General features: G+C 50.1%; 1 non-coding gene across 1 annotated transcript; it reads left to right on the top strand.

Moving 5' to 3' along the window:
• The first annotated feature begins 35,463 nt into the window (after positions 1-35,463).
• Positions 35,464-35,551, top strand: trnay-gua (transfer RNA tyrosine (anticodon GUA)). Its single transcript is given in 2 exon segments — positions 35,464-35,500; positions 35,516-35,551. It is a non-coding gene; the product is annotated as a tRNA-Tyr (tRNA).
• Positions 35,552-72,089: the final 36,538 nt, after the last annotated feature.

The raw sequence follows: 72,089 nt of genomic DNA, 5'->3' as shown, positions 1-72,089 counted from the left end.
GCTCTGCAAACGCTTTTGCGTTTTGCTGTGCTCTGCATAGGTGTGACTTTCCATTTTATTGTTTTGCAGCCCCCCGAGCACCTTTCAACTGATGCGAGTCTACTGCTGGGAGCTGCGTAAGGGAGAGAGAGCGCTGGGTTGATTCGGATGCCGATGACTTGATAGTACTATTGACTGATTCATGTTTAAAGTGTGGTTGGTTTTCTTTGCATAATTATACTGCTGTTGTTTTGTCTTTGTACTGATATTCTGTCTGAAAAGGTGCTTGTGTATGTGCAGCATGGTACCTGTTCCTTATCTGTTGATGGTTAATGTGATATATGGAATGTGGCAGAGTTGAATTTCAAATCTTTGCTAATGTTGGCCATTTTTGCCAATAAAATATTACTCAAGTTGCTTCTTGTGGGTACACATGCTCTGTCTCAGACAATGATTACTGCATTGCTTTTCAATCAAACTTTGAAGCCTGAACAGATTACCTGACCTCTAGAGCTATCAGCACCATGCAGGCAGCAACCAACAATCAAACACGCAAGAGCTGGGCTTCAGCACTCGGGTTATCCTTGTGACCAATGGGTGAGTGAATGGACCATGGAGGGCACCTGAGCACGGTCTCCCTAATGTTCCCAGCAAGGGGCTGGGGTCTGGGGTCTAGGGGCTCCTAATGTGGCCGGGAGTGAGTGTGCAGAGCGGGGTTCTCGGCGCAACTGGTTCACTGGTTGACACTCTGAGAGAGAGTGGGACATGTAAGGATGGAGGAGGCTTGGCGATTTGAGGGTCCCAGGGTGGAAGCCCATACAGATACCAAAATGAATGGTGGTGTCGGTCCTGTAGGGATGCCCTTGTGATGCTGGTGGCAGCCCAGGCAGCCATATGTTGGAGAAAGCAGCAGCTTCAATGTAGGCTGGAGGCGGCACCCCATGTGCAGGGGGTCACTGCACACCCTGAAGTACCGGCCGCCCATTAGGCCAAGGAGGAACTCAGAGGGGGACGCCAGTGACGGCACAAGGTGGACAGGCATCTTTGGACTTTTGAGGACGTGACGGACAGCATATGCCCCAGGAAACTCCATCTCAACAAAGAGACAGTGTGGCACCTGTGCCATGCACTCGTGGACTTGGCACCCCGTGGAGGACGAGGATACCCACTCCCGATGCCTGAGAATGTCACCGCAGTCTTGAAATTGCAATAGGTTCATTCTGGGGCTCCAGTGGTGACCTGTGCAGCATTTCACAAGTTAATTCACAGATGCCCTTTATACCCCAGTAGCATGACAGCAACATCTTGGGACAATTGGAGATCCCCGTCGTCTTCGAGGATCATCCCAGGATGACAGGTTGGCTCTTGAGGGATAAGGGTTATCCGCTGATGACGCCAGTGTGGAGGCCAGAGACAGATATAACAAGACTCATGGTGCCAGTCGCACTTTCATTGAGTGGCGCACCAGACTGCTGAAAATGCAGTTACGATGCTTGGACCGACCTGGTGGAAAAATGCCCAGAGGACCAGGGAGTCCCCCATCTTCACCTGCTTCTCATAAGATGAGGCTTTGACCATCAGTTCGCCTTCCAGGGTCTGGGTAACATCACCCCAGGGTGATGGCCCTGTGTTGGCACTGTCAGCGGGTCAATAACCAGGGCAGGAGAGTGTGAGGTATGCTCCGGTGCTCCTCAGTCTATGGCAAAGTCTGACTCCTGTCTTTCTGCTGATAGTGCACTCACAACCATCCTCTGAAAGGGACCTGCTTCTGGGACGTTTGATCTTGGACCACAGACCACTGTGCCTGGGGGGGTTGGCGGGGGACAGTGGAGGACAACAGGGGGTGGGGGTGGGGGTGTAGGCAGGCTCACTGTGAAGATTAAAGTAACAGAGGCTTCACATGTATCAGGTGTAACATGTTTTAATAATGTACAGTAAGAAGTCTCACACCAGGTTAAAGTCCAACAGATTTGGTTCGAATCACTAGGTTTCGGAGCACTGCTCCTTCCTCAGGTGACTGAAGAGGTGGGTTCCAGAAATATATATATAGCCAAAGTCAAAGATGCAAGATGATACATTGAATGCGAGTCTTTGTAGGTAATTAAGTCTTTACAGGTCCAGACGGAGCAACTGGAGTGAGGGATAATTACAGGTTAAAGAGGTGTGAATTAGAACATAGAACATAGAACATTACAGTGCAGTACAGGCCCTTCGGCCTTCAATGTTGCGCCGACCTGTGAAACCACTCTAAAGCCCATCTACACTATTCCCTTATCGTCCATATGTCTATCCAATGACCATTTGAATGCCCTTAGTGTTGGCGAGTCCACTACTGTTGCAGGCAGGGCATCCCACGTCCTTACTACTCTCTGAGTAAAGAACCTACCTCTGACATCTGTCCTATATCTATCTCCCCTCAATTTAAAGTTATGTCCCCTCGTGCTAGACATCACCATCCGAGGAAAAAGACTCTCACTGTCCACCCTATCCAATCCTCTGATCATCTTGTATGCCTCAATTAAGTCACCTCTTAACCTTCTTCTCTCGAACGAAAACAGCCTCAAGTCCCTCAGCCTTTCCTCATAAGATCTTCCCTCCATACCAGGCAACATTCTGGTAAATCTCCTCTGCACCCTTTCCAATGCTTCCACATCCTTCCTGTAATGCGGCGACCAGAATTGCACGCAATACTCCAAATGCGGCCGCACCAGAGTTTTGTACAGATGTAACATGACCTCATGGTTCCGAAACTCAATCCCTCTACCAATAAAAGCTAACACACCGTATGCCTTCTTAACAACCCTCTCAACCTGGGTGGCAACTTTCAGGGATCTATGTAAATGGACACCGAGATCTCTCTGCTCATCCACACTGCCAACAATCTTTCCATTAGCCCAGTACTCTGACTTCCTGTTATTCCTTCCAAAATGAATCACCTCACACTTTTCTGCATTAAACTCCATTTGCCACCTCTCAGCCCAGCGCTGCAGCTTATCTATGTCCCTCTGTAACTTGTAACATCCTTCCGCACTGTCCACAGCTCCACCGACTTTAGTGTCATCTGCAAATTTACTCACCCATCCTTCTACGCCCTCCTCCAGGTTATTTATGAAAATGACAAACAGCAGCGGCCCCAAAATAGGTCCTTGTGGTACACCACTAGTAACTGGACTCCAGTCTGAACATTTCCCATGTAGGATTTCGCAAGCCCAGGCCAGATGGTGGGGGGTGAATGTAATGCGACATGAGTTCAAGGTCCCGGTTGAGGCCATACTCATGTGAGCAGAACTTGGCGGGTCAACTCCTGATCCACCACATTATCCCTCTCTCCAGTTGCTCCGTCTGGACCTGTAGACTTAATTACCTGCAAAGACTCGCATTCAAAGTATCATATTGCATCTTTGACTTTGTCTTCACAAATGTTGCCAGAACCCATCTCTTCATTCACCTGAGGAAGGAGCAGTGCTCCGAAAGTGAGTGATTCGAAACAAACCTGTTGGACTTTAACCTGGTGTTGTAAAACTTCTTACTGTGCTCACCCCAGTCCAACGGCGGCATCTCCACATCATGTTTTAATAATGAACATTGGACCATTCCCCCTAGATACAGATTGTGAACCCTCCCCCACCCCTGTGCCCACTCAGTGACCCTCAATATTATTGATCTTATGTGGTGTACATCTAGGTCTATGTGTGTCTCCTGGATGCACATCAGAGGTGGGGGCGGCCTGCTGCTTTTTGCACTCTTTGGCCTTTGATGCCAGTGATGGATGCCCTCTGGAGGGTCTGGAGCTGGAGAGCCCGGCCGACTTACTGGTGTCACTGGCATCACCATGCCACCCTATTCTGCCCGCTGCCCTTAAAATGCACTGGTGTCAGGAGTGTAAGAGCTGGAGACCACCATTGTTTCCTTGGTGACAGGGCCCATCTGGGCCTCCAGCGCTTCCTCCTCTCTGACAGTGCCTGTGGGGCCTGGGGGTCACCCTGGGTTGGAAGAGCAGCTAGAGCGTCATCATGGTGTCGATGCCCTCAGTGATGCTTCTCTGTGACTGGGCCACGGTCTGCAGTGCCCCGGCATTGGCAACGTGCCTGGGACACGTCCCTCTGCAGCTGTGACATGCCCTGGAGTGTCTTGGCAATGGTCAACTGCGTCTGGAACACATCACTCAGTGACTGGGACATGATGTCGAGGCCCTCAGCCATGATCATCACAGCCTGACCCATGCCTTAGATACCATCAAGCTGCTGGCAATGTGCTCCAGACTTTCAACTGCAGACACCACCCTAACAATGTTGCCCTGATGTCACACATTGCCGGCATCATCGCCTGTGTCCGTAGCTTTTGGCGTTCCTCTAATCAGCTATGCACTCGCTGGAATGTCGCTGACATCCCCTCCGGAATCTGACGGCCGTGTCCGAGTATCTGCACCAGCTCTGGGATAACCTTGTCCAGACACTTAGCATCTGACTGGGACTCAACTGAGTCCTGGGATCCAGCTGACCTCCGACTGCTGACTCCCTTGGTTGTTCCTGCCTCCACCTGATGTGCATCAGCAATGAGGGGTGACCAGGGGATGGGCTGTGGGACCGGGGTGATCGCCCCCCCCCCTCCCCCCCCCCCCCCATGGGACCAGGCTGTCCAGGTATGGATGGCCATTACTGCGGCCTGCAAGGCAGGCATCTTGCTGCGCACCCCACTGACCACCCACCATGGTTCCTGGTCATGCAGAGTGACACCGGCCATATGAGTGCCCCTACCCAACACCCCCTGCACCCCCGCCCCCACCCCTCCAAACCATCACCCCCCCCATTCCATACCCCACCCACTACCCCACTACCCCTGTGCCCAGCCTTCACCGTACCATCCTCCCCCAAACATTGCCCACCCAAGGGCAACACTCACAGTAGCCCCTGCGGGTGGGGCTGGATGGGGGCCACAGAGAGTACATGGGTAGCACCAGTCCATGGTACCCCTGGCAGCAGGGAAGAGCACCAAGGCCAGAGGCCTCCACGATGCCGGGCACCGACGGGCCAGGCGTGCGGCGATGGGGGAGGGGGGGCGGAGGGGGACATTGTGGGGCAGAGTCCACAGTGCCAATTGGGGCCACCATGTAGTCCTTTGAACCTGGTTGGGCACAGGGGTATGCGCCATGCTAACATGTCGGCCTTTCACCCCTGCAGACGATGGATATTGGAATTCAACCAGTGATGGCGGCCTTCCTCCTGGTTGCCGCAGCCCCGGGAGGATACACTGAGATTAAAAAATAAAGTTTCAAAACATTTATCTTTCTGAGGCTGCACATTGTCCATATTCTGCAGCAGTGAACTCAATACTAATTATATCGGGATTTGGAAATTTTGTGTTGAGCTTTCCCACTTCCTGGAACTCCATTGTAACTCTCAAAATTGATTTTGCAATACATAGAATCTTCAGGGTGTAGGTCTTCTGACACTATCGTGGTATCCCTATCTCTGGGGCAGATCCTACGGGTTCAAGTCCCACTGCAGGGCTTGATGGCCGTGGATAGTTTCCACATAATGTGGCCAAACATGTTGATTATTGCTGATTATTATTAACCTGTAAATTCTTCCCTAATGCCTGGCGACAGAGAGAGTTTATCTGGTCAGCCATGCCACAGGATGTAGTGGCAAACCACTTCAGTACTTCATCAAACATAATCATGGACAAATCCAGTGGATGTTCATGGTTGCTAAGCCCTTAGTGCATGGTACCTGAAGGAGGAGGAAGAGGAGGATCCTGAAGAGGGTGTCGTGTTGGGTGTTCCGATGCACAAACGAACCAACACGGTTGTAGATGGTACAACTCTGGTTTATTATTCTGTACAATAATAACTATTAACTTCTTACTGTGGTTCTTACTTCACCAGCTAACCTGTGGACCCAGCCCTAGCACTATCTTAGTGAGGCACTCAGCACATGGTGTTGTCTGAGTGGCACGCTGTGAGCTCTGTGCTCTGAGCTATATCCTGGTAGAATGAGCGGGAACTGTGGTGTTCCCTGTTTTATAGTGCGTGTGCTCTCACTGGTGATTGGCTGTGATGTTGTGTGCATGTTGGTTGGTCCATCTACCTGTCCATCAGTGTGTGTGTGTGATTGCACCATGATATGTTAATGTGGATATCATGACATCCCCCCTTTTCAGAAGGATATGTGCCTACATGCTAATAAATATTGGTGGGTACTGAGTGCATCTGAGTATGTGTGTGCAATATTTACAACATGTTCATGAGGCTAAACTATATACATAGGAAGGTGTCAGATGCAACAGAGCAACGAGGTTGTACCATAAACAAAACAAGTGCAATCATCAAATATCGAAAGAGAACTCCTGGAACGACAAGAAAGAAACACGTTAACATTATTGCACAACAATTCAGTGAGTCCAATGTGCAAACAGGTTCATAAGTCCAGTCTATTAGGTGGGCGACGAATTCGGGTTGACCATTAGGGTGGCACACCATTCATCGCCCTGATTAATGCTGTGCACTGGTATCGGCTGGTGGGTCGTACTTGCGGATATCCGGTTCCTGTCTATTACCGCAATGCGGAATGGTTCCCGGTCATCGGTATCACCGGTCTGCAAGTCGTCAGGGTATGACTCGGTGTATGGGGGCTGAATGGCCCGCACGTCCCTGCGAGGCTGGCGGAATTGCGGAGAGTTGGCAGGTTGAGCTGCTCGACAGCAGGCAGCATAGTGGCCCATCCTGCCACAGCGGAGGCATTGTCATGTTTTGGCTGGACATTGCCGCTTTAAGTGTGCGGATCCACAGTTGCCGTACGTCATGACGTCATGGCGTTCGTTGCACCACCGCGCATGCGCGGTGCGGTCCTGCGTGGAGCGCACCTGCGCATCACGTCCCTCTGCATCGACGTCCCCTCTTTTGGCGCGTACAAGCGCGGGAAGCCTCGGAAAGCGCGCAAAATGGCCGCCCTCGTCTGGGCCGCGGGCCGGGAGGCACTCGATCGACTGGACCCGCTCGGCCTCGTAGGACCCCTGCCGTGTCGATACGGCCGCCTGGAATTGGGAGTACCGGCTGGTCGCATTTTCGTGGAGGACACAGGTTTCGATGGCGGTGGTTAGGGTGAGGTGCTTTATTTTGAGGAGCTGCTGGGGTAGGGTGTCCGAGGTGACCCCAAAAACTATCTGATCCCGAATCATGGTGTCGGAGGTGGCCTCATAGCCACAGGACTGCGTGAGGATACGGAGGTGTGTGAAATAAGATTGAAAAGGCTCATCCTTACCCTGCAGGCGCTGCTGGAAGAGGCACCTCTCGAAGCTCTCGTTCACCTCGACGCTGAAGTGTTCCTTAAATTTTAGAAGGACCGTCTTGTACTTCGTCTTGTCCTCGCCTTCCGCGAATGTCAGGGAGTTGTAGATGTGGATGGAGTGTTGCCCACCGTGGAGAGGAGGAGGGCGATCTTCCTGGTGTCCGATGCATTCTCCCTGTCTGTGGCTTCTAGGAAGAGCTGGAAGCGCTGTTTAAACAGCTTCCAGTTGACGCCAAGATTTCCAGTGATTTGGAGCGGCTGCGGCGGGCTGATGGTGCCCATGGCGCAGGATGGCGGATCTCTGAAGATCTGCAGGTCGGTCTCACAGTCGCTGGCGAGTTTCCAGGCCTGGTATCATGTCGTGTTGGGTGTTCCAATACACAAACGAACCAACACGGTTGTAGATGGTACAACTCTGTTTTATTATTCTGTACAAGAATAACTATTAACTTCTGGCTGTGGTTCGTACTTCACCAGCTAACCTGTGGACCCAGCCCGAGCACTATCTTGGTGAGGCACTCAGCACATGGTCTATGTCTGAGTGGCACGCTGTGAGCTCTGTGCTCTGAGCTATCTCCTGGTGGAATAAGCGGGAACTGTGGTGTTCCCTGTTTTATAGTGCGTGTGCTCTCACTGGTGATTGGCTGTGATGTTGTGTGTGTGTTGGTTGGTCCAACTACCTGTCCATCAGTGTGTGTGTGTGATTGCACCATGATATGTTAATGTGGATATCATGACAGAGGGGTCTCTGATTCTGGGCTGGGTATGAATCTAGTCATTGGTGGCAAATGGAAAGATTTTGATTGTTCATTTTCACATATCCTAGTTTTATTATGTTGTCCCCAAGCCATATGGGACAACAGAGCACAGCTGGCTCCTTTCAGTGGAATTCAACCCAATTTAAAAGAAAATAAGTGTCATCAGTTTTCTCATATACACAATTTATGTTTTTTTTTGTCTTCTCAACCACATGCTGCTGCATTGTGGAAAAAATAAGAGCTTATAACAATGCACTGGACTCCTCTGCTTCTATTTTTCCTAATACTCTGGTTAATGAGTAATGTTATCATTCTAAGTCGCTGATAATTTTGTTTCTTTCGTTTGTCACAAAATTTCAGCATGTGTCAAAATACATATCAAACCAACTGAGCATCTCTTCCCTCAAAATTGCAACTGAACAGTCCACTCTTTCTCACTGTGCAAATAAGCTGATGCCTCGTTTCAGTGATCCATTTTTATTTTGAAATACAGCATTCTGCACACGCCATGGGCTGGATTTTAGCAGACCTCAAGACGTAGGTTTGAAGGTAGGGACGGGGTGGTCCTGTGAAATGGTGAGGAAGCTGGCGTGCTTATTGTCTTCCCACCACGTGGCATTTTATTAAAGGTGGTAAAGGCGGAGTGCAGCCTTCCTCTCCAAAGGCAAATTGAGCCTCACACATGGTTCATTAAGTGCTTTATCACCCGCCCATGGCATTTTACCCCTGGCAGGTGGACCCTCCATCACGAGGAATGATTGAACACTCTGTGGCAATGACCGCCACTGTGCCAGCACTCTGTCCTTCCTAACTGGCTGTGATTGGCCGGCAGCTGTCTGGCTTCTTGACCTTGGATGTCGTTGATCCAGCGGAAGAGCTGCAGCTATCCGGTTTAGTATCTGAACAGCATTTAATTCAGCGAGCCTTCCCAAAAAGAAGCAACGTGGGGTTTAGCCGGCCTCCATTAGAACCATAGGACAATTAAAAAGTTACAGCACAGAAGGAGGCCATTCGGCCCATCTTGTCGATGCCAGCCCGTGATCAGCCAGGTGCCCTTTGTAATCCCACCTTCCTTCACCCGATCAGCCTTCTTTGTTCCAAGGAAAATTACCCCAACCTACCCAATGTCTCCTCGCAGCTACACTTTCCTAGCCCTGGCAACATTCTTGTAAACCTCTTCTGCACTCTCTCCAGAGCAGTTACATCCTTCCTGTAACGTGGTGACCAGAATTGCTCCAGCTGTGCCCTCACCAGTGTTTTATATAATTCCAACAATATATCCTTACTTTTGTATTCTATTCCTCTGTCGATAAAGTGGAGCATCCCATATACTTTCTTTACAACCTTCTCTACTGCTGCCTTTAGGGACCTGTGTACCTGTATGCCAAGATCTCTCATTTCATCTATTCCTCTTATTATATTCCCATTTATTCTATACTCCCTTTAACTGTTTGACCTCCCTAAATGCATGACCTCACATGTCTCGGTGTTAAATTCCATCTGCCACTTTATTGCCCACTCCACCACCCCATCTGTATCATTTTGGAGATTATAACTATCTTCAACACTGTCCACCACTCGTCAATCTTTGTATCATCTGCAAATTTCGAAATCGTGCCCCCCCCCCCCCCCCACAACGTTTATGTCCAAATCATTAATATATAACACAAACAGTAAGAGTCCCAATATGGAGCCCGGTGGAACACCACCCATTGCGTTTAATCGATTGGAATAGAACTAAACAGATCACCAAAGCAGGCAAGAATAAAAACTCAAAGAGGACCATTCACATTCACAATGGCTCACTTGCTCTGGCCACAGGGAAACCTTGAAAGCACTTCACACATGTTTTAAGACTGGATGTTGTCGTATCCATAAAGATATAACCAAAACATTTATTAGAAAATCAAGGAGGGTTCATGCAACATTCCAAAATGCACACTTGGCAGAAAAAGCACCAGATCACAAGTGGGAAAATTAGCAAAATTATGAGGATTGTTTTAACCTACTCAAAACTCACAGAGCTAAAATTGCATGCGTAATCTCTAATGTTCAAGGAAAAAGTTTGGAGTTTGATAAATCGGAGTAAACATTTCTATGGTGGAACACAAATCAAGGACCATGAGGATCAACTCTTTGAACTTCAGGAAAATAGTCATGTGAAGGAAAATTCACAAATAATAGGTAGAATTAAAATATATTTTGGACATGATACTGGAGAATTGAGAAAATGGACACAGATTCATGGACAGCCATCTTTACCCAGAAACTTTCAAAATCGGCAGTGCTTACGAGACAGCTCTGGTTCCATCAGATGGTAGACAGACCTCATCCACACCATGCAAAAGGTATTATCAGGGCATCTCTCTTAATTGCCTTATTCACTGAGAAGACGTTCCGAGAACTTAACTCAGCAAATCACAATTGGACATAATCATAAGAATGTACCTTTATTACAAATTAGAAAAACATACGAAAGAAGTCCCTCTACTAAAAGTTTAAAAACACATTTAGGAAAAAATAGAAACAATTGGAGGTAAACAACAAAGGTATTAAGTATATGATGACCGGATGCCAGGCTCACAGTGTAAGACATAAAACCATTTTAACAATTAAATAATAGTGAATAATAAAGAGGAGGTAATCTGGTTTAGAAGGCTGTAAATGTTTCACTTTCCTTTCAGCAAATTACAGGTATTGTAGAAGGGTGCTGAGAACCCAATATTTCTTCTGCTGTTGAGGGGTTGGATATGCAAAAGCAGTTGCTTTTGTAAGCAACTGCTCAACAACTAATTCAATCAGGGATTCAGGTAACACAACTTTAAATATTGATGGATGTCCATAGCTGATGTTAGCTGTCGCCTTGAATTTTGAAGTCTTTTATTCAGATTCGATATTAGAGGTAAGACTATGTGCGGGATTCTCCCTCGGCCGATGCCGAAATCGGGAAACGCGATTGGGTGGAGAATCAGCTCCGATGCCAAAATCGTGGCAGGTGCCGATTTGACACCAAATCGCAATTCTCCGTCGCCTCGACAGCGGCGCCAATGCGTTCAAAAACACACGTACAGCAAAAACTAATTGCGTATTATTAGCGGACCTGACCCGGTATTCTCCAGGGCTGCGGTCATTTTCCGCCTCCGATAAGCTGAATTTCTGACAGCGACGTTTACTTGTAATTTAAAAATCGTCAAACTGGGAGAGGAGGTGGGAAACAGAGAGGAACAACTGCGGGCTGCTGGGCTGGACAGTGACCGGAGTGGCTGGGGTGAGGTGGGGAGGTGTGAGGCCTGTCAGGGGTGGAGGGGGGGTGATTGGGGAATGGGTCAAGTGGTCGGTATGACCCCCCCATGGGACTGAGGTGGTGTCAAGGCACTGACCGCTATTGCTGTGGCCTATAAGGCAGCCATCTTGCTGCGCACCCCACTGACCACCCACCTTGGACTCTGGTTCTGCAGAGTGACACCTGCCATATAGGTGCCCCAGCCCCAACACACCAGCTCCCACCCCCGCACCCTACCCTCCGTCACAACCCCCACCACCAAACCGGCCGCCATACGTTGTCGGGGCATCATGCGGCCCACTCTAGGGCAACGCCTATTATAGTCCCTATGGGGGTGCTGGGCATGGCAGCAGAGCGTACCATCGGCAACGGCAGCAGCAGCCGACAGTACCCCGGCATCAGGGATGGCCGCCAGGGCCGGAGTCCCCCATAGTGCCGAGCCCCGATGGAGTCAGGGGTGTGGAGCTGTGGGGGGGATGAATGTGGGGGCAGAGGTGGAGTGCCAACTGGGGCCACCATGTAGTCTATTGGACCTGGTTGGGTCAAGGGGTTTGCACCATGCTAACATGTCGGTCTTTCACCCCCTGCAGACAATGGGTATTGGAACTCAACCAGCAAAAGTGGCCTTCCTGCTAGTTGCCTCAGCCCTGTGGGATGCTGTGCAGCTGTACGTGCTGGCGGTGCTGAGGAGGAGGAGGAAGTTGAAGAACGTGCCCCAGAGGAACAGGAGGCATCCGCCCAGCATGGAGAGCCATCTGCCCAACAGGCCGAGGAGGAGGAGCTACAAATGAGGCGCTGCGTGAGACCTCGTGTGTGCCGGTAGCACCTGTCTTTTGAGGACCTGCCGGACCGTGTATGCCACCGAAGAGCAGATCGACAGTGCAACATATCTGCCAGATCATGGCGCACCTGGCACCGTGGGGGAATGTGGGGGGGGGGGACCCGCTCCCGGTGGCCTTTACGCAAAGGGGGTCTTCCAAGCACAACGTGCGGACCTGTCTGGGATCTCATAGACCTTGGTGCATAGGTGCATCTGCGCCGTCACAGAGGTCCTATATGCCCGGTCGGCACAATACATCCACTTTAATGTGGCCCATTCCCACCAGGATGCCCGGCAGTGGGTTTCCACACCACGGCAACTTGCCCCGGGTCCATCGACAGGATGCATGTCCCCCCTACGAACACCTGCAAATGGCAGGCTGCTCGACACAAATCGAAAGGGGTTCCACTGGATTACCGTGCAGCTGATATGTGACCATCAGATGCGCATCATATTTGTCTGTGCCTAATACCTGGGCAGTGTGCACAATGCCTTCATCCTGACATGTTCGAGACCCCCGCACCCCCCTGCTGGGGGGATGGCATCTGGGTGGCCACTGTGGTCATAGCTGATGATGCCTATCTGGATGCCGAAACCCGCTATGCAGCGACCAGGGTGATCGAGTGGTGCTTCGGTCTCCCGAAGATGCGGTTCAGGTGTGTAGACCACTCTGGAAAGGCCCTTCAGTATGACGCTGAGAGGGCCTTGTGGCGGCCTGTTGCATCCTCCACAACATCGCACAGCAGAGTGGCGATGTGCTGGAGGAGGAAGAGGAATGCCAGGCCTTGTCTGACGAGGAGGATGCGGGGGAGAGCAAAGATGGGCAGGGCATGGAGCAGGGCAGGTATGGGAGGTCGCATGACGTGTGCGCCAGGGCCAATATGCACGGGACACTCTGATCGCCTCCAGGTTCACTGACTGGGTGGGGGGGGGGGAAACTAGGCAGGGGGCATGAACAAGGCATCCCACGCCCACACCCCCACACCCTCATGGATACCTGAGGCTCCCCTGCCACTTGGCGTTGCCAGTCCTGGAGGCCCGCTCTGGTCTAGACCAGGGCCTGCATTCTGGCGGTGATGGAGCACAGGGAGTGGACCATCGCCGTCTGGGACTGCTCCCCATCACACTGTGACTGTGCCACCACCTTCTGGGTCTGCGTCACATTATCCAGTGACAGCGGCATCTCCCTCTGTGACTGCGCCATGTTGGCCAGGGCCTGGGCAACGCTGCTGCATTTCTCGGCCATGGCGAACTGTGTCTGGCCCATGCTCCGAAGCATGGCTGCAATTTCTAGATGGGCCAGGCACATGGCTGTCTGTTGGGCAGAAACCCTGTCCTGGGCTTCAGCAAGCACCTGAACAGAATGCCCCAGGCCTTGACCGTGCTGATCTATAGCCGCAAAGCTTGCCCCCAATGTCTCCACCGCGGACGTGCGGTTTTGGCCTGGTTGGTACGCATTGTCGGCACCACCTCCTGCTCCTCCACACAGTTGGACTTCTCCTGCAGGTGCTGGATGCTCGCTGACAACCCCTCATGTAGTCCCTGGCTCTGCGACTGCGTCTCCACAATTGATGGGACCGTCCATTCCAGAAGCTCGAGAGCCGACAGGATGGCAGCTAGTTCCTGGGGTCAGCCTGCCCTCCGACCGTCCGCCCCCTCAGGAGTTCCTATCTCCACCTAACCCATCTCATGTACAGGATCAACTGTATGGTGAGCACCAGAGAGTGTCCCACAAGCCTCTTCACTGAGGTGTTGGAGAAAGCTGCGACGGAACATTCGTGTCATCCTTGGACCCGAGCGCCGGGGTGTTTTGAGTCTCAGGTCCAGCCCTGAGAATTGGCTCACATCCAGGCTGCTGGCCTCACTGCTCACCATCCGGGGCTCCGGCTGTGGCATTGGCTGGGTGCGGGGGAATCTAGATGGACCCACCCCATCAGCAGCAGGTCCTGGAAGACACAAGTCAAGGCACATGATTAGACCAAGGGGCGGGGTGGGGGTGGGGGGTGAGAGAGAGTTGATGGTGGTGTGGGGGTGGTGTTGGGGGTAGGGAGGTGACACATGTGTCATGGGGAACCGCAAATCGGCAGGGTCTCACTTCCTCGCCTGTGGCTGATCTCCACCCCAGCGGCCTCCCTTTCCTCTGGGCCGCCGACCACATCCAGGGCCATGGTGTCACTGTCTGTGTGGAGTTTGCACATTTTCGCCGTGTCTGTGTGAGTTTCAACCCCATAGCCCAAAGATCTGTAGGATAGGTGGATTGGCCACGCCAAATTGCCCCTTAAATGGAAACAAAATTGAATTGGGTACTTTAAATTAAAAAGAAGAACAAAGAAAAAAGATAATGGGCGGAATTTATTGGAAACATTTCTTAGTTCATTTGTGGTGGGTGTTTCAGGGAATTTCCAGCCAGTAAGTTCTCCACTGCTAACAAACGACACCTTGGGCATGATCCAACGCCCACACTGCGATCGAAAAGCAGATTACCGTGGCGCAGCGTGGCCGATAAAAGCCGGGAGACCCCGCTTCCGGGATATACTCGGCTCGCAAGATCTAATGCGATCTCGTGAGACAGCGAGTCTCACTTAAATGTGCAGATTCCTGAGTTATTGAGGCGTGGGATCAATCTCCTTCGCCTCAGAGACCTCAGGTGAGCGGCGTTCAGTAGTGGTCTCCACAAACGTGGACTAGACAGAACAGCACTCGTGAGGGTCTCCCAGGGGATTGGCGGCCCCCAGGTGCATCCCCTTTGGGAAGGGTGGTACCCTGGCACTGCTGCTGCTACCTGAGCACCCTCACAGTGCCACATGGGTGCCATCCTGGCACTGCCAAGCTGCCCAGGTGGCACTGCCAGCTGACAGGGGCACTGCCTGGGTGCCAGGTTGGCACTCACAAGGTGCCAAGCTGGCATTTTTTTGTGCATTGGTGATCGGGCTAGAGGTGCCATGCACGGGTGTAGGTGGAGTACGGGGAGACGGAGGTTGCCAGTTATCCCGATCTCTCGCAGCACTGAGGTGTTCCGGCGAGTGGAGCTCCTCAGTGCACAAAACGGGGCTATGTGCAGCCTCGGCTGTGTGTTTCCCGCTTAGGCCCCTTATCTAATGCAGGTGGCATTTCACAGCCACGTGTTTCTTGGCGCTGCGAGTACCAGGAAACACGTGGCTAAATGCTGTCGCTATGGGACTTTGTTGTCTTTTAGTTGAATCGCATCGGCATCCTGAGACACTTTTTTTGGGCCCTGGGAAGTTTCTCACCGGTTTTGCCCACACTTAGAATTTTTTTCAGCATTGGGGAGCTCAACTCAGAGGCTGGGCAGCCATTTTAAAGAGTGCCCCTATCCCTAAGTGAGATTGTGGGTCCCCCACACCCCAATCCATGGGCAATGTTACGTCCCACACAAATGGGCACTACCCCACACCCCCCATGATGGACAACCCGCTACAGGGCTCCTGGCGGCCATCCCTCTTCAGGCCCCCCACACCGCCTTACAGGCCCCTCTCCACGACCCCCACTTGTCACCATCCCCAACGTCTCAGAGGCCCATACTTACCTGCCCTGCAACCCCTACCCAACTCTTCAAACTCCTCCCCTCCCACCCCTGTTATATTACTCTTTGATAATATATTATTACTCTTTGCTGTATATATCCAGAATGGTCTGATGGTGTGATTCTCAAGGAACCACTAATCTTCAACTTAAAGCAAAACAGATTTAATGTATAACAAATTGATTAATATTGAGTTTGCACACTCGACAGAACTAAACCTAGTAATCAAGTAATTCAGAATAAAGTATTAACTAATTTAAACTACACTTGCTAACTATGCTGTGATCTATCTATTTAACACTCTGCTGTCTAGTCACTCTTGGTTCGAAGAGACATAAGATCCTTTGAGCTCTCATATTTCTAATGGAATCTAGTGTTGCCCTCTAGTGGTTGTGTTACACTAAGATGTAATCATTAACCCTTTATATGTCTCTATATATATATATATTTTTTTTTAAATATAAATTTAGAATACCCAATTCATTTTTTCCAATTATGGGGTAATTTAACGTGGCCAATTCGCCTACCATGCACATCTTTGGGTTGTGGGGGCGAAACCCACGCAAACACGGAGAGAATGTGCAAACTCCACACGGACAGTGACCCAGAGCTGGGATCAAACCTGGGACCTCAGCGCCGTGAGGCCGCAGCACTAACCACTGTGCCACTGTGCTGCCCTATATGTCTCTATATATACATATATATATATATATATATATATATATACACACATATTACTACACCCCCCACCCTCCTTTCATGGGCATGGCCCCCGTGGCTGCAGCCTCATTGGGTAGGCTGGCAGATCCCGGGAGGCCAGCAAACCCCGGGTAAGTTCGCCTAAGTAGGTTTAAACCATACTTAGGCATGCACTGTTTTGCCACGTACCTTTTGGGATGGATTCCGATTCTTGGGTATACTTGGATATATCCCTCGAGGAATAAAGGATGCCAGGAAGCCAGCGGGAGGCATTTCCAGGGGTCTGCCTGCTGTGCCATGCTCTCGTTCAAGCGCAACGCGGCCGGTAGATAGCCCCCAATGTTTCCTGTAGTCTTCTGCATGCAGTATAAGAACCCACCTCTCTTGTATTTTCTGAAAGAAGGAAGATAAAAATTTTGAAGAGAGCCCCTGGATCCTAATAATAACCGGGCAGTTATAACTTGGCCGATAAAATATTTAACAGGCTATCTGGAAAAAGGTAATATCCCTTATTAGTTGCCTTCCTTGTGGGAGACAAGGGGTGAAATTCCGGTATCGGCGCGATGTCCCCCGACTGGCGCCCAAAACGGCGCAAATCAGTCGGGCATCGCGCCGCCCCAAAGGTGCGGAATGCTGCGCATCTTTGGGGGCCGAGCCCCAACCTTAAGGGGCTAGGCCCGTGCCGGACGGATTTCCTCCGTGCCAGCTGGCGGAAAAGGCCTTTGGTGCCCCGCCAACTGGCGCGGAAATGACATCTCCGTGCGGCGCATGTGCGGGAGCGTTAGCGGCCGCAGACGGCATTCCCACGCCTGCGCAGTGGAGGGAGTCTCTTCCGCCTCCGCCATGGTGGAGACCGTGGTGAAGGCGGAAGGAAAAGAGTGCCCCCCACGGCACAGGCCCTCCCACGGATCGGTGGGTCCCAATCGCGGGCCAGGCCACCGTGGGGGCACCCCCCGGGGCCAGATCGCCCCGCGCCCCCCCCCAGGACCCCGGAGCCCGCCCGCGCCGCCTTGTCCCGCCGGTAAGGTAGGTGGTTTAATCTACGCCGGCGGGACAGGCATTTTAGCTGCGGGGCCTCGGCCCATCCGGGCCGGAGAATCGCGGGGGGGCCCGCCAACCGGCGCGGCACGATTCCCGCCCCCGCCAAATCTCCGGTGCCAGAGAATTCGGCAACCGGCGGGGGCGGGATTCACGCCAGCCCCCGGAGATGGGTCGGTGAATCTCGCCCATGATTCCCTTTCTCAGATCCAGAATAAATGTGTGTCGTGACCACCTTGAACTCGAGTGAGTGGGATTGTTGAAAGAGTGCTTCTGATCTGGGGTAGTCCCCATTGGAGCTAGACTTATAATCCACTTCAGTCAGACAGTACAGTCCTAATCATGTCATATTAGCATCTCTGAAAAAAATTGCACAGGCATTATGTCTATCTTGGGCTTCTTCAGCATGGAGCCAAAAATGAAGGAGAATTAATCTGCTTATGAATTGCCTACCCTATGGGCACCATAAATGCTTCATTTATCATCTTTTGTTTTCTATTTTCAAACCATTTGCCATTCCATCCTGATTTGTTTCCATTTTCTCTAATCACCTAGTTAATGTTGCAGGTCTATTAGGTTGTTATACTGTGCACTATTGTCAATGTTCCAGACAGGATATGTTAGCAAAAACACTTATCAGCCATATAATAGGGTACCAGAACAAAATGTTGCTATTCATCCGAAATTTGATTAATTCTTCCCACCTGAAGCCATTTCACTGGTACATGAGTACACTAATTGAGGACAAAGTTGTGCCCTGTAATGTTTATCTATCTAATCAAAGGCAAACTATTGAAATGCAATTATGAAATGGTCTGAAATTAGTAAAACAGATAATACAGAGCTATTTAGCTTGCTTAGCGTGTCCACATGGGAACTATAGACTAAAATCAGAAATAGTTTTCATTTGTGAAGTTTAAATGCTTATTCCTATAGTGATGAATATTAGAAATTGTCATATTTTATAGCTTTTACCGTAATGTTATTATAACCTGGGTTAAGATGCATACAGACATCATGACAGCCACAGTGGTGATTAAGGTGTAGTAAAAGATAGGAAATCATTGATTTGTAGGTGAAGTGTTCTTCTAATAGATCTTGAGGACCATTTTCTTGTTGACAGGTAGCCAGCTAATGGAATACTGTTTAAGTTTGAAAGGCGCCTGTGCTGTAGATTATTTATGAGGGGTATTGTGTTTGGTTCTGGTAAAACAAGACAGGGGACATCTTGTAATAAGAGACAAAAGAATGTCTTATTCTTTTGGTACTGATGATGCAGTTAACAGGAGGAGCCAGGTCTGTCTGAAGAGTCAGTCGGTCCTAGAACTCTAATCTGAACAACGCTGTTTCAGTTTGTCCTGAAAAGTTCTCTCTCCAAAGATTCTGCATGGAGAAAAGCAAGTAAAACCCTAGCTGTTAACATTCATGAATGGTGTTTAATATATATTGGTTTGCTTAATTGGAATATAGTGGCAGGTTTAGGAAGTAATTATGTTTTCTACTTAAGAACTGTTGTAACTGTTAACTGTGAAGGTATTTCTTTGTTGCTAATATGGTTACTTCTGTGATTAAATTAAAGGTTGTTTTCACATATAAGATGGTCATTGGTATCACCCCGGTGATGCAGTAACATTTCCTTCAAGTTTTACAAATTGAAAATAGTTGGGTTCTCGTTTGGGGTCCTAACACTTTTCATGAAAATATTTTATTTATATTTAAATGGCCCGACCTCCTCCCCAACACTAATTCCCACATGCTCATTATCCCCCCCTTCCCCCCCCCCCACCCCCCCTCACCTCTGGTTTACAATGGGTTCCTATTTCCCAAAATTTATACATCTTGTATTCCTCTTCAAATTATTATTCAATGTTGCCTCTATCCTATCTCTGCATTGTCCTCCAACACACTCCTGCATTTTCTATTCCACTGATTCTGGATCAGTGTAAAACCCTCCTTCATTTGCTACTCTATTGGAGGCAGAGCCTTAATTCTGCTCTCTGGACTTGACTAAATACCTATCCAAAGCCCAGATATTTGAACAAGCAGCTGGGAACCACTCTTAATCCCTCACAACTTGTTCTTGGGATGTAAAAATGAGTCAGTTGAATTAAGGCGGCGATGATGGACTTCAGCCTTAAATCACTGCAGCCTTTGCGATGCTGGTGCTCCCATAGCTTTAGAATTCCTATAGTCAATCCGAGAAATGGTGAAGAATTTCCAAGTGACGTTGAAAATGAAGTGCTGTTGAAGTGACCTTGGTGAGTCAATGCTGTGCATCCTACAATTTTTCAAAATGTTATTTATTTACTCAAAGGATGGCAAGAGCAGCCCTCGTTGTCCAACTGTAATTGCTGTTGAGAAGATAGTGGTGAGCCATCTTCTTGAACCTCTACAGCATATGCAGTGAAGATGCTGTTCAGTAGGTACTTCTGGGATTTTGACCCAGCAATGATGAAGGAACGGTAATATCTTTCAGAATGGTCTGTCACATGCAAGAACATTTGTACTTGTATACTCCCATGCTCTCACTGTCCCTGTCCTTCAAGGTGGTTGAGGTCATGAGTTTGGAAGACGCTGTGGAAGTAGCACTGAGGGACAGGGCTTGCACAGGGATGATGATGAGGAACGTCCAGATATTGGTTGATGTATGACAGGCTGTTGCTTGACCAATCTGTGGACAGATTTGGCACAGGTCTCCAGAAGTACGTGAGGAGGAATTTTGCAGGGCCAAGCAGGTTAGGTGTATCTTTCTGGTGTACAAATCAGACGCTTCCATTTCTATATTGGTTTGATTCAACTGAATGGTCTACTAGGCGGTTGCCATGAATCTGGAATCACACAGAGGGCACACTGGGTAAGGACAGCAGGTTTCCTTCCATTAGGGTATGAGTGGACTTTGCCGGGTTTTTAAAATGACAATCCAATAGCTTTATTATCATTATTACTTAAATAACTGAACTCAAATTCACAAACTATCATGGTGGGATTTGTATTTATAGCTCCAGATTATTAGCCCAGTCGCATAACCACTTTTCTCTTGTACCCTTGTATTTTACAGCAAGTGCGTTGGTGTAGAAGGAATGAATATTAAGTCCAGTGACATGGGCAACAATGAAAAAACGAACTGTTGTGGATAGTTCTGAGCTTCTTGAGTGTTGCTGTGGTTGCATCCATCGAGGCAATTAATGAGTATTTCAGCGCATTATTGATGTGAACAATACAGACCGTGGAGAATTTGTGATGTGTTAGCATAAGCCACTCAGAGTATCTTGTGTCAGAGAAGTTAATTACTCTTCATACAGATTCATAAAGGAATAAACAGAATGGTTTCGACATAACAGGCCACTTGTCCTGTCGTGTTTGTGCTGACTCCGAGCTGCACGTTCTGCCTTTTCAGATGATAATCCAATTCCCTCTGGAATGCCTCGATTGAACCTGCCTCCATCACACACTCAAGCAGTACATTCCAGATCCTAAACCATTCACGTGTGAAAATGTTTTACCTAGCTATCCTCTTCTCTTCGATCCTTCCACCAGTGCAACCAGTTTCTCCCTATCTATTCTGGCCAGACCTCTCATGATTTTGAATACCTCTGTCAAATCTCCTCTCAACCTCCTCTTCTCCAAGGAAAACGGTCAATTATTTTACAGGATTTAAGCCGTGAAGTCATAACCAAGGCAGAGTCTTTCCTTGCTGAGCGACTTCATTGACTCTGTCCAGTGTTCACACTCCTTACCCATATCCAGTGTCCCAGGTATACCATATTTATATGTAATAATAATAATAACCTTTTATTGTTGTTCAAATACCTGTCACCTGTTTCCCTTAACAATGTAATTCATGTTAACAAACCTTCACAAAGCAGTTGACACGACATTAACACCAATTTCCCTAATCTATCTAGGTTACTGAAATAACTGAATAGTCAGCAATATGTTTGATATTCACTTAATTTAGTATTGGAAAAATCTCAACAGTGGTCTTGTATCTAAGGATTATAAGGATCTATTTAGATCTATTTTCTCTAAGCTTCTTCACGCCTCTAGGTGCCAAACTAGCAACGGTCTCTTTCTTTATAAATAAGCACACGCATGCTATTTCTTCATAGCATTTTCTTTGGCGACCCTCTTCTTTTTGGATTCAAATTTATCTGTTGCTTGATCACCATCAAATTGATTGCCAAATAGAGATGGGAGGCCTCTTTACATTGATCTTCCCTGAACCATAGCTTTGTTGTGAATGATGTTGATACATTATTCAGAACAGAATGTTTCCTTTTCCACTGCAGCAATCTTAGCCGCAAATGCTGATCCCTGTTGTGAAACATGCATTTAAAAAGCCTGTTGTTAAGAAATTGGGATTGTTCATGCCTGTTTTTTGGATAATACTATTGCCGTTAGAATTCCAAAATGGCATCGGGAACATTGCACCGAATGCCTATCACACAGCTGAACGGGTATTCAGCAGCAGCAAGGATCCCCCAACAGCACAATTTAATAAGGATCATCAACGACTTACAGGTTAGCTGTTAGTTAATTACTTCTGGCTGTTGCTTCTATTCTATAATAATTTTGATAATTATTTCACGTTGCAAAAGTCTACACGCTGTGGCGAGTCAGGTGATGAAGAAACTTTTCCTGACTCCAATGCTACTTCACCAACCTATTGCTCCCGTTGGGAATACAGCATGACTTGGGGGAATGAACGGGGATCGTACTGAGCTGGAGTAGTTGAGTGACAGAGTTGGAAGATAGAGATGCTGGAGAGGGAGAAGGGCCCACAGCAGGAGGCCACATCCATCGGGATGTTTATGGAGCAATTCTCTTAACTGAAAATCAGCAGAAAACAATGGGAGAGATTTTCACCTCCCGCCCACTCCCCATGAAGTGTGTTATGATGGCAGAGGCGGCCTGCCATTGGGCCTCAGCTGGATCTTCCAGTCCCGCTGCTATCAATAAGTTTTCCGGTTGCTCGCATCTGTTGCCCCAGCGATCCCATGGAGGATTAGCAGCACAGAAAGTTCCCACTGCCGAGGACAGCGGGAAAATTGTAGCCTATGTGTGGAACAAATGTGCATCGTTACGGATGCCCTCCCTGAATTCTTGTTTAAAATAAATTTAGAGTACCCAATTCATTTTTTTCCAATTAAAGGGCAATTTAGCACGGCCAATCCACCGAGTCTGCACATCTTTGGTTGTGGGGGCGAAACCCATGCAAACACGGGGAGAATGTGCACACTCCACACAGATAGTGACCCAGAGCCGGGATCGAACTTGGGACCTCGGCGCCGTGAGGCAGCAATGCTAACCACTGCGCCATCATGCTGCCTACCCTCACTGAATTCTGATGGTTATGGCAACCACAGCTACAACCTCAGAGCGAGATAATGACAGGATTGCCAGTAGCTGTGGAGAAGACTGCAGCACTAAACGTGTACGCATCTGGGCCTGACCAGGCTGGAGCTGGAGATATTTGGAACATCTCACAGTTTGCTGCGCATCATTGCACAAGGGAGGTCACAGATCCTCTTTCTCAGTGAAAGCTAATCACAAATCATTCTCTCTCGCCATGGAAAGTGGGTGTACTGAGCAAGTGGCTTCCCCAGGGTGCCATAGATTGGACACATCAGTGCAGAATTTTAATTCTGCTTTATAACACAACCACTGGAATTCCACTCTATCCACTTTCATATGGTGTGTGACTCCACGCAGAGAATCATGCAGGTCAATACACAGCATCTGGGCATGATCATTTATCTGTGTGGCAGTCTTCTGTGCCAGCTGTATTTGAGTCACCACAGTAAATCAAAGGGTGGCTACTGAGCAGCGAGGACTCCCTGTGCCATGTGCCAGTGAGGCTAGAAATAGGAGGATAGTGCAGCTAAACACGTGGCTAAACCAGTGCTGTAGGAGGGAGGGCTTCAGATATCTGGTCCATTGGGATATCTTCCGGGGCAGGTGTGACCTGTACAAGAAGGACGGGTTGCATCTAAACTCGAAGGGCATCAATATCTTGGCTGGGAGGTTTGCTCGTGTCACTCGGGAGTATTTAAACTAATATGGCAGGGGGGTGGGAACCAGAGCATTAGCTTAGAAGGTGTCATAACTGAAGGGGACATGGAGAACAAAAATAATAGACTATCACCCTCAGGCAGAGCAAAAAAGGTGGCAAGTGTGAGAAAGTCAATGAAGGACTGAGGGTATTGTACTTTAATGCGTACAGTATATGAAACAAGGTAAATGAGTTTTTTGCGCACATTGAAATTGGCCGGTATGATGCTGTGGGCTTCACAGAGATGTGGCTGCAAGGGGATCAGGGCCAGGATCTAAATATCCAAGGAAATATGTCCTATCAAAAAGACAGGCAGATGGGCAAAGGGGGTGGGGTTAGTAATTGTTAGGAAGGAATGAAGTTAAATCAATAGCAAGGAGCAATATAGAATCAGAAGGCATAGAATCTCTGTGGATAGAGTTGAGGAATCGCAAAGGTAAAAAGATCCTGATGGGAGTTATGTACAAGCTCCCTAGCAGCAGTCCGGATGTGGGGCAGAAAATAAATCAGGAGATAGAAAATGCATGTAAACATGGCAATATTACAATAATCATGGGGGACTTCAATATGCACGTGGACTGGGAAAATCAGTTTCGTAGTGGATCCCAAGAAAAGGAATTTGTGAAATATTTAAGAGATTTTTTGGGGGAGCAGCTTGTGGAAGAGCCCACTAGGGAACAGGCAATTCTGGATTTGGTGATGTGTAATGTGGCAGACTTGATTATGGATCTTAAGGTGAAGGAACCCTTAGGGAGCAGTGACCACAATATGATAGAATTTACCCTGCAGTTTGAGAGGGAGAAGCTGGAGTCAGATGTAACGGTATTACAATTAAATAAGGGTAACTACAAAGACATGAGGGAGGAGTTGGCTAGAGTTGATTGCAAAAGGAGACTAGCAGGGAAGACAGTGAAACAGCAGTGGCAGGAGTTTTTGGGGGTTATTTGGGAGGCACAGCAGAAATTTATCCCAAGGAGGATAAACATGCTAAAAAGAAAGAAACATGCTAAGGGCAGGACAAGGCATCCATGGTTGACGAGCGAAGTCAAGGACAGCATAAAAGCAAAAGAAAAAGCATACAAAGTGGCAAGCATTAGTGGGAAACCAGAGGATTGGGAATCATTTAAAAGTGAGTAGAGGACAACTAAAAAAAAACAATAAGTGGAGAGAAGATGAAATATGAGTGCAAGTTAGCTAGTAAAATAAAAGAAGATAGGAAGAGTTTCTTTCAATATATAAAAGGTAAGAGGCAGAAATAGACATTGGACCACTGGAAAACGTGGCTGGAGAAGTAATAATAGGAAACAAAGAAATGGCGACAGACTGTAGAGTTATTTTGTATAAAGGCAAATTACTGCGGATGCTGGAATCTGAAACAAAAGAGAAAATGCTGGAAAATCTCAGCAGGTCTGGCAGCATCTGTAGGGAGAGAAAAGCGCTAATGTTTCGAGTCCAATGACTCTTTGTCAAAGCGAACTGAATAGTTACTTTGCATCAGTCTTCACGGTGGAAAACACCAATGGGATGCCAGAGCACCAGGAGAATCAGGGGGCAGAGGTGAGTGCAGTAGCCATCACTAAGGAGAAGCTTATGGGGAAACTGAAAGGTCTGAAGGTGGATAAGTCACCTGGACCGGATGATCTGCACCCCAGGGTCCTAAAAGAGATAGCTGAGGAAATTGTGGAGGCATAGGTGGTGGTCTTTCAGAAATCACTGGAGGCAGGATGGGCCCCAAAGGACTGGAAAGAGTCTAATGTAACACTGCTGTTTAAGAAGGGAGGGAGGCAGTAGACGGGAAATTATAGGCCGGTTAGCCTGACTTCGGTCATAGAATTTACAGTGCAGAAGGAGGCCATTCAGCCCATTGAGTCTGCACCGGCCCTTACAAAGAGCACCCTACTCAAGCCCACATATCTACCCTATCCCCGTAACCCAGTAACCCCCAATTAACCTTTTTGGACACTAAGGGCAATTTAGCATGGCCAATCCACCTAACCCGCACATTTTTGGACTGTGAGAGGAAACCGGACCACCCGGAGGAAACTCACACAGACATGTATGTGGAAAACATGCAGACTCTGCACAGACAGTGTGGGAATCGAACCTGGGACACTGGAGCTGTGAAGCAACTGTGCTAACCACTATGCTACCACACTGCCCACTATGCTATCGTGCTGCCCAGTCATTGGTAAGATTTTAGAGTCTGTTATTAAAGATGAGATCGCAAAGCACTTGGAAGTGCACGGTAAGTCAGCACGACTTTGTCAAAGGGAATTTATGTCTGACAAATCTATTAGAGGGCTTTGAGGAGGTAACAAGGAAGTTAGACAAAGGAGACCCAGTGGACATGATTTATTTAGATTTCCAGAAGGACTGGACTTTGACAAGGTTAGGAGACTGTTAAATACGTTAAGAGCTCATGATGTTAAGGGTAAGATCCTAGCATGGATAGAGGATTGGCTGACTGGCAGAAGGCAGAGTGTGGGGATAAAGGGGTCTTTTTCAGGATGGCAGCCAGTGGCTAGCAGTGTGACTCAGGGGTCTGTGCTGGGACCACAGCTTTTCACAATATGCATTAATGATCTGGAAGATGGAACTGAAGGCACGGTTGCTATGTTTGCAGATGATACAAAGATCTGCAGAGGGACAGGTAGTATTGAGGAAGCAAGGGGGCTGCAGAAGGATTAAGACAAGCTAGGAGAGTGGGCAATGAAGTGGCAAATGAAATACAATGTGGAAAAGTGTGAGGTTATGCACTTTGGAAGGAGGAATTTAGGCAGAAACTATTTTCTAAATGGGGAAATGCTCAGGATATCAGAAGCACAAAGGGACTTGGAAGTCCTTGTTCACGATTCTCTTAAGGTTAACGTGTAGGTTCAGTCGGCAGTGAAGAAGGCAAATGCAATGTTAGCATTCATGTCAAGAGGGCTAGAATACAAGACCAGGGATGTACTTCTGAGGCTGTATAAGGCTCTGGTCAGATCCAATTTGGAGTATTGTGAGCAGTTTTGGGCCCCGTATCTAAGGAAGGATGTGCTGGCCTTGGAAAGGATCCAGAGGAGGTTCACAAGAATGAACCCTGGAATGAAGAACTTGTTGTATGAAGAACGGTTGAGGACTCTGGGTCTGTAGTCGTTGGAGTTTAGAAGGACGAGGGGGGATCTTATTGAAACTTACAGGATACTGCGAGGCCTGGAGAGAGTGGATGTAGAGAGGATGTTTCCACTTGCAGGAAAAACTAGAACCAGAGGACACCATCTCAGACGAAAGGGACGATCCTTTAAAACAAAGATGAGGAGGAATTTCTTCAGCCAGAGGGTGGTGAATCTGTGGAAATCTTTGCCGCAGAACACTGTAGAGGCCAAATCACTGAGTGTCTTTAAGACAGAGATAGATAGGTTCTTGATTAATAAGGGGATCGGGGTTATGGGGAGAAGGCAGGAGAATGGGGATGAGAAAATATCAGCCATGATTGAATGGCGGAGCAGACTCGATGGGTCGAGTGGCTTAATTCTGCTCCTATGTCTTATGGTCTTATGGACTATCTACTGATTACATGTCTTATGAATCTGGTGTGCAACACCCGTATTTCATGAGTGAACACACAAACACATGTGTGCATGCAGCATGCATGCAGTGAAAACCATCCTGCCACACAAAATGCAGTGCTGCATACCCTTGGCATCAAATAATGCTTCTGGAACCCAGACAACTTTGCAGGAAGCCTGCAGTACTTGGCAGGCGTCAAGATGGGTCATGGGCTAAATGGCAAACAGCTCAGGAGCAGCAGAATGAGGACGTGGAGGAGGAAAAAGGAAAACAAACTAGGATCTCATATTGCATTAAGGAATCAGACAAGAGCAGGGAAATTTGACATTAGAAACATTTAAGGCTTTTGTCTGAATTCACGAAGCATTCAGGAAAAAAAATATTGAGTTCACAGCACAGAGACAAAGGACTGTGATTTGGTGGTGATTACTGAGAGATTGGTGACAAAGAGACCAGGGGCTGGATTCTCCGATTCTGGGGCTATGTCCCCACGTCCGCGTGGGAACGGTGGTGTTTTACGCCAGAGAAAATGGCCACCAATTCCCTGTTTTGCTGGGGCTAGCATGCCGGCAGCGTAGAGCACCGAGCTCCAGGATACGGCCTGGAGAATGGCCGGGTCCGTGGCCGCGTATACAGACGGCGGCAGCCTGCAGCAGCCGCGCTGTGCTTCATGGCACCGGCCGCACGTGGACACAGCCCGTGAAATAGTCCCCCCATTTGGCCAGCTTGCGTGCCCCGGACCACCCCCCACCCCCAACACACACACACACACACACACACACACACACACAGTGCTCCCAGCCCCTAATAAAGTCCCCTCCTGCCCGCGGATTGGCCCTCCCCCGACTGTGGCGGCACTGGACTCAGTCAGCAGCTGCCACGCCGAGTTCCCGACAGATGATGGCACACTCGACCGACGCTGTCAGGAACTCGGCCATTCAGGGGGCGGAGCTTTGGGGGGCTGGCCTCAGGCAATGTCGATATGTGGCACTCTCCGGGTTCGCCGCTTTGGAGGGGGCGAAGCATTGCGAAAGCGGCGCGCCCCTGATTTGGTCGGGAACTTTGATTCTCCAGCCAATCTCCGAATGTGATTTCGGCGTCGGTGACTGGAGAAACCAGTCCCAAATCTGGGAGTTGAATATCCAAGGGTACATAGTATTTTGGAAGGGCTGATAGAAAGGAATAGGAGGCAGTGTAGTTTTGCTCATAAAAGAAGGAATCAGTACTAGTGAGAAATGCTGTAGGTACTGGAGATCAAAATGTGGAATCCGTCTGGGTAGAAATAAGAAATAGCAAAGGAAAGATGTCCCTGGTGGGAGAAATCTATAGATCCCCAAACAGTAGGTCTACAGTCCGGCACAGTATAAACCAGGAAATACTGGTCAGAAAGGTACGACAATAACCAGGATGACTTTAATATGCTGGTAGACTGGATTGATCAAATTGGCAAGGCTACATTCATTGAATGTATTCGAGATTGTTTCTTGGAGCAATATGTTGTGAAACCAACCAGGGAGCAGGCTATTCTGGATTTGGTATTGTGTAATGAGGACCGATTAATTAATGACCTTATAGTTAAGGATCCTCCAGGAAATACTGATTAGAGCATGATAGAACTTCAAATTCAGTTTGTGGGTGAGAAATTGGAGTCCCACACTCGCCTCCAGAGTTATACAAAGGTAATTATGTTAGCATGAGGACAGATGTGGCCCGAGTGGATTGGGCAGGAAAATTTAAAGAGAGGACAGTTGTTTAGCAGTGGGAGTTTTTAAGGAGATATTTAATTCCTCTTAACTAAAATATATCTCAGAGAGAAAGGAAGCCGGGGGTGGTGGGCTGGGAGAGTGGGGGCTGGGGTGCAGGGGTGGAGGCACCCATACGGCCGGTGTCACTCTGCAGAACCAGGGGCCAAGGTGGGTGGTCAGTGGGGTGCACAGCAAGATGGCTGCCTTGTAGGCCCTGGCAATGGTGGTCTGTGCCTGGACACCACCACAGTCCCATAAATGGTCACACCGGCCTCATGGCCCTTCCACTTGTCAACCCTGGGAAGGCCCCCTTCTCCTGTCCAGCCAGCCCGCAGTGTCAGGAGCAGTCGCGCCTCTCCATGTCATACCTCCTCTCTCTCCCTCATCAGCCACTGCGCCAGTTTCTCAATTTTTAAAAGCACAAGTGAACCTCGCCTTCGGAGGCGGAGAATCGCGGAGGCCCCAGAGATTACCGGGTCAGGCCCAGTATGCCAATGGTGTTTAGTCTATGTGCGGAGTGGAACACACTGATGCCGAAGTCGACACACCGGAAAATTGCAATTTGGCGTCAAACCGGAGCCCGCCACAATTCTGGTGTCTCTGTTCATTCGTGTTTCGCGATTCTGGCGTCAGACGATGGACAATCCCGCCCTACTTCTCTGAAAATGTTGTGAATCTCTGGGTTTCACTGACCCAGGGTGCTGTGAATGCTGGGACAGTGAGTAAATTTAAGGAGGAGTTAGACTGATTTTTAATTCGTAATGGGTTGAAGCATGAGGGAGAGCGGGCAGGAAAGTGGAGTTGAGGCAGAGAGACAATCAGCCATGATCGTACTGAATGGCAGAGCATGCTTGAGGGGCTGAATTGTTTCCTGCAGTTCCTTATGTTGGCCATTGCATTGAGAGCTCAATGGACCTCAATAGCAGTAACCGGAAACTCAATTCCAATTTCACTAACAGTCCCACTGCTTAATCCTCCCTCTGTTACTGGACATCATAACAGCCACTTAGCCAAAATGAAAAACTGAAAAGCAACATAAAATAAACATTCCAAAATATATATTTAGAAATCAAATCATATCAGTAATGATATGTATATAGGCAAGCTCGTGAAGGGTTAATTATTATATCACTGTAATTCAAACACTAGAGCGGACTGTGGTGAGCCACGTATGGCTGTTGTATATATTATTGTATTTACTCACTGTTACTGTTGTTGTGTTGATGTTGTTGTTGGCTCCGCCTGTGGCTCCGCCCCTCTGAGAGGATATATAACCCATCGACCCGGGACAGCCTCTCAGTGCAGGAGAAGCTATTGGTGGGCACATTCTAGCTGATTAAAACCACAGTTCTTGTTAACTACCGTTTCAACTGGATTGATTGGTATCAATTTAATCAGCTAGAATTTTTTTAACATGGAAGCAGTTTTTAAACCAGAACGCCTCAATCTTGACCCGCAGGCGCCAGAGTTTACGGCAATATTTGAGCATTGGCTCAATTGCTTTGAGGCCTACCTCAGCTCTTTCGCCGCCGGAGTCTCCCCAGAAATTAAACAGCGTCTCCTCAGTGCTCGGGTGAGCCACAGGATTTTCCAGCTCATCAGAGACAAGGCCTCATACACAGAGGCAGTGGAGCTGCTCAAATGACAGTTCGTGAGGCCAGTGAATGAGGTACTCGCTTGACACCTCCTGACCACGCGGCATCAGCGCCAGGGTGAGTCTCTGGCTGAATATCTGCGTGCGCTGAAAGTACTCTCTGCAGTTGTAACTGAAGGACTGTCACAGCGGTCGGGTACACGGAGCTGATGGTCCGGGACACCTATGTGGCATGTGTCCGGTCCAGCTACATCTGGCAGCGGCTTCTAGAAAAGGGGGCCCTCGGCCTCGAGGAGACTGTGAAGCTGGCTACCTCGCTGGAAGTGGCCTTCCAGAGCCTGGATGCTGTGGTGATATACATCACTGTAGGTACACAAAGGGTTAACGTACATACACTACACCTAGCTAGACACTAGAGAGAACTCCAGAGACATAACACACAGACAGTCAACCAATAGGTCAGTAAGATAGGACACGACCAATGGGCAGTCAAGATACACACAGAGGTGACACTACCACAGGGGGGCATTACACCAACCCATGTATAAGGGCACATCACACATGCTCAGTCTCTTTCCAGTGGAGACGCTCAGTGAGTACAGACACAGGGTTGACTGAACACCACTCCCACCACATGGATTGTAGCAGACTGGTTCGTCAGTCTGAGTAGCTATAGCAGGATTAACAGTAGCATTGAATCCAAGTAGAAGAATTGTTAATAGTTTAATAAATGTGTTAAAGCTATCTCCAAGTCTGAACCTTCCTTTGTCAGAGTGCACATCAAGGAAGCAGCTTATGCTACGTCAAGAGCATAACAAAACAGATGCCTTCTCATCTGACCAGGCGGCATCCTCGGGGACGTCGGAGGCACAGCCATCACCCGACCCTGGCATGCCTCATTCCTGCGCCGCGCGGCAGCCGTCCAGCTCTAGAGGACCATGCTGTTACTCTGAGGTCAGGGCCAGCATCCCAGGCAGCGTTGCCCGGCTCGCAACTCCACGTGTAACGAGTGTGGCAAGAAGGGGCACTACGCTAAAGTATGTCTAGCTAAGCCTAAAAATCAAAAACCAAAAGCCTATCAAGCCCAGTCTGAGACTCAGACCCCGCAGCCTGCCCGGAGCGCCCTCTGCTGACGCGTCACTCGCTGCGTGCAATCCATGGGGGCTGCCATCTTGTCTGATGTTGAACGCCATGTGCAATCCATGGGGGCAGCCATTTTGTCCGACTTCATCGACAATGCGACTTTGCGACCAGAACGACATTCATCGCCATCAACTCAGCTCCATTCAACTTGACCAGTCCCGACCTTGCCATCTTCAAAGCTCGATGATGGCCATCAGCCTCAACGGGCAGGAGACGTCCTGCCTCTTCGACTCTGGGAGCACGGATAGCTTCGTCCACCCGGACATGGTAAGGCGCTGTTCCCTCCGGGTCCTCCCCGTCTCACAAGTCATATCCCTAGCTTCCGGATCACATTCCGTTCAGATCCGGGGGTACTGCACCGCCAACCTGGCAATACAGGGCGTCGAATACGGCAATTTCAAACTCTACATCCTCCCCCATCTCTGCACACCTCTCCTACTGGGTTCAGAACTTTCAGTGCAACCTCCGGAGTCTAACCCTGAAATTCGGGGGACCTCTGCACCCTCTCACTGTCTGTAATCTCGCGACCTTGAAGATCGCCCCTCCCTCGCTCTTCGTGAACCTCACCCAAGACTGTAAGCCCATCGCCACCCGGAGCAGACGGTACAGTGCTCATGACAAGGCCTTCATCAGGTCAGAGGTCCAGCGGCTCCTGAAGGAAGGGATCATTGAGGCCAGTTTTAGCCCCGCGAGAGCACAAGTAGTGGTCGTCAGGACCGGGGAGAAGAACCGGATGGTAGTCGACTAAAGTCAGACGATCAACCGGTACACACTGCTTCATGCTTACCCCCTCCTGTGCATATCTGACATGGTCAATCAGATTGCGCAGTATCGAGTCTTCTCTACGGTAGACTTGAAGTCCATGTATCACCAGCTCCTTACCCAGCAGGAGAACCGCCAGTACACTGCCTTTGATGCAGATGGCCATCTCTTCCATTTCCACAGGGTCCCCTTTGGCGTCACCAATGGGGTTTCGGTCTTCCAATGAGCGATGGACCGAATGGTCGGCCAGTACGGGCTGCGGGCCATGTTCCCGTACTTGGATAATGTTACCATCTGTGGCCATGACCTCAGGACCACAACGCCAACCTTCAAAAATTCCTCTGCACCGCCCGACTCCTTAATTTGACATATAATAAGGAGAAATGCGTTTCCGCACAACCTGGCTAGCCATCCTCGGCTATGTCGTGGAAAACGGAGTCCTAGGGTCTGACCCCGAACGCATGTGCCCCCTCCTGCAACTCTCCCTCCCCCACTGCCCCAAGGCCCTGAAAAGGTGCTTGGGGTTCTTCTCCTACTGTGCCCAGTGGGTCCCCAACTACGCGGATAAAGCCCGCCCACTCATTAAGTCCACCACTTTTCCCCTGACGACTAAGGCCCGCCTGGCCTTCAACCGTATCAGATCCGAAATTGCCAAGGCCACGATGCACGCCGTGGACGAATCCATCCCGTTCCAGGTGGAAAGCGATGCGTCTGACTTTGCCCTGGCAGCCACTCTTAACCAGGAAGGGAGGCCTGTCGCCTTTTTTTCCCGTACCCTCCATGCCTCTGAAATTCGACATTTCTCTGTTGAAAAGGAGGCACAAGCCATTGTGGAAGCTGTGCGGCACTGTAGGCATTACCTGGCCGACAGGAGATTCACTCTCCTCACAGACCAACGGTCGATTGCCTTCATGTTCAACAACACGCAGCGGGGCAAAATTAAGAACGGCAAGATTTTGCGGTGGAGGATCGAGCTCTCCACCTATAACTACGACATCTTGTATCGTCCTGGGAAGCTCAATGAGCCCCCAGATGCCCTGTCCCGTGACATCTGTGCCAACGCGCAGGCTGACTGGTTAGGGGCTATCCACAACAACCTCTGTCACCCGGGGGTCACCACCTTCTCCACTTTGTCACGGCCCGCAACCTGCCCTACTCCACAGAGGAGGTCAAGGCCATGACCAGGGACTGCCAAGTCTGTGCGGAGCCTGGCACTTCTATCGGCCAGACAAGGCCCACCTTGTGAAGGCCTCCCACCCTTTTGAACGCCTCAGTATGGATTTCAAAGGGCCACTCCCCTCCATTGATAGTAATGTGTACTTTCTCAACGTTGTTGATGAGTACTCACGTTTTTCTTTCGCCGTCCCATGCCCTGACATGACCTCTGCCACAGTCATCATGACCCTGCGCAGCATCTTCACCCTGTTCGGTTTCCCCGCTTATATTCACAGTGATGGGGGATCCTCATTCATGAGCGATGAGCTGCGTCAGTACCAGTTCAGTATGGGCATCACCTCGAGCAGGACTACCAGCTACAACCCCAGGGGAAACGGGCAGGTGGAGAGGGAGAATGCTACAGTCTGGAAGGCCGTCCTTCTGGCCCTACGTTCTAGAGGTCTCCCAGTCGCCTGCTGGCAGGAGGTCCTCCCTGACGCCCTCCACTCCATCACTGTTGTGTACTGCCACTAACGAGACCCCTCACGACCGTCTATTTGTCTTTCCCAGGACGTCGACCTCCGGGGTCTCGCTTCCTACCTGACTCACGACTCCTGGGCCGGTACTCCTCCGGACGCACGTGAGGATCCATAAGGCCGACCCCTTGGTCGAGAGGGTTCACCTCCTACATGCGAACCCTCAGTATGCATACGTGGCACACCGCGACGGGCGGCATGACACAGTCTCCCTTAGGGACCTGGCCCCCACGGATACCCCTGCGCCCACCATCACCTCACCGCTTCCTTCTACCTCCCCATGTATTCCATCAACTGGTATCCCTGAGCTCACCATCACCTCACCGCTTCCTTCTACCTCCCCATCTACCCCATCAGGGGTCCATTAGCACCACCCCTGCGCCGTCACCCTGTCCGGGACCCTGTTGTGATGACGATGTGCTCCCGGAATCGATAGTCTCGATGCCAGCGCCTACACTGCGATGTTCAAAGCGGACAATGTACCCTCCTGTAAGACTGAACCTGTGAGTCCACTTCACCCCCGCTGGACTTCTTTTTTAACAGGGGATGAATGTGGTGAGTCACGTATGGCTGTTGTATATATTATTGTATTTATTCACTGTTACTGTTGTTGTGTTGATGTTGTTGTTGGCTCCGCCTGTGGCCCTGCCCCCTTGAGAGGATAGATAACCCATCGATCTCGGACAGCCTCTCAGTGCGGGAAAAGCTACTGGTGGGCACATTCTAGCTGATTAAAACCACAGTTCTTATTGTTATAATATACATCTATGTATACAATGGAGTGCAGACAGGCAGTGATTGACACACAGGATGACCAGTAAGCACACAGAGCAGAGCAGCCAATCACCAGACAGGACACGACACTAGAAAGCCAGAGAGCACCAGTTTTCCCCGCTCTCTCGGGACCCAACCTCTGAGACAGTCAGAGCTCGTGAGCTAGCCAGTGCCTACACCATGTGGTAGCTAGGTTCGTCTGGTCAGGCTAGTGTCAGGTCTCCAGTCAAGTCAGCCTAGTGTCAACCCACAGTTGAACATGTATAATAGTTTGGATGTTGAATAAAATCGTGTTGCGTTTTATCAAGTGTTGGAGGTCTGTCTCTCGCTACACTGCATCAAGTGCAGTACACCTCGACCCAGCCTACCCAACACATCAATCGCCCCCATCTCTGAGGTTGAATGAACGTCTTTCAAATAGAAAGCCAGTCACTCAGCTCACTGACATCTGAGGGCATCTCCTGAATGGCCTTACAGACAAAGTGAGCAAATTGGTGCGTTTGCAAAGTGCATCAAGGCAAAATTGAGTGTTTGTCGGAAATTGCAATGCAAGGAGGAGGGAAAGCTTTGATCTGCAATTTGCATTGTGAAACCTTTAATTGAATGTAGCATATGCTCCTGCTGTGGAGATCTGTTAATGGCACAAAGTCTCACATAGCTGCAACATGCAGAGTTAGATGAAGCGTCAAACCGCTAATGGCACGTGGGAAATAATCAGAAAAGAAAGGCTGCATGTGGCCTCTCCTTCGATAGCTCAGATGGTAGAGCGGAGGACTGTAGATGATTACTACTGACATCCTTCGGTCGCTGGTTTAATTCCTGCTTGAAGGAAGCCTCCCTTCCCTTTTTCACCAAAAACCATACCAAGCACAACTAAACACATGACACCCATTGAAATGTTTCTCTTTACATTACTCCTTCGCATATTCATCTACAGATGCCGCAGCTCTTCTTTTCATTTTTCAAAACACGCAGTAGCTGGCTCTTTTGATTCTCTTCGGCACCTGCTGGCCACCAGGGCATTCCTTTGACTACAATGCATCCAAATTCCCAGAACACAATTCAAAGTACAAGTAGTCTTCTGTCAGTCGGACACACCTCCTCACTGTCCCTGCACAGTCAACCCAGCAGCAACTTTCAGCTCGTGTCTAATTCAATCCATATCATTGCACTCTTGTCTGCTTCTGTCATCGTCCGAATTGAAATCCCTTCAGATGAAGCTCACCCGTTGCTTTGAGGACTTGCTGGTGGTGAAAAGCATCTACCGTATTTGGGCAGCATGCTGACACTAGCAGGACTTCCCTGCTGATCTCCGGGCCACTTGGAGACAGCTGTGCAACGTATCCGGTGAAGCAAGTCGTTGTGCGTTGTGCATGTCATAATATACATCTACGTATATAATGGAGTGCAGACATGCAGTGATTGACACACAGGATGACCAGTAAGCACACAGAACAGAGCAGCCAATCACCAGACAGGACGCGACCACTATAAAGCCAGAAGGCACCAGTCTTCCCGCTCTCTCGGGACCCAGCCTCTGAGACAGTCAGAGTTCGTGAGCTGGCCAGTGCAAACACCATGTGGTAGCTAGTAAGTCTGGTTAGGCTACCATCAGGTCTCCAGTCAAGTCAGCATAATGTCAATCCACAGTTGAACATATATAATAGTTTAAATGTTAAATAAAATTGTGTTGCATCTTATAAAGTGTTGGAGGTCTGTCTCTCGCTACACTGCATCAAGTGCAGTCCACATCGACCCAGCCTACCCAACACATCACTTGTTAACTACCTTTTCGACTGGATTGATTGGTATCACGGACCACCATTTCTCTGTATATAAATCAGACCTCAGGGAATGCTGGGTAGTTAGTGAAGGAGAAAGCAAGAGAACAGCACTAGGAGGAGATGAGGTTCGATAGAGTTAAAACAAGGTTAGCTCATAGTATTATTAGTGACTATTTAGATTATTGATTACTGCTAGACAGAGTCAATATCACTTCATTATTAACTATGGCTCAGTAGCGTGAGCGAACTTCATTTAATTAATTGTTACACAATAAATTAGTTTTATTTCAATCTAATGATTGGTGGATTCTTTGTCATCAACTCAACGGACCATTCTGGAACAAAAGGCAAAGAACACAACTTGTGACCACCAAGGGTAATATCACAATATCACGTTGCATACAAATGTAAAACTGTGAACACATCTGCCACCTCAAGGGATCGCTGGAACCGTGTGATAGAATGACCAGCTCACATACAGGAATCACCCAGGTGGATGGTGGAAAGTGCTACCGTGGACAGGAGTCAGACATTATCAAGCGACAAGGAGTACTAGAGCTCATCACAGAGTGGGTTGTCATCATCCTACATCCCATGGACCAGAACTGCTGTTATTGCCAATCCAGGGCTTTCACCCCGTATTGAGGCAGATAGGAATCATGGAGGGGGTTGCATGAGGGTGGGGGCGCTTCAGGGAGCTGCTGGTCGGCCAGGGGAGGGGGGAATGTGGGGTGGGATGGGATGTTCGTGCCATCAGCCAGGCTTCCTAGTGGGTCAACTTGGATATTATTAGAGTGTCCTGTGAGCGCTGGCCTGGCGCACGAGTTGTGCGGCCTCCTGAGCCTGTCCGGGTCCCATGCCCTGTCCGTCCTGGCCCTGCTCCACGTCATTCTCATCGGAGGAGGCCTGACATTCATCTCCTTCCTGCAACACATTGCCCCTCTGATGTGCAATGTTGTGGAGGAAGCAGCAGGCCACCACGATGTGGGAGACCCCCCTAGTGCTATACTGAAGGGCCACTGCAGAGCGGTCCAGGCACCTGAACTGCAACTTTAGGATGCCGATGCACCACTGGTCGAGCGCCTGCTCGCTGCATGGGCATCATCGTAGCGGGTCTCTGCATCGGTCTGTGGCCTCCGGATAGGCGTCATCAGCCTCAACTGCAGTGGATAACACTTATCGCACAGGAACCAAGCCCTCACCCGGGGGTGCACCTTGAAGGTGTCAGGAAATGTTGAGTGTGTAGGTGTCATACACACTGCCTGGGTATTGGGCACAGATGTGCATGATGTGCGGCTCATGGTCACACACCAGCTACATATTAATCGAGTGGAACCCCTTTCGGTTTGTGTAGAACGGCCCGTCATGTGCCGGTGCTCGTCAGGAGACATGCATCCCGCTGATCAAGCCCTGGACCTGGGCATCCTGGCAATGATGGCGAACCCGCTACTTGGGCATCCTCATGGGCTGCTTCCAAATTGAAATTGATGTATTGTGCTGACGGGGCATATAGGATCTCCGTAATGGTACGAATGCACCTATGCACTGAGGTCTGAGAGATCCCAATCAGGTCCCCACTCGGCATCTGGAAAGACCCCATGGTGTACATGTTCAGGACGACTGTAATTTTAACGGCCACGGGGAAAAGGGGGGCCTCCCCCATATCCCCAGTTCCAGGTGCACCAAAATCCGACAGATGTTTTGCGTGCCCAGTCCAGCAGGTCTTCAAGTGACAGGTGCTGCTGATGCACATGAGTTCTGATGCGGCGCCTCCTTCCCACTTCCTCCTCGGCCTGTCGGGCTGCTGGCTCTCCATCCTCAACAGCTGGCTCCTGTTCCTCTGGGCAGGCTCCGCTGCTGCATATTCCTCCCCAAATGGCTCCAGCTCGTACAGCCTCAGTGCACCTGGGCTGTGGCGGCCAGGATGAAGGGCATCATCCCTGGTTGGAATTCCGAAGTCGATTGTTTTCAGAGGGTGAAAGGTAGACATGTTAGCATGGTGCATAGCCCCGTGCCCAACCAGGACCAATGGGATACACGGTGGCCCAAACCTGTAGTTCAACCTCTGCCCCCTGTCCGGTGTCCTCATGTGGGGTCCCAGTTGTGGGTGGGTGATGCATTGGTGGGCTGGGGGGCTAGAGCCTAGGGATGGTGGGGTGTGGGCACCCATACGGCTAGTGTCACTCTGTGCCACCATGGGCCATTGTGGGTGATCACTAGGGCACTGAGCAAGATGGCTGCCTTGCCGGCCGCGGCAATAGTGGTCCGTGCCTGGACACCCCGGTCTTGGGGAAGGGGGGGTCACTCTAACCCCACGGCCCATCCCATGATTGGCCCCGCTACTCATCCCCCCCCGACCCTGGCATACGCCCCCCCCCCAACCCGCCAGCCAGCCATGCCAGCGGCTGGACCAACAGCCCACGGTCGCACCTCTGGGTCCATGACCTACCTCTTCTCTGTCCCACAGCAGCCATGGCGTCTGGTTCACGATTTTTAAAATGAGAAATGAATCGCGCCATCAGTAATTCTCTCTGGCAGAGGCGGAGCATCATGGGAGCCCTGGAGAATACCGGGATCTGGCCCGTTAATGATATGCCAACGGCGTTTACTGCGTGTCCATGCATGTAGAACGCATTCACGCCGCTGTTGAGGCACTGGAGCATGACATTCCATTGGGCGTCCAGTGCCAGCCACGATTTCCGGCTCACGCGTGATTCTCCACCCAATCCTATTTTGAGATTCTGGCGTCGCTAACGGAGAATCCCACCCTCCATCTTTATGAAGCACAGAATAGCTGATAGCATTATTTCACCCTGGTGTCACACCACAAGTGAATTAACCACTAATTCCTCTAAATATACCCAAAATATGATATGCAGTAAATACAGCTAATTATCCTGACACCCTCTTTAACTGCCCCACCCTCTCCCCCACGCAATGGCCAGACAAACACAGAAGGGTGGAGAGGGGTAAAATAATCAGGATTAAAATCAAAGGATAGGAGTCCTTTCTTCAGATGATGAGTCCTGTAATGCACTTTCTTCACAGTATGAGCGGGGATTAATGTCTCTGTCCTGCAGCTTGTAAAGATTTTCTTTGCAGCTCCATAGTATATCTTGCTCACAGCCTTCCAGAAGAGCCCTCTGAATTCACATCCGCCTGTTCTTAGAGGAGTATTCCTGGGCTGGATTCTCCATTTTTGTGACTATGTCCCCAAGCCAGTGTGAAAACTGTGGTCTTTTACGCCAGGAAAACTGGCGTCAAAAGGCCACAGATTCACCGTCTTGCAGGGGGCTAGCAGGGAGCCATCGTGGAGCTCGCAGCTCTAGCTGCCGATATGCCCCCCCCCCGCACTTCTGGATCAGAAGCCGCGTATGCGCACGGTGGTGGCCTTCAGCGGCTGCGCCGTGCTCCTTCGCGGACTCAGCCCATGTAACTGGACCACCGAAATAATGCCCCGCAACGTCCGCTCGCCAGACCCAGACTGCCTGCACACATAGCCCCCATCCCGAATGAAGCTCCCCCTGCCCTCCGATCGGCCGTTCCCTACTATGGCGGACCCGGACTGAGTCTGCAGCCACCACACGAGGTTCCCGAATGGCAGAACCATATTAGAATCACGCCGTCGGGAATTCGGGCGGTCGGGGAGAGAGGGTGGAGAATAGCGTGGCAGGCCTCAGGCAATGGCCTTGTGATGGAGACTTGGTGCCGAGAAGTCCCTGAGCACGCTACTTTTCGTTGGGGGAGGGGGGGGCGGAGAATAGCGGAACAGGCGCCAGTCCCGATTTTGTGCAGGAAAGCAGATTCTCTGCCCCATCACTGAACGCGATTTTGGCATGGGGGGAGCGGAGAATCCAGCCCCTGGTCTCTGTTTCACACCAGCCTTTTTTGAAGAGAGAGAATTATGAGTGGATTCTGCATGCACAGCCTTTTCTGGAGAGAGGAATCAGATTCTCACAGTGGCCTTTGGGTGAGTATTAACTGGACATTTCTGGAGTGAGTTGGTTAGATTCCGCCATCCAGCCTGTACAATCAAAAGTGAAATTAAAACACAAGCCTTGTGACAGTGAAAAGCATAGCAGTGTGATCAGATCCAGACACCACCTGCTACCAGGCAGAACACCACCCTTTTGGCCAATTCATTGGCCATCGGCCAAATCGATCAAATCGAGTCATCACTGATCCCTCCTGTTGCTGCAATTGTCTGCTTGAATTTAAAGGCACAGGCCACTTCCAAGCTGCTTTGCCTTAAAGTCAAAGGTCCATTACTCATCCATGGATCAAAAATGTAACAGCAAAAATAAAAGAAAGGGGAAACAAGGGAATATACAGGGAATAAACCGGAACAAACTGGGAGCACCCTTACAATAGGTCCTCATGGTATTTTTAAGTGGCAGTGGTTACTCATAATATTGGTTTGCTGCTGATGTGTTCAGCCTATTGCCAACACAAGTTGTGCTGTCTGGACACTGAAATATTGAAATAGAGCTGTCAACACAAAGTCAGCATGCCGCCTGCATTATAATCAGTGGGTGTAGGTTAATCATATATTGCAGTCCGTATGCAAGCCATTCTGCACAATCACATTTAGCTCTCTATATACGTTATCAGCTTCATCGAGAGGAAAAGACAAGCTTTTGAGCATATGATTTAAACAATTATGTCTGCATTACTGTTCAACCTTTGTCAGAAACACAAAGTAAAGGTATCAACACTTACATTCCCTACTTCAAGGCTGGAAAACACAGCTCACAAAAGATATTTTCACATCAAAGCGAATAGTTCCATTGTATTAGTCCATCATCTTACCTAGTTTCAAGGTTTGTAATTTAAAAATAAATCAAGCAAATCGTGATAGCAAGGCAATCAGCATAAAAGAAAGGATTGTGTTACCATTAGAAATGTGATGGCTGTTCTTATCTTGAAATACCTTGTACCGCCTCACACATTCATGATCAACCAGCGTGGCAATTGTTCAATAGCTTCATTTTGCTACTGCATAACAATGATACTGAAGTGAAGGCACAATTTGATTGCCAAAAATGTACAACTGCTCATAAGGTTTTAGGTTAATTTCTCTAACATTCTGCATCCTTGCAGTTCCCAATATTTTATTTTGAAATTTAGTTTATTTTTGGGTGCTGTAAGGCACAATTTTGTTTGCCAGACCCTATAGGTGGTGTCGAACATAATAACTTGCCCCCTCCAAACATTAGTTCTCCTCGGGTTTTAGCAATCAACCTGTACAGTAAAGTTATGGAGATTCTTCACCTGAAGTAATGTCACATACTAATGATGAATGCGGCAGAGCAGCATAGGCAGACATCATTTATCCTGGAACATAAATAGGTATCTAGGGCTTTTCATTCTCCTTCATTCTCTCTCGCTGTTACCTGTGAATAATTTACAAACTCTTGACATATATTGTTTTCCAAGTTTATCAAGTCCACTTTAATTGTTTCTATTCTATATTAATAAATTACATATGGAGCTATTGTCACAGGATATTATAATAAGAAGTCTTACAACACCAGGTTAAAGTACAACAGGTTTGTTTCAAACACTAGCTTTCGGAGCGCTGCTCCTTCCTCAGGTGAATGAAGAGGTAGGTTCCAGAAACACATATATAGACAAATTCCAAGATGCAAGACAATGCTTAGAATGCGAGCATTTGCAGTTAATTAAGTCTTTACAGATCCAGAGATAGGGGTAACCCCAGGTTAAAGAGGTGTGAATTGTCTCAAGCCAGGACAGTTGGTAGGATTTTGCAAGCCCAGGCCAGATTGTGGGGTTGAATGTAATGTGACATGAATCCCAGGTCCCGGTTGAGTACGCACTCATGTGTGCAGAACTTGGCGATAGGTTTCTGCTCGGCGATTCCGCGTTGTCGCGCGTCCTGAAGGCCGCCTTGGAGAACGCTTACCCGGAGATCAGAGGCTGAATGCCCTTGACTGCTGAAGTGTTCCCCGACTGGAAGGGAACATTCCTGCCTGGTGATTGTCGCACGATGTCCGTTCATTCGTTGTCGCAGCATCTGCATGGTCTTGCCAATGTACCACGCTTCGGGACATCCTTTCCTGCAGTGTATGAGGTAGACAACGTTGGCTGAGTTGCACGAGTATGTACCACGTACCTGGTGGGTGGTGTTCTCACGTGTAATGGTGGTATCCATGTCGATGATGTGGCACGTCGTGCAGAGATTGCCATGGCAGGGTTGTGTGGTGTCGTGGTCGCTGTTCTGAAGGCTGGGTAGTTTGCTGCAAACAATGGTTTGTTTGAGGTTGCGGAGTTGTTTGAAGGCAAGTAGTGGGGGTGTGGGGATGACCTGGGCAAGATGTTCATCTTCATCAATGACGTGTTGAAGGCTGCGAAGAAGATGTCGTAGTTTCTCCGCTCCGGAAAAGTACTGGATGACGAAGGATACTCTGTCGGTTGTGTCCCGTGTTTGTCTTCTGAGGAGGTCGGTGTGGTTTTTTGCTGTGGCGCATTGGAACTGTCGATCGATGAGTCGACATTCTAAGCATTGTCTTACATCTTTGAATTTGTTTATACATATGATTCTGGAATTCACCTCATTCACCTGAGGAAGGAGCAGTGCTCCGAAAGCCAGTGTTTGAAACAAACCTGTTGGACTTTAACCTGGTGTTGTAAGACTTCTTACTGTGCTCACCCCAGTCTAACGCCAGCATCTCCACATCACAGGATATTATAACAGCTATTATCAACTTGCTTGCAGGTTTCCTGGTATATTACACTAATATGAATCTCACAGCCAACACCAAATCATGGGCGGGATTCTCCAATAATGGGGCTATGTACCCACTCCAGTGTCAAAACGTGAAGAACGTCCAGAGTGATTCTTCTACCTGAAGGGGTCTAGCAGGGCCCCGGAGTGCTCCTCGCAGATCTGGCTGCCAATACGGGGCCCTGCACTTCCGGTCGGGAGTCCACACATGCGCACGACGGACCGACTCCGAAAATGTAGGCCCCCGCCCCCCCCCGAGATCGCGCGTGCCTGCAGATCGGTGACCCTCAATCGCTAGCCTGGCTGTCCGTGTTACCGGCGCCACGTAGACCATGCGCGGTTCGCGTGCGGGGACCGGAGAATCGTGGGATCAGCATCGCACTGGTTTTGGCGTCAAAACCCATTCTCCGCCCCCGCGCCGATCGTGATTTTGGCGCGGAGGCTCGGAGAATCCCGCTCCTCATTCCTATTTGTTTTCCCCTTTGGGATCCCGTTTTGGGATTTTGTTTAGGAAGGAAATCCCAAGGGCGGCATGTGGCGCAGTGGTTAGCACTGGGGCTGCGGCGCTGAGGACTGGGTTTGATTCCCAGCCCTGGGTCACTATCCGTGTGGAGTTTGCACATTTTCCCGATGTCTGCGTGGGTTTCACCCCCACAACCCAAAGATGTGCAGGTTAGGTGCATTGGCCACGCTAAATTGCCCCTTAATTGGAAAAAAAATACTAATTGTGTTCTCTAAATTTTAAAAAAAGGACGGAAATCCCTCCATACACACTATCCTTTAAGATTTAAGGTGCGTTACAGCCTTCAGGAGTCAATATTGAGTTCAACAAATTTAGACTCTGACATTTCTCCTCTACTTTAATCCTCCTCCCCACACACTTTTTGAAAACATATTCCATACATTTTTGTCTTAATGCAAAAACAGTCCTCCCGCTTACTCCAACCCTAATCATCTATCTTTTGTTCTTGAATTTGCTACATTTTTATTGCAATCCCTTCCAGCTACAATATAATATTTAACAAATTTTCCCTCTCTCAGTTCTGAAGAAGAGCCAAATGGACTCAAAACAGTAACTCTGTCCTGGAGAGGGATTTGAACACAGAGGTCCTGGCTCAGAGGCAGAATGCTATCCATTGTGCCACAAGACTTATCATACTGTTTCTTCCTTACATTACTTCTTCCAGAACCATAGCTTTTGTTGCAAACAACATTTGCTGCATGTTGTACTGTAGCATATTGTTTTCATAGAGCAGTAATCTCCTGTTCGTACACTCACACCCTGCTGTGATGAAATGTATATGCTTTCACAACCCTTGTATGTTATCAGCATCATTAAAAATAAAAGACAATTTCTTGCACTCCTGTTCTTTTTTGTTGGAATTAAAAATAATGTGAAACCAGATTGCTGTTTTTACACGCATTCCCTCTGCTTTCATTATGTCCAGAGTATTAATATGGATGATCAAGTTCAGTGGTGAGCCAACAAACCTTCCTAGGAGTTGGCAAGGTGGTACCAGTGGTTTGGGGGCACATTTTGCATTTGTTGTTCAAGATGCCCATGACCTAATATCTATGTGGCGCAAATGTTACTTATCGTTTGAAGTTTGGTAACTGGGAACTGGTCAGCAAACACCAACACACCTGACTTTCTGCTGGAGAGACAGTCATTAATGAAGGGGCAAGAAGATGATTGGGTTGAAAACAGTTCCCTACATTTACATTCCGGGATTTTGGCAACTGTCCAGTAGGACATGAGTCCACAATGGAGCTGGGCAGGCTAGGAGTGCCAGATGCGGGCTTTTGACAAAAACCAGCCCAAACCATTTATATGCACTCCAAAAAATATGACAGTCTTGGAATGGAGTCAGGAGCTCCAGAATCCGAACCCGCCTGCCAGTTTTATAGAGCTCCCGAATCAAACCGACTGATGAAAATCCAAGCCATGCAATCTCTGTCTCTGCCTCCCTCTTGTTCCCTCACACACATATATAGGGCGGGATTCTCCAGCCCCCCCTGCCGGGTCGGAGAATTGCGGGGGGGTGGCGTGAACCCCGTTCCGCTGCTCCGATGCCGGCTGCCGAATTCTCCGGCGCCGGTTTTCAGGCAGGGCGCGGATCACGCCGTCCCTGTTGGGGGCCATTGGCAGCGCCCCCCCCCCCCCAACAATTCTCCGGGCCCCAATGGGCCGAGCGACCACCTGTTTTCGGCCAGTCCTGCCGGCATGAAATGGACATGTTCCATCCCGCTTGGAGGGCGGCTACTGGAGTCCTCGGGGGGGGGTGCTGGAGGATCCAGCCCCGGGGGAGGCTCAAACGGTGGCCTGGCCCGCGATCGGGGCCCACCGATCTGCAGGCGGGCCTGCACCATGGGGGCACTCTTTCCCTCCGCGCTGGCCTCTGTAAGGCTCCGCCATGGCCGGTGCGGAGAAGAAACCCCCTGCGCATGCGCAGGAAACACGCCGGCGGTTCTGCGCATGCGCCAACTCGCGCTGGCCCACGGCGGCCCTTCAGCGCCAGTTGGCATGGTGGCGACCCCTTCGGCGCTGGCCTAGCTCCCGGACATGCGAAGGATTCTGTCGGGCCGATGGTGGAGTGGTTCACGCCGCTTGTGGCTCCGGCGTCCGGCCAGTTGCGGGACAATCCCGCCCACTGGGACCAGTGTTCTAGCGAATAGGATAAATAGGTTGATCACAAGGACTTTAAACTAGCAAGTTGGGGGGAAGGGAAGTGTAAAGCTATGGACAGTATAATGGTTAATGGAGTTCAAGGCAGCAGGTTACGTGACAGGTTATTATGTAGAGATAAGGGTTCAAAGACAAGGAAAATTAGGAGAAAGGGTAAGAGGAAAAAATAATTTGCGAAAAGTTACTGATAAAGGTGTTAGGATTCATAACAAAGACATAAAAAACAGCATAAATGTACTTGACCTGAATGCTCGTAGTATACGAAATAAGGTAAATGAGTTGATGGCGCAAATCATCGTGAATGACTATGATTTAGTGGCCATTACTGAAACATGGTGAAAAGATGGTCACGGCTGGGAGTTAAATATCCAAGGGTATCAGTCTATACGAAAGGATAGAATGGACGGTAAGGGCGGAGGTGTAGCTTTGTTGTTTAAGGATGGCATCCGGGCAATAGTAAGGGATGATATTGGTGCTATGGAGGACAAGGTTGAATCAATTTGGGTGGAAATCAGGAATAGTATGGCGAAAGGTCACTGATAGGAGTAGTCTATAGGCCACCAAATAATAACAGGATGGTAGGGCAGGCAATAAGCAAAGAAATAACGGATGCATGTAGAAATGGTACAGCGGTTATCATGGGAGATTTTAATCTGCATATCAATTGGTTTAACCAGGTTGGTAAAGGCAGCCTTGAGGAGGAGTTTATAAAATGTGCCCGGGATAATTTCCTGGAACAGTATGTAATGGAACCTACAAGGAAACAAGCGGTCCTAGATCTGGTCCTGTGTAATGAGGCAGGATTGATTCAGGATCTCATAGTTCGGGATCCTCTTGGAAGGAGCGACCACAATATGGTGGAATTTAAAATACAGTTGGAGGATGACAAGGTAAAATCAAACACTAGGTTTTGTGCTTAAACAAAGGCGATTACAATGGGATGAGAGAAGAACTAGCTGAGGTAGACTGGGAGCAAAGACTTCATGGTGAAGCAGTTGAGGAACAGTGGAGAACCTTCTGAGCGATCTTTCACAGTGTTCAGAAAAGATTCATACCGACAAAAAAGAAAGACGGTAGAAAGGGGAAAAATCGACCGTGAATATCTAAGGAGGTGAGGGAGAGTATCAAATTGAAGGAAAAAACATACAGAGTGGCAAAAATTAGTGGGAGGCTAGAGGACTGGGAAGTCTTTAGGAGACAACAGAAAGCTACTAAAAAAGCCATAAAGAAGAGTAAGGTAGACTATGAAAGTAAACTGGCTCAGAACATAAAAGCAGATAGTAAAAGCTTCTACAAATATATAAGACAAAAAAGAGTGGCTAAGGTAAATATTAGTCCTTTGGGAGATTTAATAATAGGAGACGGGGAAATGGCTGAGGAGCTGAACAGGTTTTTTTGGGTCAGTCTTCACAGCGGAGGACACAAATAACATGCCAGTGACTGATGGAAATAAGGATATGATCGGTGAGGACCTTGAGATGATTGTAATCACTAAGGAGGCAGTATTGGGCAAGCTAATGGGGCTAAAGGTAGACAAGTCTCCTGGCCCTGATGGGATGCATCCCAGAGTGTTAAAAGAGATGGCTAGGACAATTGTAAACGCGCTAGTGATAATTTATCAAAATTCACTAGACTCTGGGGTGGTCCCAGAGGATTGGAAAGTAGCAAACGTGACACCACTGTTTAAAAAAGGAGGTCGGCAGAAAGCGGGTAATTATAGGCCGGTAAGCTTAACTTTGGTTGTCGGGAAAAAGCTGGAATCTATCATTAAGGAGGAAATAGCGGGGCACCGGGACGGAAATTGTCCCATTGGGCAGACACAGCATGGGTTCACAAAGGGTAGGTCATGTCTGACTAATTTGGTAGAATTTTTTGAGGCCGTTACCAGTGCAGTAGATAATGGGGAGCCAATGGATGTGGTATATCTGGATTTCCAGAAAGCTTTTGACAAGGTGCAACACAAAAGGTTGCTGCATAAACTAAAGATGCATGGCATTGAGGGTAAAGTGGTAGCATGGGTAGAGGATTGGTTAACTAACAGAAAGCAGAGAGTGGGGATAAATGGGTGTTTCTCTGGTTGGCAACCTGTAACTAGTAGGGTCCCTCAAGGATCAGTGTTGGGCCTGCAGTTGTTCACAATTTACATAGACGATTTGGAGTTGGGGACCAAGTGCAATGGGTCAAAGTTTGCAGACGACACTAAGATGAGTGGTAAAGCAAAAAGTGCAGAGGATACCGGAAGTCTGCAGAAGGATTTGGATAGGTTAGGTGAATGGGCTAGGGTCTGGCAGATGGAATTCAATGTTGCCAAGTGTGAGGCTATCCATTTTGGGAGGAATAACAGCAGAATGGATTATTATTTAAATGGTAAGATGTTAAAACATGCTGCTGTGCAGAGGGACCTGGGTGTGCTGGTGCACGAGTCGCAAAAAGTTGGTGTGCAGGTGTAACAGGTGATTAAGAAGGCTAATCGAGTTTTGTCTTTCATTGCTAGAGGGATGGAGTTCAAGACTAGTGAGGTTATGCTGCAATTGTATAGGGTGTTGGTGAGGCCGCATCTGGAGTATTGTGTTCAGTTTTGGTCTCCTTACCTGAGAAAGGACATATTGGCACTGGAGGGAGTGCAGAGGAGATTCACTAGGTTGATCGCAGAGTTGAGGGGATTCGATTATGACGAGAGGTTGAGTAGACTGGGACTGTACTCATTGGAGTTTAGAAGGATGCGCGGGATCTTATTGAGACATATAAAATTATGAAGGGAATATATAGGATAGATGCGGGCAGGTTGTTTCCACTGGTCGGGGAAAGCAGAACTCGACTCAAGCGTAGACTCAAAATAAGGGAGGTAGATTTAGGACGGAGTGTAGGGGGAACTTCTTCACCCAAAGGGTTGTGAATCTCTGGAATTCCTTGCCCAGTGAAGCAGTTGAGGCTCCTTCTTTAAACGTTTTTAAGAAAAAGATAGATGCCTTTCTAAAGAATAAAGGGATTCGGGGATATGGTGTACGGGCCGGAGAGTGGAGCTGAGTCCACAAAGATCAGCCATGATCTCATTAAATGGCGGAGCAGGCTCGAGGGGCCAGATGACCTACTCCTGTTCCTAGTTCTTATAATCTCTGACCATGGTCAGCGGCATATCGTCACTTCCTCACAGAATGTCGAAGGGTCACTGATTGTGGGTGCTTCCCCATCTTCAATTTCTGGCTGTGGGCCTGTCACATCAGTTTCCATGTTGGAGCCTGAGTGTTCTGCCTGGGGGACAACGCTTACGTGTACCAGGATTTAGTCTTTTCCCAGTGGTAGGTTCCAAAGACGTTGAGGTGTCACCCTGCCTGGAGTAGTCTCTGCAGTCCAGGATTCCCTGCTCTGAAGAAGGCTCACGTGCTTTTTTTATGGCCCTCTCCCTGGTCTTGACCTTGTATGACATGGGGTCAGTCTTCCCAACTACCACGCCCAGGATCCAAGGATGCCCGCCACCAAAATTGTGAATATAGACAGTATCTCCCGACCTGAAAGTCCTATCAGGTCGTCGGGTGTCATCATTGATTTTTTGAGCCCCCTGTTGTGACTCCTTTTCCCAGTTAGGTTAGGAAACAGTCGATTGAGTCTGGTCTGGGGGTGTCAGCCCATCAGCAGTTCTACTGGCGCAACCACCATTGTCACATGTGGCTTGTTCATGTAAGTGAACAGGAACAAGCCAGTTGGGTGTCAAGTGAGTCGGTGGTCTGTTTCTTCATATCATTTTTAAATGTTTGGGCCACCCGCTCGGCCAAGCCATTCGAAGACGGGTGCTAGGACGCTGTCTGAATGTGCTTCATCCCATTGGACCTCGTGATTGCCTGGAATTCTCCACTCCACAAGATGATGCCAGCTTCTACATTGAATTCTTGGTGTTTGGATAGGAAGGGCTTCAGGTCCTCTATAGGACGTCCTTGGATTCCGCCGTTTAGGATCACGTGGTGGCACAGGGCAGGTGGCCATAAAGTTCAAAGTCTTTATGACCTTGTCCATTCTTGGTGGTGGGTGAGGGGCAGTTTATGGATAATGGTAGGTGACTCAGGGTGTCAGTATTAGCTTTGTGAAGTCCTTGGTGATGCTCGAAAGAGTATTTGTATGCTGCCAACAAGAGTGCCCAGTGCTGAATTGGAGCGGAGGCGATGGGTGGGATCACATTATCCTCCTTAAAAAGGCCCAAAAGAGGTCTGTGATTATCGTAAAATGTCGGCCGTAGACGAATGGATGGAGTTTCTCCATTCCGAATATCATAGTCAGACTCTTTTTTGATTTGTTCACAACACATATGCAATTGTCGCTTGGTGTCATCGTCTCAACGATGGGAGAGGACTGCTCCTATTCTGTAGGGAAAGGCATCACATATTAGTACCAGCGGTATTGTGGGATCGTAGTGCGCCAAGATATTGGATGACAGCTGTTGCTTTACCTTTGTGAATGCTATGTCCAGTGGCACCTGCCATGACCACTTTTGGCTTTTCTTTCGCAACACGTGCAGGGGTGCCAGTAAGGTGGCCAGGCTGGAGGTAAATTTCCCACAATAATTAATGAGGCCGAGGAATGACTTAAGTTCCATCGTGTGTTGCAGGGTTGGCGCCCTTTCACAGCCTTCTCTTTGTCCTGCCAACATCGTAACCAATGTGACCTTAATTGCCTAAAACACGCACTTTTCCCACGTGAGGTAGACACCTGTGTATGAGAATCATCACAGGACTTTGTCCAAGATGCCAAGTGTTCTTTGGCAGCGGCTCCTGTGATCAGCACATTTAATCGCTGAAAAATGACGTACGCTGATGAGGCTCCCCCCTATTTTGAGGCTATGCCCTCTGGTTCTAGTTTCACCGCCAGTGGAAAGAACCTCCCTGCTTCTATTCTATCTATTCCCTTCATAATTCTATATGTTTCTATAAGATCCCCCCTCATTCTTCTAAATGCCAATGAGAATAGTCGCAGTTTACTTAGTCCCTCCTTATAAGGTAATCCTCTCAACTCCGGAATTAACCGAGTGAATCTTCTCTGCACCCCGTCCACTGCCAGTACATCCTTTGTCAAGTATGGAGAGCAAAACTGTATACAGTACTTCAGGTGTGGCCTCACCAGCACCCTATATAACTGCAACATAACCTCCCTGCTTTTAAACTCCATCCATCCAACAATGAAGGACAACATTCAATTTGCCTTCTTAAATACCTGCCACACATGCAAACCAACATTTTGCGATTCATGCAAAGGGCACCAAGGTCCTTCTGCACAGCAGCAAGCTGCAACGTGTTACCGTTTAAATAATAATCCATTTTGCTGGTATTCCTACCTGTAAGGGGTGGATTAATTCTGCTCGCTGTGAGGATACTTGGCAGACTTCCAGGGCCAGGATGTTTACTGGAACATGAGGCTCCAGGGCCAGGATTCTCCTGGAATCGGCGGGGTGGCCCCTACCGGCACCAAAGAGCGGCGTGAACCACTCCGTCGTTGGACCGCCCGGAAGTTGCGGACTCCTCCGCACTTCCAGGGGCTAGGTCAGCACCGGCGGGGTTGGCGCCGTGCCAAACGGCGCCGAAGGGCCTCCGCCGACTGGCGCGAGTTGGCGCATGCGCAGGACCACCAGCGTGTTCTGGCACATGCACAGAACCGCTGGGGTGTTTCCTGCGCATGCGCAGGGGGTTTCTTCTCCGCGCCGGCCAAGGCGGAGCCTTACACAGGCAGACGCGGAGGGAAAGAGTGCCCCCACGACACAGGCCCGCCCACAGATCGGTGGGCCCCGATTGCGGGCCAGGCCACCGTGGGGGTCGCCCCGGGACCAGATCTGCCCGCGCCCCCCCTACACTAGCTGCCCTCCAAGCCAGGTCCCGCCGGTATGGACCATGTCCATTTCACGCTGGCGGGACTGGCCAAAAACAGGCGGCCCATTGGGGCCCGAAGAATTGCCGATGGGGCCGCTGCCAACAGCCCCCGACCGGTGCGGCGTGATCGTCAACACCGCTTGAAAACTGGCGCCGGAGAATTCAGCAGCCGGCGTCGGAGCGGTGGGGCGGGATTCACACCGCCCCCCCGCGATTCTCCGACCCGGAAGGGGGTCGGAGAATCCCACCCCAGATGTCCAGACTCAGGCGTACTCATGTATCTTGCTGACTTTCCTAACTGCTTTCCTATTCGACTTATTTACTTCTCTGTATAAATATCAGGGCGTTTTGCTCGTTTGTTGGACTTCACTTTAGACCTGAATTGCGACAGGTGTCAGGAGCCGAATCTCGAAGCCGCCATTGACCCAGGGGTCCCCGATGAGCGGATGGCGTGAGATTCTTGTTTTATATTGTTTTATATTCTTTTTATATTATATTCTTATCTGTATTATTCTTTGCTAATAAAATAGAGTAGACAAACTTCTGTCATTGTTCTCTTTATTACATTGTGCCCGAATCCAAGATGGAATGCAGTAGATTTGGGTTTCGGCTCAATAGTCTTTGTAGGTAGAACAACAAAAGCTAACATTAGCAGTGGCCTTGAAGACAGCTCAGGAAAGAACAGATTAGCAGTAGCGAGGTGATAGACCTACAGATCTGTGGCTGTGACTCCCTACACTCTTTACAATGTGACCTGACAAGAGAAATACCAGCTTGTGTTGTCTGGTCAAGGTCAGGGTGCAGTTTGGCAGTGATTCTATTTGAATTCATCCAAATAAGTTACAAATGAACTGTTAAGATTTCTTTAAAGGAAAATAAAATTGAAGCACAGAAGTTAACTATTCCAGTAGGCAATTAATTGATTTTTAAATTGCCCAGAAACTTCTGTCTAAATTACTCAATATAAGGTTTAAGTGTTGATTTATGGGAACTCAATGACATCAGTTAAAAGCAGAAATGATTAACTGTTTGTACTTTACGAACAATTGAATATGTGGGTGTTGAAGACACATGTTATTGGTAAGGTTTATCTTTATGGGGAATTAACCACGTTTGGAGTTTTTGAATCACAGCCATTCGTGGCATGTTGCAATAGAAACAAAAGAACATTGATACAATTAATTTGAAAGTATTTGATATGTTTCGCTGCTTGTGTGTAAATGAGATTCATGTGTGTCTGTTTCAAGTGTTCATGTTTTCTGTTGAAATTGTCATCTTTGAGCAAACAGTTAACAAAACCTGGAGTCATGTTTTTCTGGCCATGACATGATCAATATATGGGAATTTTAATCCAGATACAACTCCACACATGTAAGCGTGCGATAATTTTAGCTTAGTGGGATTTATTGATATTTGTGAAATCTAAAACGATTGTGGTCAATTCTGTGTGGGATTGATCGTGAGTTAAAACTTCTTGTCAGGTTCAAAAAATAATTATTCCTAACAAAACTGACGCAAGAAGAAAGCCAGAAAAATTATGAGATCAGAGTGCAAAGTAGCGATTGCTGAAGAAAACATGTTTTCTCTTGAATCGAGACAAGAGAGGTATTGACGTGATGACGTCCAGTTGAGAATTGTTGCTCCGCCCCTTTTTTGGGCGAGCAGAGAATTGACCCTTGCTTGTTAACAGCTGAGGATGTATTTATGTTTTTGCAGGAATTGGGAATTGTAGGTTTTGGGTTTGAATTGTCAGATATGGACTGATTGATTGGCATTTTTCCACAAGCAGTATGGATCTTTTGTGTTTTGCTTTACAGGTAACTGCAAGTGGAATAAGATTTGCAGTTTAGCTGGTGTCTATGGACATAAGGACAAAGCCTCTTTTTCTGAAGAAGAGATTCTACAACTTTAGACAAAAAAGAGATGAACTGGACATTAATAAAAATCTGAAAGCGAACAACACTGTTGTTTGAATTTGGGACAATTCTGGGACGTAGACAGTCAACGTAATCTAGCAAGCTACGTTACAAAAGATGTAATTTAAGACAAGGAACAAGCAATCACAATGTTACTACCTGGAATCAAATGGAAATGTTTGATTTCTGTTTGAAGCATGAAGATATTTTATTGGACTGCAAAATTTCTTCAGGGCTCATGGTTGGGATAGGATTAAGTAATTGACGGTAGACAATTGAGACAGGAAATCAAAACAGGAAATGGGAATTGAAATATTGGGTGCAATTCAATGGAATATTTCAATCTGGCATTAATATGAAGGGGGCAGTCTAGGGCAGGCTAGTAAATTGATAAACTTTCTCTTGGTAGTCCTTGTCTATGCATTTATTTAAGAGAACAAAGTCTGATACGTTGGCCACCACCTAAGGCATCTAGATCATATGAGATAAGCAACAGCTTTGAGATCTTTTGATATGAACACAAAAGGTTCAAGAATGTGTGGTATGACATTGGGGCACTGCGTATGTGCAGAAGAATTCCGTGTGAAGTAACTAATAGGCAGGTTTGCCATTATGCATTGAAGAGCAGGCCCCATGCATGCACACTACTTGACAAACAAATGGCCAGAAATGGTCAATGGGACCAACAGAGTGAAACCACATCATTAAGTGATCAAGGCACTGGCACATATTCCATAGAGAAACTGACTTTAAAATAATTGGGATAGGATCAAACATACTGATACCTGTCAAAATGAGCACAATTGAAATGAACGGGTAAATTATTTGGATAAGAACAAGTAAGGGCCTGGCAGCAAGTAAACCTGGTGAGGAATATCCACAAGATGGAGACAGACAATTTGGAGAGCTGGAGGATATTTTAAGTCCATGCGTGATCTTATTTTGAATGATAATTAAGTGAGACGATTTGCAAATGGGGAGTGTCAGAGAGAAAGGGGTATCAATCAAATTATTCAGAGATCACATTCAAATTACCATAGATTATGAAATAAACTGGAATTGAAAACAAAAATAAAGAAGTGAATTTTCTCCCTGAACAGATCACCACACACTCAAGGGCTAGAGAAAGCAAGTGGCCGAGGATAATAATGAGATTGGGGTGGAAGAGTAAGATCTCACCCTGTCATAACTAGAACTATATTGCACATTACTCACAAGTTGAAATTACATTTATTTTAGTTTAGTTAACACATAATCTATGTATGGCAACTCAATATGATATATATCTTGTATTTTGACAACCAAATGTAACTGCAAAAGGATATCAAGTGGCCCTGAAACAGCAATTCCTTTACAGGATATGAGAGGCTCTTACAATGAACTCTTTACCACTAACTTTTATTTTTTACTAACTCCAAATGCTTGTAACCCTTTTTTGAGAAGCACCCATTCCTGTGTTGAAGGTTGTTCCGAAACAAAGGGACCATCAAAGGCAACTGTGAATGCTCCTAAGTATCCTGGGGATGGAATGTAAGGGAATGGGTTAATTCTGCTCGCTGTGAGGATACTTGGCAGCCTTCCAGATCCTAGATGTTTACTGGAACATGAGGCACTAGATGTCCAGACTCAGGCATTCTCATGCATCTTGCTGTCTTTCCTAACTGCCTAACTATTGAACATATTTACTTCACTGTATAAATATCAGGCCCTTTTGCTCGTTCGTTGGACTTCACCTCAGACCTGAGTCGTGACAGGTGCCAGGAGCCAAATCTCGAAGCCGCCATCGACCCAGGGGTTCCCGATGAGCAGATGACATGAGATTCTTGTGTTATATTCTTGTTTTATATTCTTTTTATATTATATTATTGTTTGTATTATTCGTTGCTAATAAAGTAGAGTAGATGAACTTCTGTCGTTGTTCTCTTTATTACATGTGTTCGAATCACAAAGAACCCTTGGCGTATTCCAAGACACTACCAAAATGGATGACCTCACATTGATCAACATTGAACACCATGTGCTAGACCCTTAAACTATCTTTATCCCTCTGCAGTCTTTCAGTGTCCTCTGCACACTTGGCTCTCCCACTCATCTTAGTATCATCTGCAAACTTTGACACATTACACTTGGTCCACAGTGCCAGATCATCTATCTAAATTGTAAACAATTGTGGACTCAACACTGATCCCTGAGGCACATCATTAGCCACTGATCGCCAACCAGCAAAACATCCATTTTTCCTCAATCTTTGCTTTCTGTCAGTTAACCAATCCTCTATTCATGCTAATACATTACCCGTAACACCATGCACCTTTATCTTATGCAGCAGCCTTTTGTGCGGCACCTTGTCGAATGCTTTCTGAAAATCCTGATACACCACACCGCACTCATAATGTCCTCAAAGAATTCCACTAAATTAGTCAAACATAACCTGCAACTCATGAACCGATGCTGCGCCTGCCCAAAGGGACAATTTCTATCTAGATGTCTCACTATTCCTTCGTTAATGATAGATTCAAGCATTAAATTAAGGCGTGTCTCCCTTTAGCCTCATTAGTTTGCCCAACACTATCTCCTTAGTGAAATGAGCATTTCTAGGTCCTAACCTCCCATCGCCTCCTTGCCAACAATTCTTGGCATGTTATTTATATCTTCCACTTTTTTCTTTTAAGTAGGCTGTCCAGAATCCTATTCTTGCTCCTCGTCGCCAGTGTATTAATCCAGGGTACACAAAGATAAAGTTTAAGCCAAATTTATTTTAACTCAAATGTAAAGCCGCACTTGTGGCATACAATACTTGTGTACCAGTCCGGGATAAACAGGAACTCTCACTCCGGGCCTGAGTATTTAAAAGGCTCGATAATGAGTTCCAACTGGCCGTAACCATGGGAACTTGTACTCAACAAGCGCCACAGTGAGATCAATGAGTGATTCCTCATGATCCTCGTGAGGTTATGACAATAACCTACAATTATAAATTTGCGAGCGCATACCCCATTCAGATCAAAATGATAAAAATATGGACAGTATTGAATATTTTAAAAACTTACCAGTTCCAGAGTTTCCAGGGTGTGGCATCAGGGTAAGCATTTTCTGCAGAAGTGCACAGATTCATGGCAATTTGAGTTCACTGCCTGCAAATGTGTCGCTGCTATTTGTCATTGATTGGCCACTCCCATAATTCAATTTTCTAGGGTTTTTTGGGCAGTTATTTTAAATACTGAACTAAACTGCTTCCAACAAAAAATTAAGAACTTTTGAATTAACTCCAAGTGCAGAATGATTGTATTGTTCTCTCTGTGGAATGGAAAGAGGTATTATAAGCTGAATGTGCACATATGCGGCGTCATTCTCCGACCCCCCCCGCCGGGTCGGAGAATGGCCGTTGGCCGCCGTGAATCCCGCCCCCGCCCCCGCCAAAGTCTCCGGTACCGGAGATTGGGCGGAGGTGGGAATCAGGCCGTGCCGGATGGCGGGAGCCCCCCGCTGGATTCTCCGGCCCGGATGGGCCGAAGTTCCGCCCAGAAATTGCCTGTCCCGCCGGCATAAATCAAATCTGGTATTTACCGGCGGGACCAGGCGGCGTGGGCGGGCTCCGGGGTCCTGGGGGGGGGGCGCGGGGTGATCTGACCCCGGGGGGTGCCCCCACGGTGGCCTGGCCCGCGATCGGGGCCCACCGATCCGCGGGCGGGCCTGTGCCGTGGGGGCACTCTTTCCCTTCCGCCTCCGCCACGGCCTCCACCATGGCGGAGGCGGAAGAGACTCTCCCCACTGCGCATGCGCGGGAAACTGACAGCGGCCGCTGATGCTCCCGCGCATGCGCCAGGAAACTGACAGCGGCCGCTGACGCTCCCGCGCATGCGCCGCATTTCCGCGCCAGCTGGCGGGGCAACAAACGCCATTTCCGCCAGCTGGCGGGGCGGAAATCCCTCCGGCGTCGGCCTAGCCCCTCAATGTTGGGGCTAGGCCGCCAAAGATGCGGAGCATTCCGCACCTTTGGGCCGGCGCAATGCCCGTCTGATTGGCGCCGTCTTTGGCGCCAGTCGGCGGACATCGCGCCGTTGGGGGAGAATTTCGCCCATGGTCACTCAAATGCAGAAATTGGAAAAAATTCTTGATACAACATAAATTTTCACTTCTTAACAGCAGAGGTTGTGAGCAGTTCAATATACACCCCATCACAACAGTTTTGAAATAGTACCAATGTTGAATTTCTGTCCCTTCCATGCACATTAATTATGCCTCTGAAGCCATGTTAGATTCAATGGAGCCAATATGATTCGAGAAAGGAGGTATGAGAAATGGCCTTGCCAAGAGTCCCATGGGATATTCTCTCGGAGAGATGATTAGTCAAGCCATCTTCATTGGTGTGGTGGAATATGTATGGCATTGACAAGGTGAGATAAAATGTTCACCTTTGGAAAGAAAAGGAGCTCCTTAAAATCACAGAGAAAAAGAAGGCTTGCTTGCATCCCCATTAGTGATTTTGTGTCATTAAACAATCTACAGAATGCATACGTGACACTGCATCAGCTGAGACTTCGGAAAATCCATGGCACAGCTTTTGTTGATCTCATCTGATGTCTGAAACAGTCAAATTTTGATCATCAGCAGAACTTCGAATTTTTCCTCATGAACAAGCTTATTGCTTTTGATGTCAATTACATGCTTCTGAGCTATTTGAAGGTAATTAAATTATGCTGAATGATTACAGTGATGCTGCTTGATTACTGTTAAGGTAAATCAATGACTAATGATGTCAGGTGATCGCTACTTGAGATGCTAAATGATGGTTAAATGACTGCTTTTGAGGGAAGATGATGTCAAATGATTGTTAAATGATCTCTTTTGAGTGTAGATGATGACAGATGGCAGGTAAATTATTATCTTTGAATGTAGATGATCACAAATGAATGCAAATGATGCTTGTTGCTCGCTGGTGAATCTAAATTATGTGGAAAAACCTTTGGCTTCGGAATTCACATAGCATCTTGGTGAGCATGTTTGCCAGTGTTCTCTCACATGCATCAAGGTCTTCACCTGAGTGTGTCATAGTGGAAAACATCTATGACCTCCCCAGTCTTGCAAATGAACCTTCCTCTACCCTTGGCATGACAGGCAGCCCACCTTTGCCCAGAGGATTCATCATATGCTAATCCCAGCTCAATATTAGCTGTCAGGGTACATGCTGCTTCGTCTGTGCTGTGCTGTTACTTTTCCTGTCAAGTTGGGCATCTGTGGTTGGGCAGGTGGCAGCTCATGGGTGCCTGAAGCAGGAACTCAGCTGATTTGAGGGAAGGAGAATTGGGTGGAAAGCAAGGGTTCCTTGGTCTCACCATAAGTGGATTCCTCATCATGCCAGATAGCAGCGTGTGAGTGAACTGCAAATTGAGAAGGGGTATAAAGCAGGATCATACTGTCATGCTCAATGTTCCCAGCAGTGCCCGTTTCCAGGGGATCCATCATCACCAGCTCCATGATGCTAAGAGCAACCTCTACTGGAGGGTCCTACAGATATCCTTATCCATGCTGGTTCTGCATACTTAGAACAAAAATACAAATTTCTGGAAATGCTCAGTAGGTTCGAGGGATCCCTTGAGAGAGAAACCATCACCATGGGCGCGAATCTCTGGATGCATTGGGCACTCGCTTGAGAGCAATGCAGCTGGAGAATGCCGGGGGAGGCCCCCAGTGAACCTCTCGACAGGCTCCGCACCTCCAGGGATTCTCCGCAGACTCGCGGGATGTCGGAGTCGGAACCTCAAACCGCATTGGGGGGACTGAATGACGCTTGCGGAAGTAGGTCACAAACCTGTGTTTGCATGGGTTTCCTGCGAGTGCTCCAGTTTCTTCCCACAAGTCCCGAAGACGTGCTTGTTAGGTGAATTGGGCATTCTGAATTCTCCCTCTGAGTCCCCGAGCAAGTGCCGGAATGTGGCGACTAGGGGCTTTTCACAGTAACTCCATTGCAGTGTTAATGTAAGCCGACTTGTGACAATAGAGATTATTATAATGGACTCTAAAATCTTACTAATGACCGAAGTCAGGCTAACCGGCCTATAATGTCCCATCTTCTGCCTCCCTCCCTTCTTAAACAGCGGTGTTACATTAACCACTTTCCAGTCCTCAGGGACCCTTCCGTCCACCAGTGATTCCTGAAAGATCACCAACAAAGCCTCCACAATCTCCTCAGCTATCTCTTTTAGAACCCTGGGTATGGTCCATCCGGTCCACGTGATTTATCCACCTTCAGACCTCTCGGTTTCCCCAGAACATTCTCCTTAGTGATGGCCACTGCACTCACCTCTGCACCCTGATTCTCCTGGAGCTCTGGCATCCTACTGGTATCTTATACCGTGAAGACTGATGCAAAGTAACTATTCAGTTCCTCTGCTATTTCTTTGTTTCCTATCATTACTTCTCCAGCCACATTTTCCAGTGGTCCAATGTCTATTTTTGCCTCTCTCTTACCTCTTTTTTATTGAAAAAAGCTCTTCATATCTTCTTTTATATTACTAGTTAGCTTGCACTCAGATTTCATCTTCTCCCCCCTTATTGCTTTTTTAGTTGTCCTCTTCTCTCTTTTAAAGGCTTCCCAATCCTCTGGCTTCCCACTAATCCTCGCCACTTTGTATGCTTTTTCTTTTGCTTTTATGCTGTCCTTGACTTCCCTTGTCAGCCATGGATGCCTTATCCTGCCCTTATCCTCCTTGGGATAAATTTCTGTTGTGCCTCCCGAATTACGCCCAAAACCCCTGCCAATGCTGTTCTACTCTCTTCCCTGCAAGGTTCCTTTTCCAATCAACTCTGGCCAGCTCCTCCCTCATGTCTTTGTAGTTACCCTTATTTAATTGTAATACCGTTACATCTGATTCCAGTTTCTCCCTCTCAAACTTCTATCATATTGTGGTCACTGCTCCCTAAGGGTTCCTTCACCTTAAATTCCCTAATCCAGCCTGCCTCATTACACATCACCAAATCCAGAATTACCTGTTCCCCAGTAGGCTCTGTCACAAGCTGCTTCAATAGACATTCCACAAATTCCTTTTCTTGGGATCCACTACCAACCTGATTTTCCCAGTCCACCTGCATATTGAGGTCCCCCATGATTATTCTAAGATTGCCTTTTTTACATGCCTTTTCTATCTCCTGGTTTATTTTCTGCCTCACATCCTGACTACTGCTAGGGGGTCTGAAGAGGGGGGACCGCCAGGGACCCTCCAGCAGGGTGACCTCACTTGTTGGGGGGTGTGGGGGAGTGTTCATGTGTGTGTGAGGGGGTGACATTGCCCATGGATAGGGGATGTGGGGGATGCACAAGCTCACTCAGACATCGGGGCACCCTTTCAAAATGGCGGCCCGATCTCTGAGTTTGGGGGCTGGATTCTCCGCCCCGCTGCGCCACATTTCTGTTTCACTCCGCCAGCGGGATGCTCCATTACGCCAGCTGGGCAATGGGGTTTCCCATTGTGGGGCTGCCCCACGCCATCGGGAAACCCCTGGGCTGCCGGTAAAATGGATCACCCGCCGGCGGAGAATTCAGCCCCAGCTCTCCAGTGCTAAAAAAAGTTCTAAGTGTGGGCTAAACCGGTGAGAAACTTCCCAGGGCCCCAAAACACGACTATGTGCCATTGAATAGCGGTGGGGAACTCGCCGGCAGAGCAGGTGGGAAACTCCCTGAAAAACCCGCCACAAATTAAGTTTGAAATATTTTGGGGAAATCAGGCCGCAAGTTTTAACAGAACTGGAAAGATGCATTGGTTTTTAAGTGGGGCAGGTGGAAGGGAGAAAAAAAGAAAAGGGAAAGTTTGTAATAGGTGGAAGGCAGGAGATATTACAAAAATAGGGGCAGTAGCTTTGAGCTGAATCTTTGTAACTGAGCCAGTTTTGACAGAAGAACCAAATTAGACATCACGTAAAAAACCCAGGGATAAATTTAAATCCCAATACATTTTTCTACATTGTACGTTTTGACACCTTTTACATTGTTGTTAAATGTTTGCTTACAAATCAAAACAAATACAAGAATTTTGAAGATGTGTTGCTTTAAATAGTTACTCAACACTTATTGCTCATGTGACTATTTTTAATCTTTCATGTTTCACTATTATTCATACTAAGGGACAACACTCTTCCTCTAGCCTTTGTGTTTTACAACATAAATAATGCTGCTCACGTTTTTTGCAATTGAGTTGTACAATTAAGTTGCTTATCCAGGTCTTGAGGTCTGTCAATGTCAGCCAGCCTGATGTGACTTTTTCCCTGTATCACTCAGGAGGTTGTGGTGGTCAGCTTAAACCAAAGACTGGATGCTGGCCTATTTACTGAGAAGAAATGATTTATTCGCTTCCAAGACGGAAGCGAATAAATCATTTCTTCTCAGTAAATAGGCCAGCATCCACTTCGACATCCCACAGGGGGTGGTAAAACCTGATCACTTTAAAGATAAAGTATTACTTTATTTTCCTAATCAGGGGCGAAATTCTCCGTTATCGGCGCAAAGTCCGCCGATCGGCGCAAAAAACGGCGCAAATCCGACTTGCGTCACGTCGGAAAAATGGGTCGAAAGTCTCCGGCCCGAAATGGGCTAGCAGCGACGTAACGGGATCCGCGCTTGCACACGTGGTTCACGCCGTGCAGCGTCATACGCGCCGCACGGCGTGACGGCTCATAAGACCGCGCTGCTCCCCCCCACCTGACCGGAACACCCGACCGGAACACCCGACTGGATGGCTGGCCGCCGCTCAGCCCCGAGGTTCGAGTCACGGGATGTGGAGGCGCTCCTGGACGCAGTGGAGCAGAGGAGGGACGCCCTGTATCCCGATCACGGCCGCAGAGTTGCCCCACGCCACAGCCGGCGTCTGTGGAGGGAAGTGGCCGAGGCCGTCACCGCTGCGGCCCTGACACCACGGACAGGCACCCAGTGCCACAAGAAGGTGAACAACCTCGTCAGAGCAGGCAGGGTGAGCCTCCCATATCCCCCCTCCCCCATATCCCCCATATCCCCCCTCCCCCATATCCCCCCTCCCCCATATCCCCCGCTCTCCCATGTCCCCCCCAATATCCCCCCTCCCCCATATCCCCCCTCCCCATATCCCCCATATCCCCCCTCCCCCATATCCCCCCTCCCCATATCCCCCCCGCCCCCATATCCCCCATATCCCCCCTCCCCCATATGCCCCCTCTCCCATATCCCCCCTCCCACATATCCCCCCTCCCCCATATCCCCCTCCCCCATATCCCCCCTCCCCCATATCCCCCATATCCCCGCCTCCCCATATCCCGCTCCCCCATATCCCCCTCCCCCATATCCCCCCTCCACAATATCCCCCCTCCCCCATATCCCCCATATTCCCCCTCCCTCATATTCCCCCCTCCCCATATTCACCCCTCCCCCATATCCCCCCTCCTCCATATCCCCCATATTCCCCCCCATATCCCCCCTCCCCATATCCTCCCCTCCCCCATATCCCCCATATCCCCCCTCCTCCATATCCCCCCTCCCCCATATCCCCCCTCCCCCATATCCCCCCTCCCCCATATCACCTGATCACTGCCTGCATGTCTAACCATGCATGCTTCATTGTGTATCGCAGGACCAAACGTCCAGGCACCCATCCCCGCAGATGCAGACCGCCTGCAGGATGCCCCTCGGAGGCCACGGGAGACGGAGAGACCCGGACCCTCCAGCATGCGACGCCCGCAGGATGCCCCTCGGAGGCCACGGGAGACAGAGAGACCCGGACCCTCCAGCATGCGACGCCCGCAGGATGCCCCTCGGAGGCCACGGGAGACAGAGAGACCCGGACCCTCCAGCATGCGACGCCCGCAGGATGCCCCTCGGAGGCCACGGGAGACAGAGAGACCCGGACCCTCCAGCATGCGACGCCCGCAGGATGCCCCTCGCACACCACGGGAGACGGAGAGACCTGGTGCAACAGGGAGACGACACCCCCGTCACGTGCGGGAGCGACCACCCAGCGACGAGGGGGGCAGCCACAGGCCCCCGTCACATCCGAGCCAGGACACCACTACCCAGGACACCACTACCCAGGTCACCACTACCCAGGACACCACTACCCGGGACAGCACTGCCCAGGACACCCCTACCCGGGACAGCACTACCCAGGAAGACAAAATACCGGACAGTGACTCAGAATGGATGGGTGGAGACGAACCCCCACCCCAAAGTGCCATGGACTCAGAGTGGGACGAAGAGCACGACACAGCGCCACTGCTGTCACCAACACCCTCCACCATCGCAGAAACACTCACCTCGGTTGGGCACTTTAGTGATGAGGCGTCTGGTACGCTCACTGGTGCGCACAACACAGCTGTCCCGGTACAGCAGGTGGATATAGGAGCAGCAGAAGGGCCGGGCGGTCGGAGGGCAGCCCAGCCCAAGCAAACATCTGCCGCCCAGATGGATCCCTGGGTTCCTGGAGTTACCACACCCACACATAGATCCGATGCAACCACCAACCCGGAGACGAGCGAAGAGGGTGACAGCCGGCTTGCGGCGGCTGCAGTCGCAGGTGGAGGAGTCCACCCGCGTCCAGGAGCTGGAAGTGGTGCCGGTCATACGTGCCACCCAGGCCGACACCGCACGGGTGGCGTCCGTGGTGGAGGCAATGGGTGCGACGGTGTCAGACATGAGGAACGGTTTGCGAGGCCTGGGGCTTTCCGTGCAGGCGGCGTCTGTGGCCCAGGACATGGCTGCCCTCTCACAGGAGGCCATGAGCCAGCGCCAGATGGCAGAGGCGCTCAACACCACAGCCCAGTCTCAGCAGGCCATAGCCCAGTCTCAGCAGGCCATGGCCCAGTCTCTGCAGGCCATGGCCCAGTCTCTGCAGGCCATCGCTGAGGGCATCGGCGCCAGTGGCCATGTGCGAGCCGGCGTCGCACTGTCAGAGACAGGGTTTGCCAACCCCCTGGGCTCCATGGCTGCAAACCTGCAGACCCCTGTCGATACCAGCACGGGCCTCCAGGACTGGCAGCGCCAGATGCCGGGGGGGCGTCGGATGGCCAGTCCGTTCGCATCCCCCACCCATGTAGAGGCCTGGGGGCCATCGGGCACCCGAGGGAGGAGGAGGTGGTGTGGTCCGTCCCGGGTTCCCCTGTAGAGGAGGTCCAGGAACACCGCGACACCTCGGACTCCCCCCCTTCCGTCCCAGGTGCATCGGGTGGGCAACGGGCAGGACAGGCTGGCAGCTCGCCATCCCAGTCGCCCGGGCCGCAGCCTGGCCCATCTAGGCCAGGACGCCCCAGGAAACGGCCGCCAAAGGGATCCAGTGTCAGAGGGCAGGAATCACAGAAGTCCACCTCCAGTTCTGCTGTACTGTCTGGGGAACCACGTAGACGTAGTCAAAGGGCCCGGAAGGCCAAACAATTAGACACTGAGTAAGTTGGCACGGGTGCAGGGCACAGATGAGTTTTAGGGGCATGAACTCGTTTGGTTATTAAAGTCAATGTTACACCTACAGAAGCTGCCTTTGTGCTCTGTCCAAAGCGTGCGGGGGTGTCATGTACGTTGAGCGCAAGTGTGTGTGTGAGGGGTGGTCTTATCTCAGCCCCAGGTGAGTCTGCCCCCTTCCCCCTTGGCCGCCATCAACATCCCCCCGGGCAGAGGACGGGACCGTGCGCTGCAGTGTCACAGCCGCATGCAGGGATGGTCCGGGTGGATGGTGATACTGTGGCCATGGGTCAGACATAGTCCAACGATGTGGAGCCAGGAGCTCACCGCAGGGCGGGTTGTCATCATCCTCCATGGCCTGCAATAGACACGCGTCCACCCGCAACTGTGTGAGCCCGGCCCGTTGTGCCGCAGGTGGATCGGCAATGGGGGGGGGGGGGGTGGTGTGCATGCGGGTGGGGTGGGTGGGGTTGGGGAGGGGGGTGAGGGTGCTGGGTGGGTGGTCGGCTGTTGCCATGGTGTGCGGTCTGTGGCCATACTTCCCGATTCCCACGCCCATCTAGTCAGTGAAGCGGGCGGCTATCAGTCTGTCCCGTGCCCGCTGGGCCAGCCGGTAACGGTGGACAGCCACCCGCCTGTGTCTACCCCGTCTGCCCTGACCATTGCCCCCATCCCCCTCATCTGGGGAGGACTGCGCCTCTTCCTGCTGCTCCTCCACTCCGCCCTCCTCTGCCTGCGGCACATCGCCCCTCTGCTGGGCTATGTTGTGCAGGACGCAGCACACCACAATGATGCGGCCGACCCTATCTGACCGATACTGGAGGGCGCCCCCAGAGAGGTCCAGGCACCTGAAACGCATCTTCAGCACGCCAAATCACCTCTCTATCACTCCCCTTGTCGCTACATGGGCATCATTGTAGAGGTTCTCCGCCTCATTGCGTGGCCTCCGTATAGGCGTCATCAGCCACGATCGCAATGGGTAGCCCCTGTCGCCAAGCAACCAGTCCCTCAGCCGGGGATGGCGTCCCTCGTACATGCCGGGGATGGATGACCGCGACAACACGTATGAGTCGTGTAGACTGCCTGGGTAACGGGCGCAGACGTGTAGGATCATCATGCGGTGGTCGCAGACCACCTGTATGTTCATCGAATAGGTCCCCTTCCTATTGGTGAACACGGCCCTGTTATCTGCAGGTGGCCGCACGGCGACGTGCATCCCATCAATCGCGCCCTGGACCATGGGGAACACGGCCACGGCAGAGAAGCCCACGGCCCGGGCATCTTGGCTGGCCCGGTCCACAGGGAAGCGGATGTAGCGGTGCGCCATGGCATATAGGGCGTCTGTCACTGCCCGGATGCACCGATGCACCGATGTCTGCGATATGCCAGACAGGTCCCCACTCGGTGCCTGGAAGGACCCCGTTGCATAAAAGTTCAGGGCCACCGTAAACTTGACGAACACGGGGAGAGGGTGTCCCCCACCAGTGCCACGCGGTGACAGGTGTGCCAGCAGGTGGCAGATGTGTGCCACGGTTTCCCGCCTCATCCGGAGTCTCCTCCTGCATTCCCGGTCCGTGAGGTCCTGGTATGACTGCCGGGGCCGGTACACACGTGGCGCCCTCGGGTGCCTCAGTTGCCGTGGGGCCGCGACGTCCTCGTCTCCCTCCTCGTCCTGTCGGTCAGGTGTCTCTCCAGCCTGGGCGGCTGCCACCTGTCCCTCTGTGGCAGCCTGCGCCGCCTCTCTGGCACGCTCCTCCTCCTCCTCCTCCTCATCCAGGGCAACATAGACATTAGCGGCTGCCGCCACGGCGGCCAACATCGCTGGATGATCGGAAAACATGACGGCCTGGTGGGGGGGAGGGGAACGACGACATGTCATCATTGCCCATATCCCCTCCTCCCCCCAGCCAGGTGGCATGGACCGCATGGGTCCAACTGTTGGAGGATGGCACCTGGCCAGGTGGACCAACTCACTTGCCCTCGCATCCCCCTCCCCGGCACGGACCCCCCCAACTTCCTCCCCGGCACGGACCCCCCCCCATCCCCCTCCCCAGCACGGACCCCCCCCAACCTCCTCCCCGGCACGGACCCCCATCCCCCTCCCCGGCACGGACCCCCCCAACTTCCTCCCCGGCACGGACCCCCCCCCAACCTCCTCCCCAGCACGGGCCCCCCATCCTCCTTCGCGGCACGGACCCCCCCCAACCTCCTCCCCTGCACGGACCCCCCCCATCCCCCTCCCCGGCACGGACCCCCCCCAGCCTCCTCCCCGGCACGGACCCCCCCCATCCCCCTCCCCGGTACTGACCCCCCCAACCTCCTCCCCGGCACGGACCCCCCCATCCCCCTCCCCAGCACGGACCCCCCCAACCTCCTCCCCGGCACGGACCACCCCCATCCCCCTCCCCGGCATGGACCCCCCCCAACTTCCTCCCCGGCACGGACCCCCCATCCCCCTCCCCGGCACGGACCCCCCCAAACTCCTCCCCGGCACGGACCCCAACCTCCTCCCCGGCACGGGCCCCCCATCCCCCTCCCCGGCACAGACCCCCCCCCCATCCCCCTCCCCGGCACGGACCCCCCAACCTCCTCCCCGGCACGGACCCCCCCCCCATCCCCCTCCCCGGCACGGACCCCCCAACCTCCTCCCCGGCACGGACCCCCCCCATCCCCCTCTCCGGCACGGACCCCCCAACCTCCTCCCCGGCACGGACCCCCCATCCCCCTCCCTGGCACGGACCCCCCCAACCTCCTCCCCGGCACGGACCACCCCCATCCCCCTCCACGGCACGGACCCCCCCAACCTCCTCCCCGTCACGGACACCAACCGCCTCCCCGGCACGGACCCCCCATCCCCCACCCCGGCACGGACCCCCCCAACCTCCTCCCCGGCACGGACCCCAACCTCCTCCCTGGCATGGACCCCCCCATCCCCCTCCCCGGCACGGACCCCCCAACCTCCTCCCCAGCATGGGCCCCCCATCCTCCTTCCCGGCACGGACCCCCCCAACCTCCTCCCCTGCACGGACCCCCCCCCCATCCCCCTCCCCGGCATGGACCCCACCAACCTCCTCCCTGGCACGGACCCCCCCATCCCCCTCCCCGGCACGGACCCCCCCAACCTCCTCCCCGGCACGGACCCCCCCCCATCCCCCTCCCCTTCACGGACCCCCCCAACCTCCTCCCCGGCACGGACCCCCCATCCCCCTCCCCGGCACGGACCCCCCAACCTCCTCCCCGGCACGGACCCCCCCATCCCCCTCCCCAGCACGGGCCCCCCCAACCTCCTCCCCGGCACGGACCCCAACCTCCTCCCCGGCACGGGCCCCCCATCCCCCTCCCCGGCACGGACCCCCCCAACCTCCTCCCCGGCACGGACCCCCCCCATCCCCCTCCCCGGCACGGACCCCCCAACCTCCTCCCCGGCACGGACCCCCCCCCATCCCCCTCCCCGGCACGGACCCCCCCAACCTCCTCCCCGGCACGGACCCCCCCCATCCCCCTCCCCGGTACTGACCCCCCCAACCTCCTCCCCGGCACGGACCCCCCCATCCCCCTCCCCAGCACGGACCCCCCCAACCTCCTCCCCGGCACGGACCACCCCCATCCCCCTCCCCGGCACGGACCCCCCCCAACTTCCTCCCCGGCACGGACCCCCCATCCCCCTCCCCGGCACGGACCCCCCCAACCTCCTCCCCGGCACGGACCCCAACCTCCTCCCCGGCATGGACCCCCCATCCCCCTCCCCGGCACGGACCCCCCAACCTCCTCCCCGGCACGGACCCCCCATCCTCCTTCCCGGCACGGACCCCCCCAACCTCCTCCCCGGCACGGACCCCCCCCCATCCCCCTCCCCGGCACGGACCCCCCCAACCTCCTCCCTGGCACGGACCCCCCTCCTGGCACTCCCCCGGAGCCCAGCCCACTCTAACCACCCCGCCGCACACACACACACACATCCCGAGACACACCTCTCCCCACACATTCAGACTGCGGCCACGCCATCACCTGCCCAGAGCCAACCCCCCAGGCCTTCACTCACCTCCACGCTGGTCGGCGTGACCCTGGAGCACAGGGTCACGCCGATGGAAAGGAGGTTTGATTTACATCGACGTGAACGGTCATCACGTCGACGGGACTTCGGCCCATCCGGAAGGGAGAATATCGGCAGGCCGAAAATCGGCTGCCTTGCGCAGACCCGTGCCATTCTCCGACGGCAGCGGCGCCATTAACGCCCCGCCGACTTTCTCCCTTCGGAGACTTCGGCAACCGGCGGGGGCGGGATTCACGGCGGCCAACGGCCATTCTCCGACCCTCTGGGGGGTCGGAGAATGACGCCCCAGATTGTAGTAATCGCTTTTGTCATCTCTTTGCTGTATTTGTGAAGAGAAGAAATTCAACATATGCAGTGGCACAGTATTTTGGTGCCATATTATAATGGTGATGGTTCCCCACAAAATGAGGTCTCAGTGATGACTGAACCATCCCAAGAGATGTTAGTCAGGGACAAGGTTCATTGGAATGGTGGAAGAAATAGAAGAGGCAGTCCCAAGCAATGCTATTTTAAGTGGCAAAACATGGCCTTTAATCACCATCTAAATATTTTTGTATTAGATGTACCAGCGTTTGAACAAATCATTTGCATTTATACATAACCTTTAGGTCTCAGGATATCACAAATAACTTCCCAACCATTGAAGTACTTTTCAGGTGTGCACATGAGCAAGTATTAGAATTAATTTGTGTCCAACAAGCTTCTACAAAGATGAATGATCAGTTAACCTGTTTTTAGTGGGTGGGGTTGAGGGAGAATTGATGTCTTGGGCAGCATCAACTTCTCTTCTTCTGAGAAAGAATTATGACTTATTTTACATCCAACTGACAAGTTGATAAGTTAATATTTCACCTGAAAGGTGGCACCGCCAACAATGTGGCAATCCGATGGCACGGTGGCGGGATCAGTGGTTAGCACTGATGCGTCACAGCTACGAGGACCTGGGTTCGATTCTGACCCCTGGTCACTGTCAGTGTGGACTTTGAACATTCTTCCCGTGTCTGCGGGCCTCAGCTACACAGCCGAAAGATGTGCTGCTGGATTGCCATGCTAAATTTCACCTTAATTGGGAAAAAAAAAACAATGTGTCAATCCCTCATTACCCAATTCACTTGTCATCTTCTGGTGGCATGGTAGCACAGTGGTTAGCACTATTGCTTCACATCGTCAGGGACCCGGGTTCGATTTCTGCATGGGTTTTCTCTGGGTGCTCCGGTTTCCTCCAACAAGTCTGGAAAGACGTGCTGTTAAGTGAACTGGACATTCTGAATTCTCTTGAACAGGCGCCAGAGTGTGGCGACTAGGGTATTTTCACAGGAACTTCATTGCAGTGTAATGTAAACCTACTGGTGACACCAATAAAGATTATTATTCAAAAAATCGAGAGACAGAAATATGGAGACCTCAAGCCAGGTTGTCTAACATCTGGGGAAATTCTGCAGCCGTTATTAAGGAAGTAGTGGCATGACATTTAGAAAATCATACCAAATTCAAACAGTCAACATGGTTTTGTTAAAGGGAAATTGTGTTTGACAACTTTCTTATAGTTTTTTTGAGGCTATAACAAGCAGGGTAGATGAAGGGGAACTAATACATGTACTTAAATTTCCAAAAAGGTATTTGATAAAGGTGCAACATAAAATACACGCAAGATAAAAGTTCATGTTGTTTGTGGTAATTGTGATGATGGATGTGATTTTTAAAAATAGTTTTGGATGTTATTTTTTTTAATAGTTTTGGGATTATGGTGGTATTCTGTAAAGAAGGTTTTGTGTGTGAGTGTATGTCCACGATTAATGACACAGGGGAGGTTAATAAAGACAGCTTGTCTATAAGAACTGAGAGATAAAAGTGTAAAGGTGTTAGGCATTTGTATTCGGATTTACAAGTAAATACATTGAATTTAAAATTTGTATTACGAGACAAGGGGACACTTTTCCAGCTGTTGAATTTCAAAGGGAGTTTAGGAGTGGCAAGGAACTTTTATAATTTATGCAAGTTTCATAGAAAAGCAGGGGAAGGTATGTTACATTCTATTGACCCTAAAATAGAGACAAAATGGGAAAACATTTTTTTTAAATTATACTTCGAGAAATTGACTTCAAAGAGATGGTTGTGGCCAATGGAATATGAGATGAAAAGGGGTATTTAAGGAAAGGGGTTTACTTGAGTTGTGTGGCTGTGTAGAGAATTGTCTGTGACTATATCTGCTGGGAGAAGGTGTGAAAGTTATGAATTTGAAGCAGCTATCCAGTCAAACCAGAAAAATCTTTGTTTTCAGAAACCAGTCTGTTTCGGAAGCTTTCTTTTGAATTTCCACATCAGAGTGGAAATGGTTGGGTGGTCACATTGTCATGGGAGTGTCCCTTTAAGAAATGTTTTGTCTTATCACCGGGCTTCAGTGATGTGTGGGTGGAGCTGGGCTGTGGCTCTGAGTTTTACTTTCGCTTTGGTTTGGCGCTTGTTTGTGGCTCTGAGTTTTGCTTTCGTTTTCACATTTGGCAGCTGGATTCAGACAGAGAAGTCTTGTCCTGTCTCTCTATCCTCATTTTGAACGCTGTTTACAGACTGCTTGATAACTTGAAAATAAATAGTGGGTGGGATTCTCTGCCCACGGGGCCGGGTTGGAGAATCGCCGGGCCGGGCGTGATTCACGCGACGCCACCCCGACGCCGGTCTGCCGATTCTCCGGTGACTGGAGAATCAATGCCATTGGTGCTGGCGCGGTCAGCGCGGCGCCGGTCAGGGGCCGCTTTACGGCGTGCCCCCCGGCGATGCTCCGCGCGGGATGGGCCGAGTGCCGCCAAGATAGCCCGAGTCCCGCGGCTCCGTTCACGTGTGGTCTTACCGGGCGGGACCTCGGCGTCCATCCCGCGGGGGGCGGCCTGGTCGGGGGGGAGGGGAAATCCGACCCCGGGG

Source organism: Scyliorhinus torazame, chromosome 13, assembly GCF_047496885.1.
Source record: "Scyliorhinus torazame isolate Kashiwa2021f chromosome 13, sScyTor2.1, whole genome shotgun sequence".
NCBI classification, from domain to species: Eukaryota; Metazoa; Chordata; class Chondrichthyes; order Carcharhiniformes; family Scyliorhinidae; genus Scyliorhinus; species Scyliorhinus torazame.
The sequence above is the reverse complement of the archived record's forward strand: the minus strand, read 5'-3'. Positions and strand labels throughout refer to the sequence as shown.